Source organism: Zea mays, chromosome 3 (assembly GCF_902167145.1).
Source record: "Zea mays cultivar B73 chromosome 3, Zm-B73-REFERENCE-NAM-5.0, whole genome shotgun sequence".
NCBI classification, from domain to species: domain Eukaryota; kingdom Viridiplantae; phylum Streptophyta; class Magnoliopsida; order Poales; family Poaceae; genus Zea; species Zea mays.
This window is the reverse complement of record NC_050098.1, coordinates 154,969,893-155,041,274: the sequence shown is the minus strand read 5'-3', so window position 1 is coordinate 155,041,274 and position 71,382 is coordinate 154,969,893. Positions and strand designations below refer to the sequence as shown.

General features: G+C 45.4%; 3 protein-coding genes, 1 long non-coding RNA gene and 3 pseudogenes across 6 annotated transcripts; 1 reads left to right on the top strand and 6 right to left on the bottom strand.

Annotated features, from left to right (window-relative positions):
* Positions 1-2,037: 2,037 nt before the first annotated feature.
* LOC103650775 (calcium-transporting ATPase 1, plasma membrane-type) lies at positions 2,038-9,781 on the bottom strand. The gene is made up of 7 exons (XM_008676347.2): positions 9,306-9,781; positions 5,732-5,786; positions 3,668-5,607; positions 3,399-3,557; positions 3,128-3,299; positions 2,747-3,051; positions 2,038-2,646 (listed from the first exon to the last, which is right to left on the bottom strand). Exons 1-7 carry the CDS (start codon positions 9,498-9,500, stop codon positions 2,335-2,337), a joined length of 3,138 nt encoding a protein of 1,045 aa, XP_008674569.1. The 5' UTR covers positions 9,501-9,781; the 3' UTR covers positions 2,038-2,334.
* A 3,093-nt stretch (positions 9,782-12,874) lies between these two features.
* On the bottom strand, positions 12,875-13,744 carry LOC118476811 (uncharacterized). Its single transcript, XM_035966585.1, has 3 exons — positions 13,549-13,744; positions 13,210-13,423; positions 12,875-13,085 (listed from the first exon to the last, which is right to left on the bottom strand). Exons 1-3 carry the CDS (start codon positions 13,742-13,744, stop codon positions 12,992-12,994), a joined length of 504 nt encoding a protein of 167 aa, XP_035822478.1. The 3' UTR covers positions 12,875-12,991.
* A 1,187-nt stretch (positions 13,745-14,931) lies between these two features.
* Positions 14,932-44,645, bottom strand: LOC118476810 (uncharacterized; annotated as a pseudogene).
* Positions 44,646-45,893: 1,248 nt separating this feature from the next.
* On the bottom strand, positions 45,894-46,438 carry LOC115804241 (uncharacterized). Its single transcript, NM_001374177.1, has 2 exons — positions 46,168-46,438; positions 45,894-46,043 (listed from the first exon to the last, which is right to left on the bottom strand). Exons 1-2 carry the CDS (start codon positions 46,389-46,391, stop codon positions 45,950-45,952), a joined length of 318 nt encoding a protein of 105 aa, NP_001361106.1. The 5' UTR covers positions 46,392-46,438; the 3' UTR covers positions 45,894-45,949.
* A 30-nt stretch (positions 46,439-46,468) lies between these two features.
* Positions 46,469-47,786, bottom strand: LOC103650773 (uncharacterized; annotated as a pseudogene). Its single transcript, NR_164349.1, has 2 exons — positions 47,675-47,786; positions 46,469-46,625 (listed from the first exon to the last, which is right to left on the bottom strand). The product of NR_164349.1 is annotated as an uncharacterized protein (transcript).
* A 3,069-nt stretch (positions 47,787-50,855) lies between these two features.
* Positions 50,856-51,320, top strand: LOC103650774 (uncharacterized). Its single transcript, XR_564376.2, has 3 exons — positions 50,856-50,935; positions 51,018-51,194; positions 51,265-51,320. It is a non-coding gene; the product is annotated as an uncharacterized lncRNA (long non-coding RNA).
* Positions 51,321-55,799: 4,479 nt separating this feature from the next.
* On the bottom strand, positions 55,800-62,150 carry LOC100216680 (proline-rich receptor-like protein kinase pseudogene; annotated as a pseudogene). The gene is made up of 5 exons (NR_153400.1): positions 61,740-62,150; positions 58,425-58,881; positions 58,158-58,300; positions 56,548-56,778; positions 55,800-56,317 (listed from the first exon to the last, which is right to left on the bottom strand). The product of NR_153400.1 is annotated as a proline-rich receptor-like protein kinase pseudogene (transcript).
* Between the last annotated feature and the right edge of the window lie 9,232 nt (positions 62,151-71,382).

Sequence of the window (71,382 nt, the reverse complement as noted above, 5' to 3'; positions counted from 1 at the left end):
ACCGCGAGGGTCGGCTCTGATACCACTTGTAACACCCCGTCCAATCCCTGGACCGACGGTACTTACTCCTGTCAGCTCTCTAGGATCATATATTGTCCCCACAGACCAACACGAGTCTTTTGTGCGCACTTTGTCCTCACTCATGCGCACCCGAGAAAACTTCCCGGTCGGTCACCCATCCCAAATTGCTCCAAGCCAAGCACGCTTAACTTGGAGGTTCTTTCGAGATAGGCTTCCAAAAAAGAAGATGCACCTTGTTGGTATGATTACACTATTAATTCTATTAAGCCTTGGGCCAGGACATCCCATCCCAGGGGCCAGGATATCACATATAATTAACACATGTACCTAATAGACTTTATAATCGGATTTCACAAACTATCAAATCAAATGTAGTCATCATATTAACTATACTATATATTCTAGGAGCAACAATGGAAACTAATAATCGAAAAATTACAACCCAATATACAAAACGAATCAGTGAGACACCATATCTTGGTCTACGAAGTATTCCAACTCGAAACTTTGAATAGAGCAACTTTGACAAAGTTTTGAATTGAGGGAAAATGAGCGCTTCTCGGCCAGTAGCGCGACCGTTTTATAGGCCTTCGTAGCTCGGCGCCAAGATCTGTGGCGCCGAGCTATGAGGCCGCGTCGACGCCACGCCAGCCCTAGCCGCCGGGAGCCACCAGCGCCACATCAGAGCTCGGCGCCATAGCCTATAGCGCCGAGCTGTGTTACCTCGGCGCCGAGTATTGGGTCCAAAACGGGAAATAAATTTTTTAGGGGTCTAAGTGTAAATTTTTGTCACAAAAATGGCTAAAAACAAAAAATTCGGACATAAGAACATATTTAAAATCTCTAGAACTAATCTTAGTGTATAAAATAACAGAGAAGTCATCTAGAATGAATAAGTAATACTTATATCTAGAAATGCTAATGAGAGGAGATGTCCACAAATCTTAGTGTACAAAATAAAAAAATGCTTGCTGCCATAGAATCGAAGGGGGGAAAGGAAGCCGAACATGGTGACTGAGCTCACATGCATGACACAAGTGCTCAAAAGAGCCTCGACCACAAGAGATGATCGAACTACGAGACAACTTAGATAGGGCATTAAGACCAGAGTGGTCAAGATGATGGTGCCAAGTGGTGGATGACGCAGCTACAGTTAGGGCATGCATAGTGGAAGGATTTATAGAGGATGTAGGCAGACGAAGAAGGTTAGAGGTCACAAGCTGTTATAGTGGGCGATAAGGGTCTTGGTCGCTAGATCCTTCATAAATAAACCAAACATGTTGAGTTCCATGGAATAATAATTATCAGTGGTGAACTGATGAACAGAAAGAAGATTCTGATCGAAGGGAAGGACGAGTGTGGTGGATGAACGAAAGAGATTGCATAGGAGGGGGTACTGGTCCACGGGTTATAGAACGACGTCTAGGAGTGCCACTTTTGTTGGCAAGCACCGATAGCAACGCTTCCACCATGACGTCCTTACGTTGATGACTATCGCCCCTAGAGCTAGGAGCTAAACAAGGAGCTCTAGAGGGCATAGGGGCGACCTAGGAAGACTGCTCACCGAGGGTGGTGTAGAGTGTTGTAGCAGTGTCTAGAGGCGACTAAGCGGCTATTATGATCTCCTCGAGAAGGAGCTCGTTGCGAACATCTTGGAAGATAAAATAAATTGATGTCAATAGTGGTTTCATGCGTTTTTCAATGTCTTGAAAACCAGTTACATGGTTTTATGGTGATGAAACTACTTCCATATATTTTATAATAAATATGGTGTCATGTCATCCAAAAATCTGATGTAGCACTCTAATCAATGTATGAAACTTCTCACGAAACTACTACTTAGAGTAGCCTTAGTGCAATGTCATATAACAGAAAAAATGGTTAACAAAAAAATGATCCATGTGCGGGAGGTTGTGGTTTTAAATAGTTGAAAGTGAGGGATATGTGCTACCCAATGCTATTACAAGCGAAGGCTGAAAATGGGACTTCAATAACGCTATAAAAGCATAGCAGTCATTGCAATGAAGTAGCAGTATACCATTATGCAAAGCTTCACACAGATTCTCATTATTCGCTAAAGCAACATCGATTCTATCATCCAAATTCAGAAACAAAACATTGCCGGCTACAAAGACAAAATAGCCAAGAGACGAGGATTAAAATTCTTGAGGACGGCCATCATATGCAACCGTCGCTCCTATCTAAAACATCTTTTTTTTTCCCCAAACTGCAAACGCATCCGAGGGTTCAGTTCTATTGTTTCTATAGAAGGAAATAAAAATCAAGAAGGATGGCAGGAGGTCTTCTTGGAAATCACACGGCGTTGGGGCCGGTGGGGATGGGCTGGTACCCATCGTGGCGGTCAGACGAGCCTTCACTGCCCGGATCGACAGGGATGAACTTGAGGCCGGCGCCCATCAGCAGGCTTCCCGAGCCGATCATCATGCTAGCGAGCCAGAGTCTCCCGCTCAGGTGCACCGTGCTCGCGAAAGTCCCCAGGAACTCCACGATGATCACCTGGAACGCGGCGGTGGCGCCGGCGACCGCCGGGAAGATCCAGCTGCTAAAGATGCCGCTGAACACGTTGACCTTCTCCATGTCCCGGCTGTTAACCTCGTTGAAGACCTGTGAAGGATCGGAGAGTGTGGGTGATGGAAGGAATCATCAGTCGCCTGAAAGTTCTTCAGGCTTCCATTCCACATATATAAAAGGTTCTGTACTGGACCTGGCAGAAGACGAAGGTGTTGAATATGAACGTGTTGAGCTGGGCGTCGGATACATCGCCGCCGCTGCCCAGCCGGAGGAGGCTCTTGCCCTTGAAGATGAGGACGCCGAGCATGAGGAGCTGGTACATGCTCTGCCCGATGATGTTCCGCCACATCACCTTGGTGATGAAGTTGTCGCCCCGGCCGACCGGCGGCCTCCGCATCATCGCGTCGTTGGGGGGCTCCGTCGCCAGCGCCAGGGCGCCCAGGGTGTCCATGATCAGGTTCACCCACAGCAGTTGCACGATGGTCAGAGGGGCGCTCCCTGAATTCATTTTCATTTGTCCATTCGTCAGCTGTATGTCGCAGAAAGAAACAAGACTATCTGATGACGAGAATACCTGTGAAAGACGCGGAGACGAAGTTCACCATGAGGGCGACGACGTTCACCGTGAGCTGGAACTGCACGAACTTCTGGATGTTGATGTAGACCGACCGGCCCCATTTGGCGACGTTGATGATGGTCGAGAAGTTGTCGTCCATGATGATCACGTCCGCGTTCTCCTTGGCGACCTGGCCACCAGTTGTTGGAAGTGTGCGTGAGAAACAGTTGCCGTCAGGAACTAACACATGCCATGAACAAGGGTACGGCTACAGGCTACTACTACAAACCTCTGTTCCTGCAATGCCCATGGCGAGGCCGATGTCGGCCTCGTGCAGCGCCGGCGCGTCGTTGGTGCCGTCGCCGGTCACCGCCACCACCTCGTTGAACATGCCCCTCAGGTTCGTCACCAGCGTGTGCTTGTCCAGTGGCAACGACCGAGCCATCACCTGCAGACAGACACAGACGACAGGCCAATCGGGTCACTTTCCCCATGCAAAAAAAAAAAAAAAATCATTCTTCAGAGAGGAAGAAGAGATGTACTCCTCCAGCTACGTACCTGGATTTTGGGTATGAGCTCTCTCATCTCGTTGGGGCTCTTGGCACGGAACTCGGGTCCCTCGATGGCGACGCCGTCGTCGGTGAGGATGCCGCACTCCCTCGCAATTGCCTTCGCCGTGTTGATGTTGTCGCCGGTGACCATGCGGACATTGATGCCCGCGTCGTGGCACGTCCTCACGGCCTCCCTCACGCCCGGGCGGAGCGGGTCCTTGATGCCGAACACCGCGATGAGCGTGTAACCGTCGCCGGGGACGTCGCTGGCGCCGCCGACGTCCTGGTACGCCAGGCAGAGCGTGCGCAGCGCTTCGCACGCGAACGCGTCGATGGCGCTGGCCACGCGCTTCGCCTTCGCCTCCGTGAGCTTCTCCGCGGCCCCGGTGCCGTCCAAGACGGAGCCGCACCGGCTCAGGACGACCTCGGACGCGCCCTTGAGGAACGCGCGCGGGTGGCCGGCCGCGTTCGGGGACGCGATAACCACGGCCATGGTCTTCTTCACCGAGTTGAACGGCTCCACCTTGAGCTTCTTGGCGTCCGCGTGCTCCACCTTGGTGTACTTCTCCACCTCGAGGCCGAACTCCAGGATGGCCGTCTCGGTGGGCGTGCCCATGACGCTAGTCCTTCCGTCCTTGCTCGTGACGACCTCCGAGCCGGAGCAGTGGAAGACTCCCTCCAGGAGCACCCTCGTGAAGTTCTCCGACACCGACGACCTGAGCTCGTCGAAGCCCTTGGCGGTGCTCACCGTCTGCGCCGCCCCGGACGCCCAGACCTTCTCGACGACCATGTGGTTCGTGGTGAGCGTGCCGGTCTTGTCCGTGCAGATGCAGCTCGCCGACCCCATGGTCTCGCACGCCGAGAGGTGCCGCACGAGCGCGCGCTCCTCCATGAGCTTCTTCATGGCGAACGCCAGGCTGAGCGTGACGGCGAGCGGCAGCCCCTCGGGCACGGCGACTACGATGATGGTGACCGCGACGGCGAAGAAGTTGAGTATGGAGAGCGCATCTGCTCCCCTCCACCGCAAGAGCCCGCCGGGCGCGTGCGCCTTGCCCACGAGAAACCGTGCCATGAGAACGGTGAACGTGAGCACCGCGAATACCAGACCGATCTTGCCGATGATGGTGGCCACGCCGTTGAGCTTGACCTGCAGCGGCGTCTCGTCCTCACCGCCTTGGCTCAGCGTTTCCATGAGGTTTCCCCACTCAGTTCGCATCCCGACCGCGGTGACCAGCATCCTGGCCGACCCGTCATGCACCTTGGTACCGCCGAGCAGGAAAGGTTTTGCACTGGACATATGCACTGGCTCACTCTCGCCGGAGAGGCTCGACTCGTCGACCACTAACGAGTAGCCGTCGATGTACAGGCCGTCCGCTGGCACCTGGTCGCCGATGGACAGGTGGACGATATCCCCGACGACAATGTCATATATGGACACTTTCTGGCGGTAGCCGTCGCGGGTGACCTGCATGTCGATCTTCTTCTTCTCCCTGTCCAGGTCCCGGAACTGCAGCGACTGGTTGTAGTCGCTGGCCGCGGTGATCATGACCACGAGGAGGATGGTGAGCACGATGCCGAGGCCGTCGTACATCCCGCTGGGCCACCCCTCGGTGGCGAGCCCGATGGCGACGGAGACGAACGCGCAGAAGGCGAGCAGCAGGAGCGTCATGTCCTGGCAGGCGTCCCACAGGAACATCCAGAACGTCCTCGGCGGCTTCTCGGTGTACTGGTTGGCGCCGTAGACCTCGGCCCGGACGCCCACCTCGTCGGACTTGACGCCGTCGGCGAGGGACACGTTCACCTTCCGCGCGACGCCGTCGACGCCCATGTGGTGCCTCAGGGCCTTGGCATCGTGGTTGCGCACCACGGTGGCCAGCTCCTCCGCGCTCACGGAGAAGCCGCATTCCCGCGCCATCTCCGGTAACGGGTGCTCCGTCTTGCGGGCGGCTACACACGATTCCATTCCAGCATTGATATCCACATTGTTTGGTTAGGATCCGCCTCCGAGATCCTAACCCGAAATTGAATGCGGCGCAGTGCTTAAAATTAAAGAGACGATGAGCTCGCGTACCATCGATGAACTGCAGCGCAGCCTTCTGCACGTAGAGTGCAACACGAAGCTTTTCCTGTGAATCACAAAGAAACATTTTCCAGCGCTTTAGGCTGAGTATGAAAGAAAGGCAACATATTAACTGATTATTGAAAAGGTAATTATATTGATAATAAAAAAACTTTAATTCTTCTGTTACCGAACATATTCGTTCAAGTACTGCCTTTAAATCTCGGGGAAAAAAAGTATTGCCTTTTCAAGTTCATGTAAGTTTGAATGATAAATTGAGCTGAAAATAAACATTATATGAAGCTTCGTCCTTTTGCCTGCTCATACTGTCTCCAGCAATGTGCTCTATATCTATCATCTATATATGTTCTTTACAGTCTCATTCATTCTCTATATCTCATTCTTCTTCAACAACATCATCTAAATCACGTCCTCTATACACAAATAACTATATTAAAGATATTTTTTATTTTTTAAATTTTATATATATACATTTGTCATACTCTCAAATGTATTGTACATATTTTAGTTTTACTAAACCGGTAGTTTAAAGTATTCAAATTGTTAGAGAATATATAGAAAACTCTATATATACAAGATCCAGCAGCGTCCTCTAAATTTAGAGGATCGTTTAGAGTACGCTGCTGGTTTAGAGTATGCTGCTGGAGGGAGTAGACGACGAGAGCGTCCTCTAAAATTTAGAGTACAGGATCATATCCTTTAGAGGACCTGCTGGAGGATACTCTGAGATCAATCAATCAATTGATGTATTATGTTCTCACTTCAGAAAAATCATATAAACTTGCTCATGTATAATATTCTGACCACGGAGCGCATACATACAGATAGAACAAGACACGGTCCTACGTATTAATTATTTTGAGGAATAAATTGAAGACCTGAAAATTAAAGCTAGCTTAACTCTGTCTTGTAGGTTACGCACAAACGTAACCGATAAGATAACATGTGAAATAACTGCTGGAAATTATGGGGCACTTCAAAGAAAGTAGCATTTGCTGTAGAAAAAGTCTATTTATGTTTCTCGACTCTGGGTCCCTAAAATATAAAGCTAGTTACTCTACCTCTTGAACTATAGAAAATCGTCCAAATTATCTAGCTCATGTGATAGTTTTGAAGGCATATTAAAAATTCTATATATCTCTCTAACATATCAAGAGTTGACCATGTAACCCAATCAAGAATAAAACATGATGTTAGTCCTTAAATTATCTAATAATACTTAAACAAGCCTCGACTAATCTTAGGCGATTGTCAATGAGATTTTATTGCGTTAATTACTATGTCACATAGGATTTTTGATGACATGGCACTATTTTTTTTATAAAATAGGTGAAACCACCATGAAACTATACCAACCCGTTTTTAATGTATTGGAAAGTACGTGAAACCACTATTGAGGGCAATTTGTTTCATCTCCATCTATTTCATCTATGTTCTATTAGTTATTTAGATGCAACATTTAAGTCACATGTTAACCTATGAAATTGTGTCATGAAATTCTTCATTGAGAGAATATATTTTATTCTTTATTTCATCTTACTTTTATTAACATGGCAACATTAAAACTATCACTGAGAATGGACTTATAGGATCATTTTTTCACCTTACCTCACCATATTATTCTAAGTACCCATGGTTATACATAGGACCATTTGTGGCCTCACCGTATATGCTTTTTAGGCTAACCAATCACCCAACAAGCAGCATGTGACATCTTATCTCCTCACTCATCATCGGCATTGAACTCAAGCACCACGTGCTTGCACCATCATATGGCTCCTCCCACATAGGTTTGGAAACAAGCCGAGTCGAACTCTGTTCGCTGACTCGACTCGGCAACTTGCCAAGCTGAAGAATAAGGCTAGGTTCAAGTCACGAGTCGTATCATGATAAATATTATTACATTATATGGTAAATTAACAATATATAAATATAGAATATAGAATCATTATTTAATATTATGAGTAATCTAAATTATGAATTGTCATATATCTATCATCAAAGGCTAAAGAACGATCCGACTATGTGTAAAATCATATGATATCCATCAATATTCTATAGATTGAGTAATTTGGCACAACTGACACAAGTCACAAACCTTGTTGCACCAACGAGCCAAAAAAACTAGCTCAACTTGGCTCACTCGAGACTCACGAATGTCGAGCTTAATTTCTAGACCTACTTCCACATCCTCCATCCGGTAGACATTTTTAAGGTGGCCATAGGAGGACAAATCAAGAGAGGACAATGATGTAGGATGGGGTGGATGACAAGGGCGTGAACACAAGGTAACAGGACCGTCGGGAGGTGGAATGGAACAAGAGACTAGGTGGTGCTCATTGGAACCAGATACTGGATGACACATATACGCTAGCTTGCTAACATTTGGTATTTGAAGTGTAATTCTCCGCTGTACTTTAAACATGCATGATTAATAAAGGCATGTATAAACTAGATACTATTTTGTGTTTCTCTGAGCACAAGGTACACCTAAGAAACGTATTCATGCAACTTAGTGTATTTAAGGGTTCTATCTTAGTATTCACTAGAACACATCAATGCATGACTTATTTATTTGAGTTGTATGGATAGAATCGTATCTTGTATTTAGAGATATGCATCTTGTGTTTTTGTACTTAACTCTTTAGATATCTCTTGATATACGAATCATTTATGTGGTTTATACCGGCTCTAAATGACAAAAAGAATGTGCAGGTTCGTTTTCCGCATGAAGAAATAAAAGGGCTAGAAGCCCAAGACTATCCTCGACTACCGCCTCTGTAAAGGATTGGGACATTGGGTTTTACGTTTTAGACCGAGTCAAAATTTCTAAAATCTGACCGCCTAGGTTCATAAAAAGAAGTGTATGAACACATAACTCTAAACTAGTTCATCTGTTCTTTTTTATTTGTTGCGGTTTAGTTTAAAAGTGAATTAGCGGGCGATAAATATTTAAGAACGGATGTAATAAATTTTATGCTCCTGTCTTGCAACGTTAAAAAAAATAATACTACGGTAGTTTGTTGTGCAGCATTCCATTTGTAGCTAGATTTGTCTCCTTTCATGTTTTTTGTTATTACTTGGCTTAATTAATTTCCTCCTGGAAAAAGCAGACAGCCAATCGAGTTCCTAGGCATCTCGGTTTCCTAGATCCTAGGCGCATCCGCAATCGGCGTGGCGGCCAGTCGGCGGCGCTGTAGAAGCAAGACTGCTAAATGCAAAAAATTCATCTTGCGTGTTCTAATATATGCATACATTGTGACAGAATAAAATTGCTGTCGTCCGTGTGCGTCCAGGATACACATAAGATCTGTCTCAACATGTTTTTTTTACTGACAAAACACTCCTAATAATGAACATCGCCATCCATGGACATGCATCGTCGGATGAACAAAGCCAGAGATCGCGGTCAGATGAGAATGTCAACACTGCGGCCTTGCGGCGCGGAAGCAGCTGGCATTGATCACTTCCAATCCAAAAGGAAAAAAGGAGAGAAGGAGAAGGAAACAAATTTAAATAGTGCGTGCTGCAATGCAGGTTCGCCGGAAGGGCGGGACGGACGGACCTGGATGTTGCGGCGCTCCGTCTCGACCTGCGAGCGCTTGTCGAGGTCGGGAACCATGCGGAAGCGGCGGCGGCGGTTCTTGACGAGAGTGCCGACGGCCTCCCGCCACCGGCGCTGCGCGTCCTCCGAGGGGTTCTTGGCTGGCACCTCGAACCGCTTGAGGAACTCCATCGACTTGTTCCGAAGGTACGCCATGATGATCGATCGATCGATAAGTAATGCCGGATTGGATCGACCGGCCCACGAACTGAACTGAGCCTCCTCCTCCTCCTCCTCCTCTTACCCAGCTATCCTATCCGCTCTCTTTCAAGCGAAACCAACCCACTGCAAGGTGCAAGCTCGGCGATCACGTCTGCGACTCCGCCATGGCCGTCTCCGTCTCTCACCCAATTGTGGTTTGTTTGGGACGCGCGCGTGCAGGGGTAGGGGGAGAGGGGCAATGGTGGATGGGAGGAGAGCGCGCGGTAAATTCCGATCCGAACTACCGGCCGCGGAGACCGGGCTCGCAGCAACACCGGATCGCTGGATAAATATAGCACTTTTGTTATTTCGTATATACTCCTTCATCCGTTCTAAATTATAGATTGCTTTATTTTTTAAAAAATTTAAACACCTTGAGCTTTATTGAAAATCGTACGGAAAGAAATTACAAATTTAGATGGGTCGACGGACTTCGCGCGTTTCCTAAAATCTAAGCTCTCTAGAGAAACATAGCCACATAGGCCATCGTTTTTTTAAAAAATATAACACTGTTTTTATTTAAGTTTTTTAGTTAAAACATTTTTATTGGTTATAAATATTAAATCAGATTTTAGTCATTTTAACTGCATATTTATTTTAGGTGCCATGTCTCCCCTAGGTTGTGTCTAGGGCCGGACAAAAAACTTGAAGCTCGATAACTCCTCGACTTGGCTCGTTTGTATTTTGTAACGAGCTGGCTCGAGCTAGCTCGTGAGCAGCTCGCGAGCTAGACGAGCTAAGTCGACAACCCTATAGCCCACACAGCTTAAAAAGCGGACCGTGATTCTACGATCGACGGCAATAGCTGCGCTGTGAGTCTTCGACCTTGTGGCTCTTGAGTCTCGAGCCCTAACAAATCATGGTTGAAACAATGTGTGGTGGCAAGTAGCTAGTATGTATTCAACATTTTACTTGTTTATTGTAGAACTATATATTGAATTTCAATTAAAGAGGTGGAGGACAAGTAGATTTTGCCTTTGTGACTATTTTCATGCTAGCTTTAAAATTATCTCTTGGTGACCTTTTTAACTAGAGAGTGGAAATTGATGTGTTTAAGTCCATATATTATGAGCCTAGGCTGGATTGTTGTATTTGATGTGCAAGTCGATATGTGGGCATGTCACATGTGGTTGCATACTTGTATTGCATATTAATATTTTGGATTGATGGAGTGTTGCCTAGATTAGACATGGAGATATGGAATAGAAGTATTAAATTATGAATTATGGAAGTGGTTTAAATATTTATTTTCTTATTTTACAATGTATGCTATTGTTATATACATGTTTATATACTTCTATGCTTGTATGTTTATGAATTGGTGTTTTTTGTTAGTATGGCTCACGAGCTTATCGAGTCAGCTCGAGCTGGCTAACGAGCCGAGCCGAGCTGGACATTTAGCTCGTTATTATAATGAGCCGAGCCAAGCTGGCTTGTTACACTAACGAACTAGAACGAGCCGAGCCAATACAAGTCGAGCTGGCTCATTATCCAGCCCTAGTTGTGCCCTTGCCAATATTAGACCTTGTTCGGTTATAAGAGATTAAATCCTGACATGGATTTCATACAGGTCTGGATTGGGTAAATCCATACCTCACACCTAATCACATGGTGAGATTAAATTTATCATTTAATCCATATATCTCTCAAAGATAGTTATTCTTTTGATCTATGGATTCTAATATAAACCTATGCAATATCTTTATGGATTTGTTCCATACCTAATGAGCTATAGATAGAATCCATGTCTTCTGTAGCTTAAAAAATTCCCAAACTCTTAGGTTATAATCTATGATGGGTTTAACCGAATAATTTTTTTTGAGTAGTCTTAGATTATTTTGGAGCATGGATTATAACATCAATTTAATTCTAATCCATGCTAATCTAAAGTTGGGTTGATGTAAACGAACAAGTCTTAGTTGGCTTCGATTTTAGTATAATGTATGATCAGTCATTGCACGACTCCTTTAGACTGTCTACAGCGTATCATGTAAAATAAAGAATTTATATTATAAATTATATTGTTTGTAAATCGAAGTTTAAAATAAGAAACGAGACTACGCTCAAGTCAGCCTTATAGAACTCCAACAGCGCTTTTTACTCTATCTCCTCCTAGAAGCTGGTAAGACCGCTATCTACGCTCAAGTCAGCCTTATAGAACTCCAACAGCGCTTTTTACTCTATCTCCTCCTAGAAGCTGGTAAGACCGCTATCTATAGATTCAGTGGCTCTAGCGAGGGCACTATTTTTTATTGACATAGAAAACAGAAGTTTTCATTAGACACTGTCTCCAAGCAAAAGAAAATCATCGGATACGAGAGCCATTACAAAAGGCCGGGGGTGCTCGCTTAACTAGACATGTGAATCAGGTTGCAAGTTACAAGCCCCATGGGCAGCTAAGCTGCCTGCTAAGCTACCCTATTACACAATCTAGAGCAGATAGACTGAACAATGCAAATAATTAGATAGTAACATAAACGAGCAACCATTTGGGCTTCGGTCACACATCTCCATCGAGCAGCTAGTCCCAGGGTTGTTGCATTGCATCTGTCTCCAAACTTGTTCTTGGCATGCCAAGTTGCGCCACCCATTCCAGACTCATTTGGACAGCCAAGGTTTCCAGCTTGCGGAGCACCTGAAACCCGGCGCAAAGTTCCCTGCCCCCAGCTTCAAGAGATTCACCATCTGTTATCATCAATCAATTTCCTCACATGATTCCTTCTTTTTCCTGTCTGAAGCATACGCATGGAAGAACATGTTTTGGCCCTCTTTTGGTCAGCCATGAGGTACGGACTCACCTGTTCCTGACATGTTCTCTGGGTTCACCTGTTCCTGACATATGCTTCTTCTCCTCCTACAATTTTCTAGCTCCCTCTTTACCTCGCCTATCCTCTTCTCTAAATCTTCCAAGAACATTGTTGTCCAATCTCCATAGCTCTCCGAGCACCTTTTTTAATTTTTATGGATTTCCATCATACTCACCTCACCGAGCCACTCTCCCTTGAAGGTTGAAACTCCCATCCATGCCTACTCAGCTCGGGCAGCACACTCTTCCTCATCTAACCACCTTGCTTCAAACTTGCGAACCACCATCCCTGGTTGCTCACACCATTTGGATTCCCCCTCCCCCCTCCCAGCATCCACAACGGTGATCAGGGTGTCGAGGATCCCCATTTTCAACATGCACTAGGGGAAAATGACACCTCCATGCATTAAATTATATATACTACATCTGAATGAAGCACCTCCATTGTGAATTGTCGGCACCCCGAAAAAACTTATATATACATCTGAAAGAAGCGCATCCAGATTACATCTTGGAGACGGCAAAAAAAATGCAGGCTGTATATAAGCAAATTGGCTATTGCCTTGACACTTTCAGCTAAACCAAACCAACCTCGATTTTGACCAGGATTCTGAAACCGGAAGGAAGCTGCATGACTGCTTCATGCGTGCTTGAACATCTTCATGCTGAGCCAGTGCAGGTAGACAACCACGATTATTACAGGAAGCGACAACGGCACAAGCAGACAGTAATACCTGCAGAATTACGAAGAAGGCGTGAATTTCTTGTATAATTTGCACGGGTTGTACGGTGTTGCACAAGGATCACCTTGTTTAGTGCATGCTTAACAAGCATCTCTCTTGGTTAGATGTTCCTTACCAGTCGTTTTGGATGGTGGCCAGGAATCCATTTTGATGTGGCGGAAGCAGCTTGGACACGACGGCAACGTAGAAGAAACACACGAACAATGTGAGCCCAAAGGCAATAAACGCCGAGCCGATCAGCTGATCGGTAGGAAAATCCATCTCTGGATTTCCTAGTCTTGTTGATCTCTGATGCGCAGACCCGGTGGGAGCGGACATAGTAGTAAACCCTGAAGAAGAAGAAATCCAAGTTAATAGCTACCATGATTGGACTGAGTCAGATCTGTTGGTTTGGGTTGGGATTGTCGGTTTCGAGCGGCAGAGAGGGGAGTGGGAAGGCACACCCGGTGGGTGCTCGTAGCCGGCGAAGACCACGGCTGCGAGACGAAGGTGGCGGACGCGGGGGCAGACTCGGATTTGACGTTGCTGTGGCAGGGGAGGCGGTGGTGGTCGCCGAGGCTGGGGAAGGACACCGATGCATTGGCTAGCAGCAGCGCGACCACGAAATTTCCCCGGCACAGGCACTCAATGGAGGCGGACAGTGATACCATCCGAGGCTTGGCGGCGAGGGCCGAGGGGGACTACTACTAGGGGAGAGAGAGAGAGTGAGCCGCCGCCACCGCCTGGGCCTCCACTCCATGGGCCATGGCCCAGACGGCCCCAAATCTGCTCCTGTACGTTCACAAGTGGATGAATGACTCGGGGACCGACAAGCCAATGCATTACCATCGAGACATTACAAAAGTCTGGGGGGCTAGCTTAAGTAGACATGTGAATCAGGCTTCAAGTTACAAGCCCCATGGGCAGCTAAGCTGCCTGCTAAGCTACCCTATTACACAATCTAGAGTAGATAAACTGAACAATGCACAGAATTAGATAGTAACATAAACGAGCAACCATTTGGGCTTCGGTCCACATCTCCATTGAGCAGCCAGTCCCAGGGTTGTTGCATTGCATCTGTCTCCAAACTTGTTCTTGGCATGCCAAGTTGCGCCACCCATTCCAGACTCATTTGGACAGCCAAGGTTTCCAGCTTGCGGAGCACCTGAAACCCGGCGCAAAGTTCCCTGCCCCCAGCTTCAAGAGATTCACCATCTGTTATCATCAATCAATTTCCTCACATGATTCCTTCCTTTTCCTGTCTGAAGCATACGCATGGAAGAACGTGTTCCGGCCCTCTTTTGGTCAGCCATGAGGTACAGACTCACCTGTTCCTGACATGTTCTCTGGGTTCACCTGTTCCTGATATATGCTTCTTCTCCTCCTACAATTTTCTAGATCCCTCTTTACCTCGCATATCCTCTTCTCTAAATCTTCCAAGAACATTGTTGTCCAATCTCCATAGCTCTCTGAGCACCTTTTTAATTTTTATGGATTTCCATCATACTCACCTCACCCATTCACTCTCCCTTGAAGGTTGAAACTCCCATCCATGCCTACTCAGCTCGGGCAGCACACTCTTCCTCATCTAACCACCTTGCTTCAAACTTGCGCACCACCATCCCTGGTTGCTCACACCATTTGGATTCCCCCTCCCCCCTCCCAGCATCCACAACGGTGATCAGGGTGTCGAGGATCCCCATTTTCAACATGCACTAGGGGAAAATGACACCTCCATGCATTAAATTATATATACTACATCTGAATGAAGCACCTCCATTGTGAATTGTCGGCACCCCGAAAAAACTTATATATACATCTGAAAGAAGTGCATCCAGATTACATCTTGGAGACAGCAAAAAAAATGCAGGCTGTATATAAGCAAATTGGCTATTGCCTTGACACTTTCAGCTAAACCAAACCAACCTCGATTTTGACCAGGATTCTGAAACCGGAAGGAAGCTGCATGACTGCTTCATGCGTGCTTGAACATCTTCATGCTGAGCCAGTGCAGGTAGATAGCCACAATTATTACAGGAAACATCAACGACACAAGCAGACAGTAATACCTGCAGAATTACAAAGACGGCGTGATTTTTTTGTATAATTTGCACGGGTTGTACGCTGTTGCACAAGGATCACCTAGTTTAGTGCATGCTTAACAAGCATCTCTCTTGGTAAGATGTTCCTTACGAGTCGTTTTGGATGGCGGCCAGGAATCCATTTTGATGTGGCCGAAGCAGCTTGGACATGACGGCAACGTAGAAGAAACACACGAACAATGTGAGCTCAAAGGCAATGAACGCCTAGCCGATCAGCTGATCGATAGAAAAATGCATCTCTGGATTTCCTAGTCTTGTCGGTCTCTGATGCGCAGACCCAGTGGGAGCGGACACAATAGTAAACCCTGAAGAAGAAGAAATCCAAGTTAATAGCTACCATGACTGGACTAAGTCAGATCCATTGGTTTGGGTTGGTGAAAGGGAATTAGGCTTACACCTAGTTCCTAAATAATTTTGGTGGTTGAATTGCCCAATGCAAATAATTGGACTAACTAGTTTGCTCTAGTGTATAAGTTATTCAGGTACCAAAGGTTCACAACAAGCCAATTATAAAGACCAATGTTGGGTTCAAAATAGAGAGCTAAAAGCATCCCGAAAGGCTCCCTGGTCTGGCGCACCGGACTGTCCGGTGTGCCACCGGACAGTGTCCGGTGCACCAGGGGACCTCGCGCTGAACTCCTCAGCCTCGGGAATTTTCAGAGCCGGCGCGCTATAATTCACCGGACTGTCCGGTGTGCACCGGACAGTGTCCGGTGCTCCAAGAGGTCGCGGCTCTGGAACTTGGCAGCCTCGGAAAATTGCAACGGCTGCTCCGCTATAATTCACCGGACATGTCCGGTGTACACCGGACTGTCCGATGTAACAGCAGGGCAACGGCTACTTCGGCGCCAATGGCTACCTGCGGGCGCATTAAATGCGCGCCAGCGCGCGCAGAAGTCAGGCACGCCCATACTGGCGCACCGGACACTCTATAGTACATGTCCGGTGCGCCACCGGACATCCAGGCGGGCCCAGAAGTCAGAGCTCCAATGGTCAGAACCCAACGGCTTTGGTGACGTGGTGAAAGGGAAATGTGCCCTTGGGCCATTTCTAAGTATTTTGGTGATTGAGTGCCAACACAAGTGCTTAAATGTGAATCTATGCCCATGGATGAACAAAGTGCAAATCAAGAGCAAAGGTATGTTTCTAAGTCTTAGTACATTGGTTTTGTGTACTAATATACTTGTCTAAGTATCAGAAACAGAAAGAAGAAGAAAAGAGAAGAGTTGGCTGTGTATAGCCAAGAGGCTGTTTCGGTCTGGGGCACCGGACTGTCCGGTGGTGCACCGGACAGTGTCCGGTGCGCCAGGCTGGCTCGAGCGAAGTGGCTGCTCTCGGGAATTCGCCGACGACGTACGGCTAAAATTCACCGGACTGTCCGGTGTGCACCGGACTGTCCGGTGAGCCAACGGTCGGCCGCGCGATCTGCGCGGGACACGTGGCCGAGCCAACGGTCGGAAGGGGGCACCAGACTGTCCGGTGTGCACCGGACATGTCCGGTGCGCCAACGGCTCCCAGATCTGCAACGGTCGGCTGCGCCATTTTAGGAAGGAGATCGGGCACCGGACAGTGTCCGGTGTGCACCGGACTGTCCGATGCGCCCGATGACAAAAGGCAAGATCAGCCTTCCAGAATTGCTCTCAACGGCTCCTAGCTGCCTTAGGGCTATAAAAGGGACCCCTAGGCGCATGGAGGACAACACCAAGCAACCTTAGAGCATTCTTGATCATCCACACTCAGTCTTTGCGCATTCGTTTGTCATTCTAAGTGATTCGAGCTTCGTTCTAGTGAGAACTTTGAGATAGTCTTTGAGCTCGATTCTTGGCCGTGTGTGTGCGCATTTTGCTGTGGATTTGTGTGTGTTGCTTCCCTTCCTTACTCCGTGATTCTTTGTGAACATCAAAAGTGTAAGGGCGAGAGGCTCCAAGTTGTGGAGATTCCTCGCGAACGGGATAAGAAAAGAAAAGCATAACACTGTGGTATTCAAGTTGATCATTGGATCACTTGAGAGGAGTTGAGTGCAACTCTCGTCCGTTGGGACGCCACAACGTGGAGTAGGCAAGTTTTGTACTTGGCTGAACCACGGGATAAACCATTGTGTCTTCTCTGTGTTGAACTCTTTGTGGTTATCGTATTGTGCAAGATCTTCTCTCTAGCCACTTGGCGATTATTGTGCTAACACTTAACAAGTTTTTGTGGCTTAAGTTTTTAAGTTCTACAGGATCACCTATTCACCCCCCCTCTAGGTGCTTTCAATTGGTATCAGAGCCGTTCTCTTCAAGAAAGGGACTAACCGCCCGAAGAAATGGATCCTAAAGGCAAGGGGATGGTGATCAACGACAAGGAAAAGGAGTCCTTCGTCAACGAGCCAAGGGATGACAAGTCCAACGACTCGGGCTCGGGCCACAAAAGAAAAGATGGGAGGAAGAAGAAGACAAGGCGCATCAAGGAAATTGTCTACTACGACAGCGACGAATCTTTCTCCTCCCAAAAGGACGACGACGACTACGATAGACGAAAGACGGTTAACTCAAACTTTTCTTTCGATTATTCGCGCATCCCGCATAGTTCAAATACTCAATTGCTCCCCATTCCACTTGGTAAGCCCCCTCACTTTGATGGAGAGGACTACGGATTTTGGAGCCATAAAATGCGTACTCACCTGTTTTCTCTCCATCCAAGCATTTGGGAGATTGTGGAAAGTGGAATGAAATTTGATAGCTCGGATAGCCCTGTGTTTATTAATGAACAGATTCATAAAAATGCACAAGCTACTACTGTGTTGCTAGCCTCTTTGTGCAGGGACGAGTATCACAAGGTGAGCGGCTTGGACAATGCCAAGCAGATCTGGGACACCCTCAAGATCTCTCATGAGGGAAACGACGTCACCTTGCTCACCAAAATGGAGTTGGTGGAGGGTGAGCTTGGACGGTTCGCAATGATAAGGGGCGAGGAGCCGACACAAACATACAACAGGCTCAAGACCCTTATCAACAAAATAAGGAGCTACGGGAGCACGCGATGGACGGACCACGACGTCGTCCGCCTAATGCTAAGGTCATTTACCATTCTTGATCCTCATTTGGTAAACAATATACGTGAAAATCCTAGGTACACCAAGATGTCGCCCGAAGAAGTTCTTGGGAAATTCGTTAGCGGGCGAATGATGATCAAGGAGGCGAGGTACGTGGACGACGCCTTGAATGGTCCGATCAACGAGCCGCAACCCCTTGCTCTCAAGGCAACACGAAGCAAGGAGGCGCTACCTAGCAAGGTGACACAAATTGAGGCGGCCGGACTTAATGATGAAGAAATGGCTCTCATCATCAAAAGATTCAAGACGGTGCTTAAAGGTCGCAAAGGACAGCCTAGCAAGACCAAAGCCAAGGGGAAGCGCTCATGCTTCAAATGCGGTAAGCTTGGTCATTTTATTGCTAACTGTCCCGACAATGATAGTGATCAGGATCAAGGGAACAAGAGGGAGAAAAAGAAGAACTATAAGAAGGCAAAGGGCGAGGCTCATCTTGGCAAGGAGTGGGATTCGGACTGCTCTTCGTCCGACTCCGACAATGAAGGACTCGCCGCCACTGCCTTCAACAAGTCATCTCTCTTTCCCAACGAGCGACACACTTGCCTCATGGCAAGGGAGAAGAAAGTAAGCACTCATAATACTAGTACTTATGCTTCTTCAAGTGAGGATGAGTCTAGTGATGATGATGAGATAGATTACTCATGCTTATTCAAGGGATTAGATAGAACCAAGGTAGACAAAATTAATGAATTGATTGATGCCTTGAATGATAGGAATATATTTTTAGAAAAGCAAGAGGATTTGTTGTATGAAGAACATGATAAATTTGTAGAAGCTCAGAAATCTCTTGCTCTAGAAATTAAGAGAAATGAAATGCTCTCTAGTGAACTATCTTCTTGTCATGAAACTATTGCTAAGTTAAAGAGTTTTAATGATGATTTAAATGCTAGACTAGAAGTAGCTAGTAAATCTAATTCTTATGTAGAAATTGTTGAAACTTGTAATAGGTGTAAAGATTTTGACATTGATGCTTGTAGTGAACACCTAGTTTCAATTTCCAAACTTAATGATGAATTGGCTAGTCTTAATGCTCAACTTAAGACTAGCAAGAGTAATTTTGATAAGCTAAAATTTGCAAGGGATGCCTACACAATTGGTAGACACCCCTCAATTAAGGATGGACTTGGCTACAAGAGGGAAGCCAAGGACTTGACAAGCCATAAGGCTCCTATCTCCGCCAAGGAGAAAGGGAAGGCTCCTATGGCTAGTAGTGCTAAAAAGAACCATGCTTTTATGTACCATGATAGGAGACATACTAGAAATGCAAATAGAAGTTATAATGTTTTTGATTCATATGTTTATGATTCTCATGACATGTTTGCTTCCAGTTCTTTCTATGTGCATGATAGGAATGTTGGTAGGAGAAATGTTGTTCATAATATGCCTAGGAGAAATGTTGTTAATGTTCCTAGGAAAGTTAATGAACCTTCTACAATATATCATGCTTTGAATGCTTCCTTTGCAATTTGTAGAAAGGATAGAAAGGTGATTGCTAGGAAGTTAGGGGCAAAATGCAAGGGTGATAAAACTTGCATTTGGATCCCTAAGGAAATTGTGACTAACCTTGTAGGACCCAACAAGAGTTGGGTACCTAAGTCCCAAGCCTAAATTTGCCTTGCAGGTTTATGCATCCGGGGGTTCAAGCTGGATTATAGACAGCGGATGCACAAACCATATGACGGGGGAAAAGAAGATGTTCACCTCCTACGTCAAGAATAAGGATTCCCAAGACTCAATAATATTCGGTGATGGGAATCAAGGCAAGGTAAAAGGGTTAGGTAAAATTGCAATCTCAAATGAGCACTCTATCTCTAATGTGTTTTTAGTAGAGTCTCTTGGATATAATCTGCTATCTGTTAGTCAATTATGCAATATGGGATATAACTGTTTGTTTACAAATGTAGATGTGTCTGTCTTTAGAAGATGTGATGGTTCACTAGCTTTTAAGGGTATTCTAGACGGCAAGCTTTACTTAGTTGATTTTGCAAAAGAAGAGGCCGGTCTAGATGCATGCTTAATGGCTAAGACTTGCATGGGCTGGCTGTGGCATCGCCGCTTAGCGCATGTGGGGATGAAGAACCTCCACAAGCTTCTAAAGGGAGAACACGTGATAGGACTAACCAATGTTCATTTCGAAAAAGATAGACCTTGTGCAGCTTGTCAAGCAGGGAAACAGGTGGGAGGCTCTCATCACACCAAAAATGTGATGACAACATCAAGACCCCTGGAGCTGCTACATATGGACCTCTTCGGACCCGTCGCCTATCTGAGCATAGGAGGAAGTAAGTATGGTCTAGTTATTGTTGATGACTTTTCCCGCTTCACTTGGGTGTTCTTTTTGCAGGATAAGTCTGAAACCCAAGGGACCCTCAAGCGCTTCCTCAGGAGAGCTCAAAATGAGTTTGAAATCAAGGTGAAGAAGATAAGGAGCGACAACGGGTCCGAGTTCAAGAACCTTCAAGTGGAGGAGTTCCTTGAGGAGGAGGGGATCAAGCATGAGTTCTCCGCTCCCTACACACCACAGCAAAATGGTGTGGTAGAGAGGAAGAACAGGACGCTCCTCGATATGGCGAGGACGATGCTTGGAGAATTCAAGACCCCCGAGCGATTTTGGTCGGAAGCCGTGAACACGGCTTGCCACGCCATCAACAGGGTCTACCTTCACCGCCTCCTCAAGAAGACGTCGTATGAGCTACTAACCGGTAACAAACCCAATGTATCTTACTTTTGTGTATTTGGGAGCAAGTGCTACATTCTAGTAAAGAAGGGTAGAAATTCTAAGTTTGCTCCCAAAGCTGTAGAAGGGTTTTTGTTAGGTTATGACTCAAATACAAAGGCGTATAGAGTCTTCAACAAATCATCGGGTTTGGTTGAAGTCTCTAGCGACGTTGTATTTGATGAGACTAATGGCTCTCCAAGAGAGCAAGTTGTTGATTGTGATGATGTAGATGAAGAAGATGTTCCGACGGCCGCTATACGAACCATGGCGATTGGAGAAGTGCGGCCACAGGAACAAGATGAACGAGATCAACCTTCTTCCTCAACAACGGTGCATCCCCCACCTCAAGATGATGAACAGGTTCATCAAAAGGAGGCGTGTGATCAAGGGGGAGCACAAGATGTTCACGTGATGGAGGAAGAAGCGCAACCGGCACCTCCAACCCAAGTTCGAGCGATGATTCAAAGGGATCATCCCGTCGACCAAATTCTGGGTGACATTAGCAAGGGAGTAACTACTCGATCTCGATTAGTTAATTTTTGTGAGCATTACTCCTTTGTCTCTTCTATTGAGCCTTTCAGGGTAGAGGAGGCCTTGCTAGATCCGGATTGGGTATTGGCCATGCAGGAGGAACTCAACAACTTCAAGCGCAATGAAGTTTGGACACTGGTGCCTCGTCCCAAGCAAAATGTTGTGGGAACCAAGTGGGTGTTTCGCAACAAACAGGACGAGCACGGGGTGGTGACGAGGAACAAGGCTCGACTTGTGGCAAAAGGTTATGCCCAAGTCGCAGGTTTGGACTTTGAGGAGACGTTTGCTCCTGTGGCTAGGCTAGAATCAATTCGTATCTTGCTAGCATATGCCGCTCACCATTCTTTCAGGTTGTTCCAAATGGATGTGAAGAGCGCTTTCCTCAATGGGCCAATCAAGGAGGAGGTGTACGTGGAGCAACCCCTGGCTTCGAGGATGAACGGTACCCCGACCACGTGTGTAAGCTCTCTAAGGCGCTCTATGGACTTAAGCAAGCCCCAAGAGCATGGTATGAATGCCTTAGAGACTTTCTAATTGTTAATGCTTTCAAGGTTGGGAAAGCCGATCCAACTCTTTTTACTAAGACATGTGATGGTGATTTGTTTGTGTGCCAAATTTATGTCGATGACATAATATTTGGTTCTACTAACCAAAAGTCTTGTGAAGAGTTTAGCAGGGTGATGACGCAGAAATTCGAGATGTCGATGATGGGCGAGTTGAACTACTTCCTTGGGTTCCAAGTGAAGCAACTCAAAGATGGCACCTTCATCTCCCAAACGAAGTACACGCAAGATCTGCTAAAGCGGTTTGGGATGAAGGACGCCAAGCCCGCAAAGACTCCGATGGGGACCGACGGACACACCGACCTCAACAAAGGAGGTAAGTCCGTTGATCAAAAAGCATACCGGTCAATGATAGGGTCTTTACTTTATTTATGTGCTAGTAGACCGGATATTATGCTTAGCGTATGCATGTGTGCTAGATTTCAATCCGATCCTAAGGAGTGTCACTTAGTGGCGGTGAAGCGAATTCTTAGATATTTGGTTGCTACGCCTTGCTTCGGGCTCTGGTATCCAAAGGGGTCTACCTTTAACTTGGTTGGATACTCAGATTCCGACTATGCTGGATGTAAGGTCGATAGGAAGAGTACATCGGGGACGTGCCAATTCTTAGGAAGGTTCCTGGTGTCATGGAACTCTAAGAAACAAACCTCTGTTGCCCTATCCACCGCTGAGGCCGAGTACGTTGCCGCAGGACAGTGTTGCGCGCAACTACTTTGGATGAGGCAAACCCTCAGGGACTTTGGCTACAATCTGAGCAAAGTCCCACTCCTATGTGATAATGAGAGTGCTATCCGCATGGCGGAAAATCCTGTTGAGCACAGCCGCACAAAGCACATTGACATCCGGCATCACTTTTTGAGAGACCACCAGCAAAAGGAAGATATCGAAGTGTTTCATGTTAGCACCGAGAACCAGCTAGCCGATATCTTTACCAAACCTCTAGATGAGAAGACCTTTTGCAGGCTGCGTAGTGAGCTCAATATCTTAAATTCGCGGAACTTGGACTGAAATGTAGCATACATGTGTTTATGCTTTTGATCATATTCATTCTGCATTTTGTTGTTTATTGTGGTGCTCAAGTTGTACAAACACTCCCTGGACCTCACAAGTCCGTTGCAAAGTGATGCACATGTTTAGGGGGCGATATGTTACAACTTGACCCTTTGAAGACTAACCATGTGCTTGAGTTTGATGATTTAGTCTCGAAGATGGATTGAAAGGGAAAAAGGTGGACTAGGACCATGAAAGACTTCCACTGCACTCCGATGAGAGGGTAACTTATTCCAAGTTCATCTTTAGACTCTTATTGCCTATTTGCTCTTAATTAAAGATTTTGGTGAGGCAATAGGGTTAAAGGGCCAAGATTGATCCCGTTTTGGTGCTTGATGCCAAAGGGGGAGAAAATAAAGGCCAAAGCAATAAATGGATCAGCTACCACTTGAGAAACTTTGAAAATAGTAGGATAGAGCTTTTGGTTTGTCAAAACTCTTGCATTGTCTCTTTTGTCAAAAGTTGGCCTCTTGTGGGGAGAAGTGTTGATTATGGGAAAAAGGGGGAGTTTTTGGAATCTTGAATCAATTTTCTTTGGAAAACCTCTCTTTATGTCTCTACAAGTGGATTTGACTTAGAGATAGGATTTTGAGTTTGATTTGCAAAAACAAACCAAGTGGTGGCAAAGGATGATCCATATATGCCAAATTGAATCAAAATAAATTTGAGTTTTTATTTGAAGTGATATTGCACTTGTTCTAGTTGCTTTATGTTGTGTTGGCATAAATCACCAAAAAGGGGGAGATTGAAAGGGAAATGTGCCCTTGGGCCATTTCTAAGTATTTTGGTGATTGAGTGCCAACACAAGTGCTTAAATGTGAATCTATGCCCATGGATGAACAAAGTGCAAATCAAGAGCAAAGGTATGTTTCTAAGTCTTAGTACATTGGTTTTGTGTACTAATATACTTGTCTAAGTATCAGAAACAGAAAGAAGAAGAAAAGAGCAAAGTTGGCTGTGTACAGCCAAGAGGCTGTTTCGGTCTGGGGCACCGGACTATCCGGTGGTGCACCGGACAGTGTCCGGTGCGCCAGGCTGGCTCGAGCGAAGTGGCCGCTCTCGGGAATTCGCCGACGACGTACGGCTAAAATTCACCGGACTGTCCGGTGTGCACCGGACTGTCCGGTGAGCCAACGGTCGGCCGGGCCAACGGTCGGCCGCGCGATCTGCGCGGGACACGTGGCCGAGCCAACGGTCGGAAGGGGGCACCTGACTGTCCGGTGTGCACCGGACATGTCCGGTGCGCCAACGGCTCCCAGATCTGCAACGGTCGGCTGCGCCATTTTAGGAAGGAGATCGGGCACCGGACAGTGTCCGGTGTGCACCGGACTGTCCGGTGTGCACCGGACTGTCCGGTGCGCCCGATGACAGAAGGCAAGATCAGCCTTCCAGAATTGCTCTCAACGGCTCCTAGCTGCCTTGGGGCTATAAAAGGGACCCCTAGGCGCATGGAGGACAACACCAAGCAACCTTAGAGCATTCTTGATCATCCACACTCAGTCTTTGCGCATTTGTTTGTCATTCTAAGTGATTCGAGCTCCGTTCTAGTGAGAACTTTGAGATAGTCTTTGAGCTCGATTCTTGGCCGTGTGTGTGCGCATTTTGCTGTGGATTTGTGTGTGTTGCTTCCCTTCCTTACTCCGTGATTCTTTGTGAACATCAAAAGTGTAAGGGCGAGAGGCTCCAAGTTGTGGAGATTCCTCGCGAACGGGATAAGAAAAGAAAAGCATAACACTGTGGTATTCAAGTTGATCATTGGATCACTTGAGAGGAGTTGAGTGCAACTCTCGTCCGTTGGGACGCCACAACGTGGAGTAGGCAAGTTTTGTACTTGGCCGAACCACGGGATAAACCACTGTGTCTTCTCTGTGTTGAACTCTTTGTGGTTATCGTATTGTGCAAGATCTTCTCTCTAGCCACTTGGCGATTATTGTGCTAACACTTAACAAGTTTTTGTGGCTTAAGTTTTTAAGTTCTACAGGATCACCTATTCACCCCCCCCTCTAGGTGCTTTCACGTGGCTGGCGCACCGGACATGTCCGGTGTGCACCGGACTGTCCGGTGCACCATGCGACAGACAGCCCCACCAAACGGCTAGTTTGGTGGTTGGGGCTATAAATACCCCCAACCACCCCACATTCAAGCTATCCAAGTTTTCCACTTGTCAACCACTTACAAGAGCTAGGCATTCATTTCTAGACACACCAAAGAGATCAAATCCTCTCCAATTCCACACAAGGCTTTAGTGATTAGCGAGAGAGATTTGACGTGTTCCTTTGAGCTCTTGCGCTTGGATTGCTTCTTTTCTTTCTCACTTGTTCTTGTGATCAAAACTCCATTGTAATCAAGGCAAGAGGCACCAATTGTGTGGTGGCCCTTGCGGGGAAGTTTTGTTCCCGGTTTTGATTTGAGAAGAGAAGCTCACTCGGTCGGAGGGACCGTTTGAGAGAGGGTAAGGGTTGAAAGAGACCCGGCCTTTGTGGCCTCCTCAACGGGGAGTAGGTTTGCGAGAACCGAACCTCGATAAAACAAATCCGCGTGTCACACTCTTCATTTGCTTGCGATTTGTTTTGCGCCCTCTCTTTCGAACTCGTTATTATTTCTAACGCTAACCCGGCTTGTAGTTGTGATTAATTTTGTAAAGTTCAGTTTCACCCTATTCACCCCCCTCTAGGCGACTATCAATTGGTATCAGAGCCCGGTGCTTCATTAGAGCCTAACCGCTCGAAGTGATGTCGGGAGATCACGCCAAGAAGGAGATGGAGACCGGCGAAAAGCCCACTACAAGCCACGGGAGCACTTCATCGGAAGAGTCCCGCACCAAGAGGAAAGAGAAGAAGAAGGACTCCTCCAAAGGGAAGGAGAAGAAATCTTCTTCACACCACAAAGAGAAGAAGGAGAAATCCTCTTCCCACAAGCCGCATCGGAGTGGGGACAAGAGAAAGAGGATGAGGAAGGTGGTCTACTACGAGACCGATTCTTCATCGGCATCCACCTCCGGCTCCGACGCGGCGTCCGTCACTTCTAAGCGCCAAGAGCGTAATAAGTATAGTAAGATTCCCCTATGCTACCCTCGCATTTCTAAACATACACCTTTACTTTCCGTCCCATTAGGCAAACCACCAACATTTGATGGTGAAGATTATGCTAGGTGGAGTGATTTAATGAGATTTCATCTAACCTCACTCCACAAAAGTATATGGGATGTTGTTGAGTTTGGTGCACAGGTACCATCCGTAGGGGATGAAAACTATGATGAGGATGAAGTAGCCCAAATCGAGCACTTCAACTCCCAAGCCACAACCATACTCCTCGCCTATCTAAGTAGAGAAGAATATAACAAGGTGCAAGGGTTGAAGAATGCGAAGGAGATTTGGGATCTACTCAAGACCGCGCATGAGGGTGATGAACTCACCAAGATCACAAAGCGGGAAACGATCGAGGGGGAGCTCGGTCGCTTCCGTCTTCGCCAAGGGGAGGAGCCACAAGATATGTACAACCGGCTCAAGACCTTGGTGAACCAAGTGCGCAACCTCGGGAGCAAGAAATGGGATGACCACGAGGTGGTTAAGGTTATTCTTAGATCACTCATCTTCCTTAACCCCACTCAAGTTCAATTAATTCGTGGTAATCCTAGATACACACTAATGACTCCCGAGGAAGTTATCGGGAATTTTGTGAGCTTTGAATGTATGATCAAGGGCTCAAAGAAGATCAACGAGCTTGATGATCCCTCCACATCCGAAGCACAACCGGTGGCATTCAAGGCAACAGAGGAGAAGAAGGAGGAGTCTACACCAAGTAGACAACCAATCGATGCTTCAAAGCTCGACAACGAGGAGATGGCTTTAATCATCAAAAGCTTTCGCCAAATCCTCAAGCAACGGAAGGGGAAGGATTACAAATCCCGTTCCAAGAAGGTTTGCTACAAATGTGGTAAGCCCGGTCACTTTATTGCTAAATGTCCATTATCAAGTGACAGTGACAGGGATAACGACAAGAAGGGCAAGAGGAGAGAAAAGAAGAGGTACCACAAGAAGAGGGGCGGCGATGCCCATGTGTGCCGCGAGTGGGACTCCGATGAGAGCTCCACCGACTCCTCCGACGACGAGGACGCCGCCAACATCGCCATCACCAAGGGACTCCTCTTCCCCAACGTTGGCCACAAGTGCCTGAAGCGTCCCCAATCCTCTGGGACTCAAATGTGATACAATTACTAGTCCCAGGAGGCTAGTAAACACATTTATACATCAGATGATACCAAATCTGCTTAAACGAGACAAACCTACAAAGGTGGCGAACAACTTTAAGAGTTGGTCCACAACTCGGGACATATCATCAGAGTGGGGCTGAAGCAGCCCGATATACGCAGCGAAGCAATTCAGCGGTCCAACAGCCACAGGCAAGGTTGGGAACAGTCGTAACTCTTACCCGATCTCCTTTTTCTGAAAAAACAACAAATAAGCAAGGGTGAGTACAAACGTACTCAGCAGCCCACCTTCACCCGCGGAATGGGGAAATCAGATATAATGCATGGAATATGTAGAGCTCAGGATATTTGCAGAAACAACAATATTTTATGCAGGGTTGTTTTGAAAAACATTTTGTATTTTGCAAAGTGCATCCTCTCCAAAAGGAGCAGGAAGTTTTTCAGTATTATAACAAAATCCCCTGGACTAAACCATCCAGGTATCTCAGCAGTTTCCCACTGGTTTTCCTTTTCAAAAACAGCTACTGGACTTCCCGTCCACCATAGCTCACGGCTCAACCGCCGAACCTTTTAAAAACCATTTTTCAAAAGCATCTCTTTTTTTGGAAAACAAAACATTAATTGCCATACCATACCAGACTCGTCCATTCCTGTGGACACACACTATTCGAATAGGTTTTCAAACTCTGCGCAGAGGGGTACACTTTACCCACTAGTTCGGCTCTGCGATCCCATGGCCAATGAGACCCAAATCCGACTCTCTTTCTTTCCCCGCACGTCCTAACCTTAACGGTTATCCGGAAGGAGTCAGGCCACCACCATGTCCAAACCGGACAAAACTTTCCCCCTCCTTATCCTCCCGGTGCTCCCCAGCCTTCATAACCCTGGGGTTGGACCGTACGAGTTCAGATTGAGTGACTGCCCACACAGTCTCGAGTGGTTGTACTATTAAAGAGTACAGGTAGTGAAGATGACAAACCGGTCCTTATATGAGGGGACAATCCTTCTGCTCACGCCTAAACCAGCTGAGCCAACACCTTAGGCCCTTCCCTAAACCAGGGAGTCCCTGATTATCCCACTCACAAGGTGCTAAGGGTGAAAACCCTTCATCATACACATTTTGGAAAGCATTTTCTTTTGAAAACTCACACCTTTTCTCAAATCATTTGTAACAAGTATATCAAGTATTGATTGCGGCAAGCGGCTTGGGTGGCCATAATAACTTGTCTCAAAATCATATCATGCATAAAATAACAGGCTGAGGGTTGTGGTTGTAAAAGCATAGGTAATTTATGCATCAAAGGGATCCAGTGAGCTTGCCGTGCTTATTCGGCGAAGGGGGAAGGGGAGCTCGCGGAACTGGCTTCTGGCTCCACCGCCTAGCGTAGACTTGCAGATCTGGCCTCCACGAGACGGCACGAACGCTCCGATAACTATGCAACATGAACAAGCAAACATACAAACCAGCAAGTATACCAACAAATATTTAGTATAGTGGTCAGAAAAGCGATATATGGATGGGTAGAGTCTTGAGTAGAATCTGTGTCATGTGGTGTTGTGATATTACTGGTGGTGGAGCGGAGGTGCTTACCAGGAGGGTGGACTGGAGGCGAAGCGACACTATGCGTGTAGCCGGCAGAGCGGAGTAACTGAGTGGGTGGGGTGTTTGCCTTGGCTGAGGGTGTTGAGTGTGTGTGGAGAGGGAGAGGGTAGCTGGGTGTATTTATAGCTGAGTGTAGGTGGTGTAGCACAGTGAAGTTCACTGTTGGTGAGAATAGTGACGAATGAATCGTCTGACTTAGTATGAACAGGAGAGTTATAGGCAGAATATGGGACAAGAGTATTTTGGGAGTTTTCTGGAATATGGACCAGGCTTAAGGGATGACATGGTTGGATAGGGAATAGTTTGATAAGAATTTAGAAACAAGAATTATTGGAATCTGAGTTTGGAAGCCTGGTTCAAAGGAATCTCAAAGTCAAGCGTGCTCAACTTGGGGAAACCTGGGATGGGTGACCAGATGGGAAGTTCCCACTGGAAGGAAAACCACAGTCACCGGAGTTCGTATGATTGGAACATGGGTCTGGCTGGTCTTAGGTGGACTGGACAACATGATGGATGAGTAGTTGAAATTTGGGATGACTAGATGACCGATGAATAGTAACGATGATTAGTAACGATGAATAGTGGCGATGGAAAAGAAATTATAGATATCATCGATGAATAGTAACGATGATGAATAGTAATGATAAATAGTAACGATGATGAATAGTGTATGTGAATAGTAACGATGAATAGTAATGGTGAATAGTGATAGTGAATAGTTCGTATGAACGAACGATGAACGATGAATAGGAACTATGAACGAACGGACGAACGATCGAATGATCGGACGAACGAACGATCGGAATTTTGGCAGCATAACGGCAGGAAAAGATTATTTGGACGAACGAACGGACGAACGATCGAATGATCGTACGAACGAACGATCGGAATTTCGGCAGCATAACGGCAGGACAAAGATTATCTGGAAGAACGATGAATAGGGACTATGAACGAACGATGAACGATGAATAGGGACTATGAACGAACGATGAACGATCGAATGATCGAACGAACGAACGATCGGAATTTCGGCAGCATAACGGCAGGACAAAGATTATTTGGATGAACGAACGGACGAACGATCGAGTGATCGGACGAACGAACGATCGGAATTTCGGCAGCATAACGGCAGGACAAAGATTATCTGGAAGAACGATGAATAGGGACTATGAACGAACGATGAACGATGAATAGGAACTATGAACGAACGATGAACGATCGAATGATCGAACGAACGAACGATCGGAATTTCGGCAGCATAACGGTAGGAAAAAGATTATTTGGACGAACGAACGGACGAACGATCGAACGATCGGACGAACGGACGAACGAACCATGAACAATCGGACGAACGATCGAACGATCGGACGAACGAACGAACAACCTAAGAACAGGGGACGAACGATCGAAGAACGATCGAACGATCCTTGTGCTAGTGTGTTCTTGTGTGGAACATGGAGTGGGTGTGTGTGGGGGGGGAGAGAGTTGCCATGAAATGGCTTGGGGTGGGAAGAGAGGAGGCCCTTGCCCCTCTATTTATAGCCATGGTGGGGGGATTAGGGGGAGGGATGAGAGAATTAGTGGGAGATTAGCATGTATTTGTCTTGTATAAGTGAGATTAGCTTGTAGAGCTCACCGTATGACACTGGAGGCATACGTATACGTATGAGCATGAGGAAGGTTATGAAGAAAATATTTGTAGGGACTTGAAAAATGATTCTGAAGGTATTTCTCAATAGGAAAAATACCTGGAGATATATCAGTGGAATATTTGGGCAGTATTTCTGGAAAGAACTTGAAGAGGATCACTAGGGAAATATCTGGGCAGTATTTCTGTAAACAATTTGAGGGGGATCACTGGGGAAATATTTGTAGGATATTTTGAGGAGGATTTTAGAGAGAATATAGACCACTATAATTTATTTGTTGATATCAACTCGCAAACAAACATTTTGAAATGAAATTTGAAATTCATTTTGAATTTAGGGCGAGTTTGAGAAAATTTCAGAATTTGAATTTTTGGGATGCTACAAATCTACCCCACTTAAAAGGAATCTCGTCCTCGAGATTCGGCTTAGAAGGGTTATGGGTATAGCTTTACTTCAGCTACATATATTCACTCTGCAGACTCTTTGAGGAGATGGAACTTCAACAAAATCTGGCCTTTCAGGAGCATCCGGTTGCTGATGGCAAACGCTGATTCTGGCTACTCAAGATCATCTTCAGGCTTCTGGCTTTCGCTTGGCAACTAGCTTATTGAAGAAGCATCGATGCCAACACACAAACCTTTCTCTTGCAAACTCCCACATGGATTCCTTACTTGATTGGTCTTTTGGTGCTTCATTAACGAAACTTGGGTGACCACTTCTCATCCAGAAACTTATAAGCTTCGGTGATTTGGTCCTCGACAAGCTTGCTGCAGGCCTTCTTCTTTTTTCTCCACAGCAGGAACCTTACTGGAATACTACCCCACTTAAAAAGAATGAGGGTAGAACTCTTGAATCTTGGGGATTTGAACTCCTTGAAGTACCTCATAACAAAGGTGTTATGGGGCCTTCTTCTCCTGTTGCTGCTTGAGCAGGCTGCGGAGAAATGACTGACACAGGGTTGATTCTGGGACAACCTTCTTCTCATCTTCTCTTCACTATCTTCTTTTCTCTTCTCACTTTTCACTTTTCACTGCCTCTTTCTTTCTCTTTGCTCTTCCCACTCGAGGATTCTATCAAAGAGTATTACCATCATACAGAGGAGGAAACCGAAGATGTTGAACCATATACAACAGTCTTCAACCCAAGAATCACCAAGCATTGTGATCTTAGGGGCGAGGGAGTGGAAAAATGGAGTTGCTTGCGATTTGGCAGAGGGGATTTATCTGGAGTGTGCTTTTGCTTTGAGCGAGATGGGAGTTGAGGGAGATGGTGGGGGGGTTTTATAGGCGAGCGGGGGTGTTCGGTTGCGGAGCAGTGGTGATGGAGTAGGTGCTACGCGGCAGCGGGTGCGATAAGGGGAGGGGGGCCTGGTGTTGCCGGCGATGATGGTGACGGTGGGTGCGCTGCAAAGGTGGCGTGGGCGGCGGTAGTGCGCTGCAAAGGGGGGCGTGGGGCGGTGGTAGTGCGCATGGAGGCGGGCACGCGTGGGGGGGCACGGGTGAGTGGTGGGGTCGATGACCCTGATGTTTGTGGTCTCTGGTTCCAAGAATCTTTGCCTCTGTGTATGGTAATAACTCCTTCTGTCCTCTTTTCCTGTTTACTTTGACTCAGGGGCAGTGCTTTGATTCTCACGGTCGGTCCTTTTGACTGAGCGGCTGGACTGGCTTCTTCTGTAGCTTGTTCCAGGCTTCAAGGGTAAGCTTCCCGGTATCTTCTTGGGTAAGGCACTTTTCTCTTGAGATGGGTTAAGATGAGAATGGAAGCATAAGGTGAGGATCAGATCTAATTCGTGATCTATGTTTTTTAGAGAAAACCTTTCTTAAAAAAACACATAAGCTCAGCAATGATAAGCACAAACAAATCGAATGTTTTGAATAAGGGAAGAATAGAGTCTTTCCAAAGCACGGACTACTCAGATTCGGGGGCTAAGCATAACTACTATTGCTTGGCTCCTGAATTGAGAACTATGCTAAATGCAACTTATGAGCACTAACGTTAAAGCATCACATATGCACTCAAAAGGGAGGAAAACATCAAGCGAAATTCATTTTGAAATGCCCTAGGGGGCAACACAAATAGAGTTTTTCAAAGCACGGGACTACACGATTAACTCTCATACATGCATGGCTCTAGCCAAAGTGAAGAAAAACTTCACTACCCAATGCATGCAGAGGACTGGGCATACTAACTTCAGACCAGACAACTTCTCTTCTGGCAGGGCTGGCACACAACTTCAATCTGAGATATCTCCTGGATGGGTCAACAGGGAGCTGATGTTGATGACTTCTTCTGGCGGCGACTGAGATGGCAGGACAGGGTCGAACTCTTCTTCAAGCGGGACTGGCTCTTGTAGCTCCTCTAAGGGCGGCGGTGCTGGCGGGGTGCTTGCAGCTTCTTCCTTGACCTCAAGGGACGGTGCTGGAATCTTCTTCATGGTGAGGGGCTCAAACAACTCTGGCGGGGGATCTTGGGAGGACTCGGGGTGCTCTTGCTTATCCATAGCCTGAGGGAAGACTGGAATTCCTTCCAAGACTATGGCTCCTTCCGGGAGTTCCCAAGCCTTCTTCTCTCCTCTGACAGAGACCGGGCGACCTTCAAGAATCTGGGGATCTTCAGCTCTCATGGGTTGAACTGGGTTGGATGGAGCAGGCTCTTGGATTCGCAGGGCTCTACGTTGGTTATGGGTGACCAAGTAGGCCTCCATCAACTTCTGGACGTGCTCATCCTTGGCTTGCTTCAGGGCTTCCACAGCAATGACTTCACGACTTTCCAAGGCAGCTATACGGGCTTGGGCTGAGGTGAGATCCACATGCAGCTTACGGTTGAGCTTCCCTGCATCTTCTGCTCGGGCAACCATCTGACGATGGTGCCGAGCCAAGAAATCATACTGTGCATCAAGGGTGAGCAGGTATGCAGTGAGGTACACGACTGTGGGGTCATCCTCAAGCAGCTGCTGCCCTTCCAATGCACGCATCCTGGCCATCCAAGCGAGTCGGTCTCTCTGAAAGGGCGGAAAGAATCTGAGCGGAGTGTCGGCCACTTCTTCTTCATAGACCTGACACAGGGTCCTCAATGCCTTGCGAGCAACGACTTGCCAGGTGTCTTTGAATCTGTGCCCAGCAGCAGTGACACTCCATTCCACATGGTGTGGACTGGATCCAATGTATACAGTCACGACACACTTCTCTGTGCCATGCTCGACGAATTCACGACCATCATACTCTGGCTGGCTCCTGATTTCGAGGCGGACTGTGCATGCTCTCAGCAACTTGGGGAAACCATCTTCATTCTTGCAAAAGCTGGTTTGGCAACGGACCTCCATCTGACTTCTGAGAGAAGGAAAGGGGGAAAACATTTTTGAAATGAAGGGATGAGAGCAAGAATTTTTTTAAGAAAATAGTTTTGACTCAAAAACTTTTGATCAGGCTAAGGGTTACGTCCTGCGGCCAACCTAACAGCTCTGATACCACCTGAAGCGTCCCCAATCCTCTGGGACTCAAATGTGATACAATTACTAGTCCCAGGAGGCTAGTAAACACATTTATACATCAGATGATACCAAATCTGCTTAAACGAGACAAACCTACAAAGGTGGCGAACAACTTTAAGAGTTGGTCCACAACTCGGGACATATCATCAGAGTGGGGCTGAAGCAGCCCGATATACGCAGCGAAGCAATTCAGTGGTCCAACAGCCACAGGCAAGGTTGGGAACAGTCGTAACTCTTACCCGATCTCCTTTTTCTGAAAAAACAACAAATAAGCAAGGGTGAGTACAAACGTACTCAGCAGCCCACCTTCACCCGCGGAATGGGGAAATCAGATATAATGCATGGAATATGTAGAGCTCAGGATATTTGCAGAAACAACAATATTTTATGCAGGGTTGTTTTGAAAAACATTTTGTATTTTGCAAAGTGCATCCTCTCCAAAAGGAGCAGGAAGTTTTTTAGTATTATAACAAAATCCCCTGGACTAAACCATCCAGGTATCTCAGCAGTTTCCCACTGGTTTTCCTTTTCAAAAACAGCTACTGGACTTCCCGTCCACCATAGCTCACGGCTCAACCGCCGAACCTTTTAAAAACCATTTTTCAAAAGCATCTCTTTTTTTTGGAAAACAAAACATTAATTGCCATACCATACCAGACTCGTCCATTCCTGTGGACACACACTATTCGAATAGGTTTTCAAACTCTGCGCAGAGGGGTACACTTTACCCACTAGTTCGGCTCTGCGATCCCATGGCCAATGAGACCCGAATCCGACTCTCTTTCTTTCCCCGCACGTCCTAACCTTAACGGTTATCCGGAAGGAGTCAGGCCACCACCATGTCCAAACCGGACAAAACTTTCCCCCTCCTTATCCTCCCGGTGCTCCCCAGCCTTCATAACCCTGGGGTTGGACCGTACGAGTTCAGATTGAGTGACTGCCCACACAGTCTCGAGTGGTTGTACTATTAAAGAGTACAGGTAGTGAAGATGACAAACCGGTCCTTATATGAGGGGACAATCCTTCTGCTCACGCCTAAACCAGCTGAGCCAACACCTTAGGCCCTTCCCTAAACCAGGGAGTCCCTGATTATCCCACTCACAAGGTGCTAAGGGTGAAAACCCTTCATCATACACATTTTGGAAAGCATTTTCTTTTGAAAACTCACACCTTTTCTCAAATCATTTGTAACAAGTATATCAAGTATTGATTGCGGCAAGCGGCTTGGGTGGCCATAATAACTTGTCTCAAAATCATATCATGCATAAAATAACAGGCTGAGGGTTGTGGTTGTAAAAGCATAGGTAATTTATGCATCAAAGGGATCCAGTGAGCTTGCCGTGCTTATTCGGCGAAGGGGGAAGGGGAGCTCGCGGAACTGGCTTCTGGCTCCACCGCCTAGCGTAGACTTGCAGATCTGGCCTCCACGAGACGGCACGAACGCTCCGATAACTATGCAACATGAACAAGCAAACATACAAACCAGCAAGTATACCAACAAATATTTAGTATAGTGGTCAGAAAAGCGATATATGGATGGGTAGAGTCTTGAGTAGAATCTGTGTCATGTGGTGTTGTGATATTACTGGTGGTGGAGCGGAGGTGCTTACCAGGAGGGTGGACTGGAGGCGAAGCGACACTATGCGTGTAGCCGGCAGAGCGGAGTAACTGAGTGGGTGGGGTGTTTGCCTTGGCTGAGGGTGTTGAGTGTGTGTGGAGAGGGAGAGGGTAGCTGGGTGTATTTATAGCTGAGTGTAGGTGGTGTAGCACAGTGAAGTTCACTGTTGGTGAGAATAGTGACGAATGAATCGTCTGACTTAGTATGAACAGGAGAGTTATAGGCAGAATATGGGACAAGAGTATTTTGGGAGTTTTCTGGAATATGGACCAGGCTTAAGGGATGACATGGTTGGATAGGGAATAGTTTGATAAGAATTTAGAAACAAGAATTATTGGAATCTGAGTTTGGAAGCCTGGTTCAAAGGAATCTCAAAGTCAAGCGTGCTCAACTTGGGGAAACCTGGGATGGGTGACCAGATGGGAAGTTCCCACTGGAAGGAAAACCACAGTCACCGGAGTTCGTATGATTGGAACATGGGTCTGGCTGGTCTTAGGTGGACTGGACAGCATGATGGATGAGTAGTTGAAATTTGGGATGACTAGATGACCGATGAATAGTAACGATGATTAGTAACGATGAATAGTGGCGATGGAAAAGAAATTATAGATATCATCGATGAATAGTAACGATGATGAATAGTAATGATAAATAGTAACGATGATGAATAGTGTATGTGAATAGTAACGATGAATAGTAATGGTGAATAGTGATAGTGAATAGTTCGTATGAACGAACGATGAACGATGAATAGGAACTATGAACGAACGGACGAACGATCGAATGATCGGACGAACGAACGATCGGAATTTTGGCAGCATAACGGCAGGAAAAGATTATTTGGACGAACGAACGGACGAACGATCGAATGATCGTACGAACGAACGATCGGAATTTCGGCAGCATAACGGCAGGACAAAGATTATCTGGAAGAACGATGAATAGGGACTATGAACGAACGATGAACGATGAATAGGGACTATGAACGAACGATGAACGATCGAATGATCGAACGAACGAACGATCAGAATTTCGGCAGCATAACGGCAGGACAAAGATTATTTGGATGAACGAACGGACGAACGATCGAGTGATCGGACGAACGAACGATCGGAATTTCGGCAGCATAACGGCAGGACAAAGATTATCTGGAAGAACGATGAATAGGGACTATGAACGAACGATGAACGATGAATAGGAACTATGAACGAACGATGAACGATCGAATGATCGAACGAACGAACGATCGGAATTTCGGCAGCATAACGGTAGGAAAAAGATTATTTGGACGAACGAACGGACGAACGATCGAACGATCGGACGAACGGACGAACGAACCATGAACGATCGGACGAACGATCGAACGATCGGACGAACGAACGAACAACCTAAGAACAGGGGACGAACGATCGAAGAACGATCGAACGATCCTTGTGCTAGTGTGTGCTTGTGTGGAACATGGAGTGGGTGTGTGGGGGGGGGAGAGAGTTGCCATGAAATGGCTTGGGGTGGGAAGAGAGGAGGCCCTTGCCCCTCTATTTATAGCCATGGTGGGGGGATTAGGGGGAGGGATGAGAGAATTAGTGGGAGATTAGCATGTATTTGTCTTGTATAAGTGAGATTAGCTTGTAGAGCTCACCGTATGACACTGGAGGCATACGTATACGTATGAGCATGAGGAAGGTTATGAAGAAAATATTTGTAGGGACTTGAAAAATGATTCTGAAGGTATTTCTCAATAGGAAAAATACCTGGAGATATATCAGTGGAATATTTGGGCAGTATTTCTGGAAAGAACTTGAAGAGGATCACTAGGGAAATATCTGGGCAGTATTTCTGTAAACAATTTGAGGGGGATCACTGGGGAAATATTTGTAGGATATTTTGAGGAGGATTTTAGAGAGAATATAGACCACTATAATTTATTTGTTGATATCAACTCGCAAACAAACATTTTGAAATGAAATTTGAAATTCATTTTGAATTTAGGGCGAGTTTGAGAAAATTTCAGAATTTGAATTTTTGGGATGCTACAGTGCCTCGTGGCAAAGGACGGCAAAAGGAAGAAGGTTAAATCTAAATCCTCCACTAGATATGAATCCTCGAGTGATGATAATGCTAGTGATGAGGAAGATAATTTGCGTACCCTTTTTGCCAACCTTAACATGGAACAAAAAGAAAAACTAAATGAGCTAATTAGTGCCATCCATGAGAAGGATGATCTCTTGGACTCCCAAGAGGACTTCCTAATCAAGGAAAATAAAAAGCATGTTAAGGTTAAGAATGCTTATGCTCTAGAGGTAGTAAAATGTGAGAAATTAACTAGTGAGCTAAGCACATGCCATGACACTATTGCCAACCTTAGAAATGAAAATGCTAATTTATTATCTAAGGTTGATTCTCATGTTTGTAATGGTTCAATTTCCAATTCTAGAGATGATAATGATTTACTTGCTAGGATTGAAGAATTGAACATTTCACTTGCTAGCCTTAGAAATGAAAATGAAAAATTGCTTGCTAAGGCTAAAGATTTTGATGTTTGCAATGTTACTATTTCTAACCTTAGAAGTGAAAATGATATATTACATGCTAAGGTTGTAGAATTAAAATCTTGCAAACCCTCTACATCTACCATTGAGCACACTTCTATTTGTACTAGATGTAGAGATATTGATGTTAATGCTATTCATGATCACACGACTTTAATTAAACAACAAAATGATCATATAGCAAAACTAGATGCTAAAATTGCCGAGCATAACTTAGAGAACGAAAAATTTAAATTTGCTAGAAGTATGCTTTATAATGGGAGACGCCCTGGCATCAAGGATGGCATAGGCTTCCAAAGGGGAGACAATGTCAAACTTAATGCCCCTCCTAAAATATTGTCTAATTTTGTAAAGGGCAAGGCTCCCATGCCTCAGGATAACAAGGGTTACATTTTGTACCCTGCCGGTTATCCCGAGAGCAAAATTAGGAGGATTCACTCTAGGAAGTCTCACTCTGGCCCTAACCATGCTTTCATGTATAAGGGTGAGACATCTAGCTCTAGGCAACCAACCCATGTTAAGTTGCCTAAGAAGAAAACTCCTAGTGCATCAAATGAGCATGATATTTCTTTTAAAACTTTTGATGCATCATATGTTTTGACTAACAAATCCGGCAAGGTCGTTGCCAAGTATGTTGGGGGCAAACACAAGAGCTCCAAAACTTGTGTTTGGGTTCCCAAAGTTCTTGTTTCTAATGCTAAAGGACCCAAAACCGTTTGGGTACCTAAAGTCAAGAACTAAACTTGTTTTGTAGGTTTATGCATCCGGGGGCTCAAGTTGGATCATCGATAGCGGGTGCACAAACCACATGACTGGAGAGAAGAGAATGTTCTCCTCCTATGAGAAAAACCAAGATCCCCAACGAGCCATCACATTCGGGGATGGAAACCAAGGTTTGGTCAAAGGATTGGGTAAAATTGCTATATCTCCTGACCATTCTATTTCCAATGTTTTTCTCGTAGATTCATTAGATTACAATTTGCTTTCTATATCTCAATTATGCAAAATGGGCTACAACTGTCTCTTTACTGATGTAGGTGTCACTGTCTTTAGAAGAAGTGATGATTCAATAGCATTTAAGGGTGTGTTAGAGGGTCAGCTATACTTGGTAGATTTTGATAGAGCTGAACTCGACACATGCTTAATTGCTAAGACTAACATGGGTTGGCTCTGGCACCGCCGACTAGCCCATGTTGGGATGAAGAATCTTCACAAGCTTCTAAAGGGAGAACACATTTTAGGACTAACCAATGTTCATTTTGAGAAAGACAGGGTTTGTAGCGCATGCCAAGCAGGAAAGCAAATTGGTGCCCATCATCCACACAAGAACATCATGACGACCGACAGGCCGCTTGAGCTACTCCACATGGATCTATTCGGCCCGATTGCTTACATAAGCATCGGCGGGAGTAAGTATTGTCTTGTAATAGTGGATGATTATTCTCGCTTCACTTGGGTATTCTTTTTGCAGGAAAAATCTCAAACCCAAGAAACCTTAAAGGGATTCTTGAGACGAGCTCAAAACGAGTTCGGCTTAAGGATCAAGAAAATTAGAAGCGACAATGGGACGGAGTTCAAGAACTCTCAAATCGAAGGCTTCCTTAAGGAGGAGGGCATCAAGCATGAGTTCTCTTCTCCCTACACCCCACAACAAAATGGTGTAGTGGAGAGGAAGAATCGAACTCTATTGGACATGGCTAGAACCATGCTTGATGAGTACAAGACTTCGGATCGGTTTTGGGCCGAGGCGGTCAACACCGCCTGCTACGCCATTAACCGGTTATATCTACACCGAATCCTCAAGAAGACATCTTATGAACTCCTAACCGGTAAAAAGCCCAATATTTCATATTTTAGAGTCTTTGGTAGCAAATGCTTTATTCTTGTTAAAAGAGGTAGAAAATCTAAATTTGCTCCTAAGACTGTAGAAGGCTTTTTACTAGGATATGATTCAAACACAAGGGCATATAGAGTCTTTAACAAGTCCACTGGACAAGTTGAAGTTTCTTGTGACATTGTGTTTGATGAGACTAACGGCTCTCAAGTAGAGCAAGTTGATCTTGATGAGATAGGTAATGAAGAGGCACTGTGCATCGCACTAAGGAACATGTCCATAGGGGATGTGTGTCCTAAGGAATCCGAAGAGCCTCCAAATGCACAAGATCAACCATCCTCCTCCACGCAAGCATCCCCACCGACTCAAAATGAGGATGAAGCTCAAGTTGATGAAGTAGAAGATCAAGCAAATGAGCCACCTCAAGATGACGGCAATGATCAAGGGGGAGATGCAAATGATCAAAACAAGGAGGATGAAAAACAAAGGCCGCCACACCCAAGAGTCCACCAAGCAATCCAACGAGATCACCCCGTCGACACCATCCTCGGCGACTAAGGGGGTAACTACTAGATCTCGTGTTGCACATTTTTGTGAGCATTACTCTTTTGTTTCCTCTATTGAGCCACACAGGGTAGAGGAAGCACTCCAAGATTCGGATTGGGTGGTGGCGATGCAAGAGGAGCTCAACAACTTCACCAGGAATAAGGTATGGCATTTAGTTCCACGTCCTAACCAAAATGTTGTAGGAACCAAATGGGTTTTTCGCAACAAACAAGATGAGCATGGTGTGGTGACAAGGAACAAAGCTCGACTTGTGGCCAAGGGATACTCCCAAGTCGAAGGTTTGGATTTCGGTGAAACCTATGCACCCGTAGCTAGGCTTGAGTCAATTTGTATATTATTAGCCTATGCTACTTACCATGGCTTCAAGCTTTATCAAATGGACGTGAAGAGTGCCTTCCTCAATGGACCAATTAAGGAAGAGGTCTATGTTGAGCAACCTCCCGGCTTTGAAGACAGTGAGTATCCTAACCATGTTTATAGACTCTCTAAGGCGCTTTATGGGCTCAAGCAAGCCCCAAGAGCATGGTATGAATGCCTAAGAGATTTCCTTATAGCTAATGGCTTCAAAGTCGGCAAGGACGATCCTACTTTATTCACTAAAACTCTTGACAATGATTTGTTTGTATGCCAAATCTATGTTGATGATATTATATTTAGGTCTACTAACGAATCTACATGTGAAGAATTTAGTAGGATCATGACACAAAAATTCGAGATGTCGATGATGGGGGAGTTGCAGTACTTTCTAGGATTCCAAGTCAAGCAACTCCAAGAAGGCACCTTCATTAGCCAAACGAAGTACACTCAAGACATTCTAAGCAGGTTTGGAATGAAGGATGCCAAACCCATCAAGACACCCATGGGAACCAATGGGCATCTCGACCTCGACACGGGAGGTAAATCCGTCGATCAAAAGGTATACCGGTCGATGATAGGTTCATTACTCTATTTATGTGCATCTCGACCGGACATTATGCTTTCCGTTTGCATGTGTGCAAGATTCCAAGCCGACCCTAAGGAAGCTCACCTTACGGCCGTAAAACGAATCTTGAGATATTTGGCTTACACTCCTAAGTTTGGGCTTTGGTATCCTAGGGGATCCACTTTTGATTTGATTGGTTATTCGGATGCCGATTGGGCAGGATGTAAGATTAATAGAAAGAGCACATCGGGGACTTGCCAGTTCTTGGGAAGATCCTTGGTGTCTTGGGCTTCAAAGAAGCAAAATTCGGTCGCTCTTTCCACCACCGAAGCCGAGTACATTGCCGCAGGCCATTGTTGCGCACAATTGCTTTGGATGAGGCAAACCCTGCGGGACTACGGTTACAAATTAACCAAAGTCCCTTTGCTATGTGATAATGAGAGTGCAATCAAGATGGCGGATAATCCCGTCGAGCATAGCCGCACTAAACACATAGCCATTCGGTATCACTTTCTAAGGGATCACCAACAAAAGGGTGATATCGAGATTTCTTACATTAACACTAAAGATCAATTAGCTGATATCTTTACCAAGCCTCTTGATGAACAAACCTTTAACAAACTTAGGCATGAGCTAAATATTCTTGATTCTAGAAACTTCTTCTGTTGATTTGCACACATAGCTCCTTTATATACCTTTGATTATGTCTCTTTCATGTGCTATGACTAATGTGTTTTTCAAGTCTATTTCAAACCAAGTCATAGGTACATTGAAAGGGAATTGGAGTCTTCGGCGAAGACAAAGGCTTCCACTTCGTAACTCACCCTTTGCCGTCACTCCAAGCAACTCTCCATGTTTGGGGGAGAAAGCATGAGCACCAAGCAAAAGGACTCCGTCTTTGGTATAATCTTCACTCATTTATTTATGACCAAAGGGGGAGAGAGTAATTCTTAGGGCTCTAATGACTCCGTTTTTGGCGATTCATGCCAAAGGGGGAGAAAATATTTGCCCAAAGCAAAAGGACCGCACCACCACCTAATTTTAAATTTGGAGATTTTCAATTGGTAAATTTAAAATTGGAATCTTATTGTGTTCAAAAGGGGAAGAAAGTAGTATTTCCAAAATGATATATCAAAACCCTCTTGAACACTAAGAGGAGGATCTCATTTAGGGGGAGTTTTGTTTAGTCAAAGGAAAAGCATTTGAAACAGGGGGAGAAAATTTCAAATCTTGAAAATGCTTCGTAAAATCTTATTCATTTACCTTTGACTATTTGCAAAAGAACTTTGAAAAGGATTTACAAAAGAATTTGCAAAAACAAAATCTGTGGTGCAAGCGTGGTCCAAAATGTTAAAAACAAAGAAACAATCCATGCATATCTTGTAAGTATTTATATTGGCTCAATTCCAAGCAACCTTTGCACTTACATTATGCAAACTAGTTCGATTATGCATTTCTACATTTGCTTTGGTTTGTGTTGGCATCAATCACCAAAAAGGGGGAGATTGAAAGGGAATTAGGCTTACACCTAGTTCCTAAATAATTTTGGTGGTTGAATTGCCCAACGCAAATAATTGGACTAACTAGTTTGCTCTAGTGTATAAGTTATTCAGGTACCAAAGGTTCACAACAAGCCAATTATAAAGACCAATGTTGGGTTCAAAATAGAGAGCTAAAAGCATCCCGAAAGGCTCCCTGGTCTGGCGCACCGGACTGTCCGGTGTGCCACCGGACAGTGTCCGGTGCACCAGGGGACCTCGCGCTGAACTCCTCAGCCTCGGGAATTTTCAGAGCCGGCGCGCTATAATTCACCGGACTGTCCGGTGTGCACCGGACAGTGTCCGGTGCTCCAAGAGGTCGCGGCTCTGGAACTTGGCAGCCTCGGAAAATTGCAACGGCTGCTCCGCTATAATTCACCGGACATGTCCGGTGTACACCGGACTGTCCGGTGTAACAGCAGGGCAACGGCTACTTCGGCGCCAACGGCTACCTGCGGGCGCATTAAATGCGCGCCAGCGCGCGCAGAAGTCAGGCACGCCCATACTGGCGCACCGGACACTCTACAGTACATGTCCGGTGCGCCACCGGACATCCAGGCGGGCCCAGAAGTCAGAGCTCCAACGGTCAGAACCCAACGGCTTTGGTGACGTGGCTGGCGCACCGGACATGTCCGGTGTACACCGGACTGTCCGGTGCACCATGCGACAGACAGCCCCACCAAACGGCTAGTTTGGTGGTTGGGGCTATAAATACCCCCAACCACCCCACATTCAAGCTATCCAAGTTTTCCACTTCTCAACCACTTACAAGAGCTAGGCATTCAATTCTAGACACACCAAAGAGATCAAATCCTCTCCAATTCCACACAAGGCTTTAGTGATTAGCGAGAGAGATTTGCCGTGTTCCTTTGAGCTCTTGCGCTTGGATTGCTTCTTTTCTTTCTCACTTGTTCTTGTGATCAAAACTCCATTGTAATCAAGGCAAGAGGCACCAATTGTGTGGTGGCCCTTGCGGGGAAGTTTTGTTCCCGGTTTTGATTTGAGAAGAGAAGCTCACTCGGTCGGAGGGACCGTTTGAGAGAGGGTAAGGGTTGAAAGAGACCCGGCCTTTGTGGCCTCCTCAACGGGGAGTAGGTTTGCGAGAACCGAACCTCGGTAAAACAAATCCGTGTGTCACACTCTTCATTTGCTTGCGATTTGTTTTGCGCCCTCTCTTTCGAGCTCGTTATTATTTCTAACGCTAACCCGGTTTGTAGTTGTGATTAATTTTGTAAAGTTCAGTTTCGCCCTATTCACCCCCCCCCTCTAGGCGACTATCAGTTGGGATGGTCGGTTTCGAGCGGCAGAGAGGGGAGTGGGAAGGCACACCCGGTGGGTGCTCGTAGCCGGCGAAGACCACGGCTGCGAGACGGAGGTGGCGGACGCGGGGGTGGACTCGGATTTGACATTGCTGTGGCAGGGGAGGCGGTGGTGGTCGCCGAGGCTGGGGAAGGACACCGATGTGTTGGCCAGCACCTGTGCGGCCGCGAAGTTTCCCCGGCACAGGCACTCAATGGAGGCGGACAGTGATACCATCCGAGGCTTGGCGGCGAGGTCCGAGGGGGACTACTACTAGGGGAGAGAGACAGAGAGTGAGCCGCCGCCACCGCCTGGGCCTCCACTCAATGGGCCATGGCCCAGACGGCCCCAAATCTGCTCCTGTACGTTGATAAGTGGATGAATGACTCGAGGACCGACAAGTCAATGCATTACCATCGAGACATTACAAAAGTCTGGGGGCTGGCTTAAGTAGACATGTGAATCAGACTGCAAGTTACAAGCCCCATGGGCAGCTAAGCTGCCTGCTAAGCTACCCTATTACACAATCTATTGCAGATAGACTGAACAATGCATAGAATTAGATAGTAACATAAACGAGCAACCATTTGGGCTTCGGTCCACATCTCCATCGAGCAGCCAGTCCCAGGGTTGTTGCATTGCATCTGTCTCCAAACTTGTTCTTGGCATGCCAAGTTGCACCTCCCATTCCAGACTCATTTGGACAGCCAAGGTTTCCAGCTTGCGGAGCACCTGAAACCCGGTGCAAAGTTCCCTGTCCCCAGCTTCAAGAGATTCACCATCTGTTATCATCAATCAATTTCCTCACATGATTCCTTCCTTTTCCTGTCTGAAGCATACGCATGGAAGAACGTGTTCCAGCCCTCTTTTGGTCAGCCATGAGGTACGGACTCACCTGTTCCTGACATGTTCTCTGGGTTCACCTGTTCCTGACATATGCTTCTTCTCCTCCTACAATTTTCTAGCTCCCTCTTTACCTCGCCTATCCTCTTCTCTAAATCTTCCAAGAACATTGTTGTCCAATCTCCATAGCTCTCCGAGCATCTTTTTAATTTTTATGGATTTCCATCATACTCACCTCACCCAGTCACTCTACCTTGAAGGTTGAAACTCCCATCCATGCCTACTCAGCTCGGGCAGCACACTCTTCCTCATCTAACCACCTTTCTTCAAACTTGCGCACCACCACCCCTGGTTGCTCACACCATTTGGATTCCCCCTCCCCCCTTCCAGCATCCACAACGGTGATCAGGGTGTCGAGGATCCCCATTTTCAACATGCACTAGGGGAAAATGACACCTCCATGCATTAAATTATATATACTACATCTGAATGAAGCACCTCCATTGTGAATTGTCGGCACCCCGAAAAAACTTATATATACATCTGAAAGAAGCGCTTCCAGATTACATCTTGGAGACAGCAAAAAAATGCAGGATGTATATACGCAAATTGGCTATTGCCTTGACACTTTCAGCTAAACCAAACCAACCTCGATTTTGACCGGGATTCTGAAACCGGAAGGAAGCTGCATGACTACCTCATGCGTGCTTGAACATCTTCATGCTGAGCCAGTGCAGGTAGACAGCCACGATTATTACAGGAAGCGTCAACGACACAAGCAGACAGTAATACCTGCAGAATTACGAAGAAGGCGTGAAATTCTTGTATAATTTGCACGAGCTGTACGCTGTTGCACAAGGACCACCTAGTTTAGTGCATGCTTAACAAGCATCTCTCTTGGTTAGATGTTCCTTACCAGTCATTTTGGATGGCGGCCAGGAATCCATTTTGATGTGGCGGAAGCAGCTTGGACATGACGACAACGTAGAAGAAACACACGAACAATGTGAGTCCAAAGGCAATGAACGCCGAGCCGATCAGCTGATCGGTAGAAAAATGCATCTCTGGATTTCCCAGTCTTGTCGGTCTCTGATGCGCAGACCCAGTGGGAGCGGACACAGTAGTAAACCCTAAGGGCATGTTTGTTTGCAATGGATTACTTCCCTAGGGGCATGTTCGGTTTACAGGTTTTTATTCCAGAGAGGTATTGAATCAAGGAGGGATTGAGTTAATCCCCTCTTTGTCACTTGAACCCCTTGGGGGTATAATCCCTTTTGGCTATAATCCCTGGCTCAAACTGTTGTTCGGTTAATCTAGAGTATTGTCAAGTACCAGTCACGTTGCCAATACATAACACTTCAGCTCCATAGAGACCTGCAAGTTTTGTTACGATGAAGACAACCTTATTACCACAAGCACAATAATCTTATGTCTGTTGACACTAATAAGTTGCAAAAGACTACATCACTAGTGTGATGACTATGACGAGATCATGGATCCATATAATGATGCGTCTCTCTTTGATAGAACAAGTACATAAAAATAATTTAGAAAAGGACTTCAATACATTAATTAGAATAAAACTTATATAATATAAACAGAGAAACATTCTTCCTCTAAAGACTAGAGCTACTTCATGCATGACTTGAACCTTGTAACTATCATAAAAATAAAAATGTCATTGTGAATATATGTCAACAAATATAAACTCTTTAAACAAGGTGAACATTCAATGTATTGCTTTAAAATAATCAGCATATTGACTAAAACATCTTGTGGTGTAGCCAACTTACAAAACCATGATCAAACAGGAAAGAGTAAAGCTCTATTCAATCTTTTATCAATATATACAGCAACATGACTGTAAGGCTATTTTTCGCTCCATAATATATATGCCAGGGCAGCAAAAACATATCACATTCCAGTAGAACTAAGTTTTATCGGATCATATATTATGATGCTTTTGATGTGTAATCAAATTCTCAACTTTGCTTTATGCTAGTTGGTGTTGGCTGATCAAACTACATATAGCAAAAAACTATAATACTTTGCCCCAAATCTATAAGAATATCATGAAGACATGCACGAGGGAACACCAAAATGTTTTGCCATGGTACAATCTGGTGGATGGGAACCATGCATCAAGTAAACTGCAACAGGTTTATGTTTATATCTGTTAGTTATAGAAATTAACAGGGTCACACACCAGTGTGTTGCCTATGTATTAAGAACACACCACACATAATTTGTTATCATATCAATCAAAGATATATACATGTCCCCTAACAAACCAAAGTTAGAACCTATTGTAGCAACAAGAACATATAGGTACATATTGTAATATGTAGTCAGATAGTAATATAACAAAAATAATGCAAGGTATGCAAAATTGAGTTAGGATATGTAGTTAACCTTAGATATACCTGCTTAGTCATCTCATCCCTCAACCACATCAATACAACCTCTCTATCATCACTGCACGCACTCAAGAAAATTTGTCGATTGTCAGGGACTCAGGGTCCTTGAACACCTTATAGGCTTCGACCTTATTATCCTTTGTGACCTCCAATGTGTTTAGAACTACTATGAAATTCTTAATTGATTGCACAATAAAGTCAAAAATTAAATGTGAGATGAATAAAACAAAACAACACTTAAATATGCATGTAAATGCAGAGTTGCAGGTAAACGTGCACTTGTGTATGACTACATATATAATATAAATGGGTACAGACTATTGGAGTGAGTGTTCATCTTTACTACTCTATAAGATAGCAAAGTAGGCGTCCACAGCTTCACCGTGGCTCCGCTTGCGTGATTCGCGTGCCCCGTCCCCGTCTACCGCGCGCCTCCGCCTCCCAGGAATCTCGCGCCGCGCCTCCGCCCACGACATCGCGCCCCCTCTCCCGTCAATCACGCAAGCTCCACTGTCGATGTCGCCCCCACCCCCATGCACCCTAGATCTGGATCTCACCCCCGTCTTCGGCACCTCCTTCCCCGCCCGCTCGAGATCCGGATTTCTGCCGTCGGCAGGGACTACATCTTCGGCCCCGATCCCTCATCCCAGCGGTGCTCCACGCTCGACTGCAACCGTCGCGCACGCGCCCGCCACTCCACCTCGCGATACCCATCCGGCTGGGTCATCGAGCTCGACGGCACCACCTACCGCAAGGTATGTTGCCGCCGCTGCTTCCCCATGCTTGCGACGGTAGATCTCGTGCGAGGGCCGGTCACCGCCGCCTTCTCCTCCCTGGACCCTGGCGGGTCCGGCGCCCTTGCCGGCATCGAGAATGGTGTCGAGGTAGCTGTTGATCCAGTTGTCGTTGCCATACATCGCTGCTCCTATGCGAGCGCGACCACTTCTCCCGGCGCGCTACTTCATCGAGGAGGTCATCACCGGCTACAACGAGACCGACCTCTACAAGACCTGGCTCCGGGTACGTAACGTGCTCCTGCTCCGCTCGACGGCGAGCGAGCGAGCGCTCCAAATCTCTGCCCGCTTACCTTCTTCCTCACTGGTGATCCGTAGGGTGTGCTGATCGATCTCTGTGTGTGTGTGTGTGCAGCCGCGCGTGCACGCGGTGGGCGCGCGCAGGCGAACGTGATGCGGAGCCCGCAGGAGAAGAACACGCGCCTGGAGAACATGACCTGGAGGATCTGGAACCTCGCCAGGAAGAAGGAGGTGCGCCTTTTTGCTCTTGGTTCGTTCCTTCCCTCTCCTCGTGTTGCTTATTATGTTCCCAGAGCGTGTGCCCATCTTGATTACCCTTTGATAATTTTTTAATCCGCAAGTTGGGCTCCGGATGGGTTGGATTAGAGTATAGCTCGAACTAGGATTGATCTTGGCGTAGGTGCATTTTAGAGAGCATCAGGATATGTTTCGTAAAATGTTCCAGTGGAGGGTTCGTCGAACTATGGTGCTTCTCGACATGCTTGCGAAGGTATTGAGCAGAAGTTCCACACTCTTTTGGACCAGGTAGCACGCCTAGGATGTTTCTGCCTTATCTGATCGCTACTTTCAATGGGATAAGACATTGGAACAAAATGCCAAGCTTTTCAAGCTCTATACGTGTGGACTGGGTATGTAAGTTAGCTATTATTAACACCTGCCCTTAGTTCTGTCACCTTATCCCTGTGGTTACTTTGTCAATTCATCAAATACTGCTTGAATGTGAAAAACATATTTAGCACTTACCTTACAGATGTATGGAGATACGGTAATGATTAGTGTGTGTTGACTAACCCCAGAACAGGACACACTACACTGCAAACCACTAGGCATCCATTCATGTTAGTCTATGTTTGTTTTCAGCAGCAGCAAATCGAGCAGGTAAAGCAAGAATAGTGAAATTTAGCATGGATGTGTTAGATCATCTACCAAGATTGATGGATCAAAGCATGTTTCACTGCTATCAGTGTAACCAAAATCTGCAATAAATATTCCATTCCTTTGGAAAATAGATAATAACTGCATACTCATGTCAGTTAATAGAGTCCAGGTGCATGTTGTTCTCCATTGTATTATGGAAAAGGGCATTTCCCCCCTCTCTAATAGATAACTATGAAGTGTGCTGGCCATCATGTTTGGTAAGAGTCTCAGGTTCACTCAGGCTGTATCTGTGCGCTGCAACCTCAAAAACTAAGGAGACTTATCTATCAAGACAATATTTCTCTGTTTTACACCCAAATTCTAACATTCCATTTTCACTGATCAATTTCAACAATTTTTTACTTCTGCACCGTTAGTCCATTCACCATTTAATGCAGACTAAGCGACAGAGGTGTGCCTCATGTGGTTGAAAAAGACTGAAGATTTTAATCTGTATAGTAGACTAAGAACATCTCACACGATGCTTTAACAAGACAGCTGTCACAAAACACGATGCTTCAGCAGCCTTTGGAGCTTGGGGGTTTGGGAATCCAGTGTCAACTGAGGCACCATGTCACTGGAGCTCCTAGCACATGATGCTTGCTCTTGCCTTATTCTGTTTGCCATCGTATTTACCTATTACAAAAGAGTATTCAAGATGGTTGCAAGGGTAAAATGGCGATCCCAAACAACGAGTGTTCTTTTAGTTGCTGTGATTGTATTAGATTGTAACAAGACCATATTGTGGTATTTGTCTAAAGTGTCCAGCTGTAGATACTACATAGCCACCCCCTCACATAAAAAATGAAAAAAGCCTTTAGCTTAGAGGTGTCAACGGTGACCCGATAGTCGTTAACCCATGTGGAATTCCTCTATTAGGGTTAGGGTATGAGAAGATTTTAATCCCCATGGGTACATATTTGGGCGGAATTCTTCCTTCATTGGGTATGTGGGGTATGGGTATTGGAAAGCAGAACCCAAACCCGATTACCCATGGGTAATATTCACCTATTAAAATTAGGTGTGCATCCTAATAAGCAATAAGTCCAACAACTAATCCTACCTCTCCCAAGCCTTTTAAGCATCCATCCACCCAACGTCCCAACCCAGGCGAGCCGCACAGGCCATGATCGAGTACATCTCCCCTCGCCCTCGCGTGGAGCTCGACCAGGAGGCCACCACGCTGCATAAGGCCTACAAGTTCCTGAAGCTGTAAGCATCTTCATTCATTTCATGGAGGGTCGCCAAGGTCGGCAAGGGACTCTCCAAGGACGACAAGGCGCAGAAGCTCGCGCTCCAGCACTGGCTCGAAGCTGTAAGCATTTTCATCCATTTCAAATATAAATGCTTTTTTTCTTGGACGGATTGTTTGTCTCATCATCTGTTTGCTTGTTCAGATTGACCCGCGCCACCGCTACGGCCACAACCTGCATCTCTACTACGACATCTAGTGCGCGAACTCCAGCTGCGAGCCCTTCTTCTACTGGTTGGATGTCGGCAAAGGCAGATACTTGCATCACCAGAAATGCCCACGAAGCAAGCTCAACTCACAGCTCATCATGTACCTCGGACCAGTACGTGCGACGTGACCCTAGATAATTGTATGTATATATCCGACTGACTGACTGACTGACTACTGAGCAGAACGAGAGGGCGGCGTACGAAGTCGTCGTAGAGGAAGGCCGGCTGATGTACAAGCAGAGCGGCGATCTGGTGAACACGAACGAGGAGTCCAAGTGGATCTTCGTGCTGAGCACCAGCAGGTCACTGTATGTCAGATCGCAGAGTGAGTGTTCTGTACAGCTTGCGTTTTAATTTGACTTGGGAGAGGCCACCAGTCCACCTTCTGAACCAGAGCCCAGGATAGCTAATCAATTGCTATATGCATGTTTATATTGTAAGGGCTAATTATTAATCACTAAACTTTAGCCTGTAAATTGTTAGCTTATCTATGGACTAACAATTAGTCCACAAATCTATGCTAAAGTGGGCTAATTTTTCATGGACCCCATGGAAAGAAATCTGTGCCCCCGTCTTCACCGTCAGATGTAGAGTTTGACTTCTTGTGAAAGTGCAATGCCACATGTAGAATTTGACCTGTGTGATCGTGATGGAAACTACACGCCAATTTCGGTTGAGTGTTCATCTCAACCAATAGTGACCACAGAGATGAAAATGAAGACATGAACAACTTTCGTAATAATCTTGCCAATTTATTATTATCTAGACGAGATCGGTTATGAGATATATCTCGAAGCATGCGTAATTAAATTTGTCATAAAAACTTTAGATACTCTATTTTTAGCTGTTAGATTTACGCTAAGTAAATTGGTTTATGTAATGTTTGGGTGACTTCTTATCATTTGGTACTCTCTGTTGACACTTCAAAATTTAAATAAATAAGGAATAAGGTCCTGTTTCACTCTCAAGAGGTAAACTTTAGCAGCTTTTTTTAGCTACTTTTAGTCATTTGGTGATCTAAACAGAAGAGCTAATGATGGTATGATAAAATTTTGCAGGATGGCACTGTAGCGCCGATGGAGTTGGATGGTGTCATCAGGCTCGACTGGGTGTGGATGGGATGGATGGACTCTGCTCGTGCTGAAGTAGAGAGAGAGCATGCTTGGCTTGCGGGAGACCATATTTTGGTTCATCTTTTTTCATGGGTCATGTTAACTGTTATGTCATATTACGCAACTTCAAATATTTGTCTTTGCGAGAGAAGTACCAAAATAGTTTCACTTCATAGCTACTCTTAGATATGTTCTTGTCGCTGCCACTAATCATATAAGGATAACATTGTATTTGTTAGGAAACAATTTTTAAGATATTAAAGTCGGTGATAATATAAGTGTTCTTCGTTTCTATGTAATCGTTGTGCACTAATATTTTGCTGAATATTTTGTGTGCCGTTGCAAAGCACGGGTACATAACTCATAGGTAGATTCACAGTAGTTAACTGTCTGCTTGAACAAACTAATGCAGATGTTTGTTCTATGCAAAAGATGACACTGGTTGTTGGTTTTAATACTGAAATGTCATCCTAACCATTTGACTAGCTATGTCCAACACATTCTATTTTCATTTCTCTAAATGTTGGCAGCTGCTCTCCAATACGCATTACATGGTTGCCGCATGGTCTATGTAAGGAAACCTTGAACCTGAATGCGCACAACTTTAATTGCTCTACCTGTTTTTAGAGGAATCATATTTAGATGGGTTGAATATTGTCATAATATATGTCCATATGTAAGTAATGTAGAAATCATGCCACAACATATTCCCCACAACATATAAGATAAGAGGGCCATATTTGTGAGCTAAAATAATTTTGATAGATAAGAGGGCCATATTTGTGAGCTAAAATAATTTTGATAGCCACAACTCGCCATCTCCTTTTTTATACTTTTCACCCTGCAATGCAAAATTGCTCTAAGTAGGCCATGGTACATCACCATATCATGTATTATCAACTTTTAGGATTTGCCTAATTCAATTAATAGTGATATTGAGCCAAATTTTGGTTGTTCGAAATGTCAGACTTCAACATTTGTTAATTTTGTTGAGTTGAGTCTTGATAGCATCACTAAATAAAGACTTATGCATGCACAAACATCCCCCGTTGCAACGCACGGACATATACCTAGTATTAGTAATAACTAACTAAATATGAGGAATGAGGTGATGATGGATCAACTTATTCTATTCCACAAATCATACAAAAAAACTGATGAGTGAAAAGATAATGCACTAGTTCATTCCTCGAACCAAACACCCTGTAAATGTTACAATCTCAATACTCGCTACCAACAAATAGGATGGATGCATGGGAGTTAAGAGATGGGCAGAAGTTAGCATAGGGAAAAAATGTGACGATGTGACAATATTGCATTAACACTTGAGATCTCTTGGAGCAACTCCAACAAAACCCGTAAAGCAACCTGTAAAATGTTTATTGGGAAGAAAGTGCATTTGAAGTCAACCAACAGTTTTCTATCGAACACTGGTCTCTCACGCGCTGGGTGTTAAGAGGTAGTCGACGTCTACAAGAAACATATGGTATGCCAGGCTGCCAGCCTAATTAGTCTACTGTGAGTTTAGATTTTTTTTAAGAAAACTTTTTTTAGAGCTGGCCACAATATCAAGTTTGAGGGAACAATTTTTTAATAGTATCTTGGAGCTTAAAAGGTCCAATAGTTCAAAATAGCACAGCTTCGAGAGGCGGCGACGGTGTCCGCGTCCGGTGCGTCGGATTTGGGCACCGCCCCAGCCATCGGCTTCGCTACATTTGACCTCCCCGGAGCTCTCGAAGTTCTGCCATGGAGCGGACAGAGTATTCTCGAGAAGCTCCATGGCGGCAGCGTTGAACGCTGGTGGAAGTCGACTTCCAGAGGGGCCTCGGGTGCGCGGGTCCCATGGTGGTGGCGAGCTCGCAGAGGTGGAAGGCGATATGGATGGTGCTTGTGCAATGTGCACTACTCCACGTCTCCACTGATGAATGACGAGGGGAGCTAGGAGGGAGCGAAGAAGAAGAGCTGAGGGCGCAGGCTCCAGGTGTCTACTATTGATGGAGATTCTGAATTAAATAAAATACAGGAAAGGATGGCAGTTAAAATAAAATAATATTATATCAGTGGTGGGATACAGAGCAAATGAGATAGGAACAACCACACTGCAGAGAGTAGTTAATATTATAGTTAGGATATACAAGGATAAATTTAGAAAAACAGTCGTGGATAGACTAAAACCTCATCTAACCCTCAAACACATAAAAAAGGCTCACAAATTAACCAAAAAAAATAATTCGTCAACCAGCACGTGACTGGGTACTCAAAGAGGCTCCTACAGTACATATGAATCAAAGGAAATAATCAGATTAAAAACAGATACTCAAGTATCCAAAAGAGGCCAAATCTCAAACCTCACACAACAGCACAACAATGTCGCAGCCCTTCTCAGCGCCGAAAAACAAACCATTGAGCGGCACGAAAAACATGACGTCAAAATTGATGAACAATCAACCCCCGCCCCTCCCCAAAAAAGGCACCAACATATTTTGGATGGGAGGGGGACTGAGATTTTTTTCCCTGAAGAGTTTATGAGAATTTTGATTCCTAGATAATCTAGGTGTAACGAGAACATGAATATAGCGGATTTAGGATCTAGAAAACGACAGATTCATCTAGTCAGGATGCGATGACTCGACGAATTCTACATTCACATTGATTTATTTGACCAATTTTTACAGAAGCAGACTGAGAAGCAAAATGTTTGGCCGACGACATACCTCCGCTTGCGGGAGCAAGGTCAAGAATCTCGCAAGTTCTCGCTTCTTCACTTCGCCACTAGTCGGCCATTGATTGAAGCGAGCAAGAGAGCCTCAGTTTCGGGGTTAGGTGGGGTGCCAATGCGGCGGCGGATGAGGGGAGGACGAGCACGAGCACGCGCGCAAATTTGGAGGAAAAATTTAGAGTAATATTTTGGGCGAGAGGGCACACAGATGAACATGTTCTTGAGGGCTTGTTTAGAAGCAAAGATACCGGAGAGATTAGGAGAGCTAAAATATCCTTATTATTTAAAATTAAATAGAAAGAGGATTTTAGCTCATTCAATACTCTCTGGTATCTTTGTTTCCAAACAAGCACCGGGAAAAAAAATAAAATGCACACTCCGAGCAAAAATAAATAAATTTGGTAAAAGGTTTTCTTACAAAATAAATTTTGTAAAGTATGAAATCAGACAAGATCGTTGTAAAAAAATAAGTACCTTACCTCTCTCTGACACGAGAAATTCTTCACGGTAGATTACAACAGGAGTGGAATTAGCCTACGTGGAAACCATGTTAAAAGAAACTAGCTCACTTGCTAGCAGAATCTGATGAGACAATTACGTACTATCTCTCTCCGTTCTCGAATATTTGTGGTCCGTTAGTTTATTTTTAAACTAAAATGTAACAAATAAAAAAAGAAAGAAGTATATACCGAAAAATCTCTCCGTTCTCGAATATTTGGCGTCCATTAGTTTATTTTTAAACTAAAATGTAACAAATAAAAAAACAGAAGAAGAAAATGCTGGAAAAAACGTAGGGAGTACTTTATCTGAACATAGTTCAACCATGGGTGTAATTAAAGGTGATAATAAGCTCTAAATTTTACGCTATACGATTTAAGGATCAGATAAAATCAGAATCTTATTTCTATTCATTTTTTAACTAAAATTATTTAGAGTTCTACTATTTTATTAAGAAGCATTTGGATCGCGATCTATTACCACTACTAGACGTAATACATGGTTGTAATCACCGACCAAAAGATAGACGTAGTAGCATCTAGCTGCCATGACATGATAGGGTTGCAGAGTTTACATGCATCCAGCACCAGTCATGTAGCACCGTTGAACATGAAACGCGAGTGAGCACCAAAGAAATGTTCTAAACTTCTAAGAGGGCATTTTTGACATCTGACAACAGCCCACGGTAGGCTAAGAGACCAGGTCGTCCTACCGTTAGCATCCTTCGTCCGGTTCTTTAGGATTCAGCAACAACCTTGGATCATGCCGGCACATCCATTGCACTCAGTACATGCGTTTATCAGTCTATGGAGTCCAAACAGAGGTTCAGGTCCAGAAAAGGTTAAGATGCTACTCTTTTCGTTTAGCCACAAAGAGTTTGCTCATGTCTTCGGTAACAACATTGCTCCTGTGAAGCAGTAACAAAAAGGTAGACATCACTCAGGGATGCGAAATATATAATGTGAACATTTTGGCAAATACACCTGGGAATGCGCCTACATGTCTCATATTATAGTTCACTGTAAGCATTTGACTCGTTAGCTGAGGGGGGTATAGACTAGAGAATACATATAATAAGCTGGTCTCACTTTCACAAGGCGCCGAAGAGAAATGGAAAGAAAAAAAAAAGAAACTAACCTTCCACGAAGCTGCGGTGGAATTAGGGCGTTCCCTGCAGCACTTCCTATGCCTTGGGATTGTGATTGCATCCTTGGAAATTTATTGCGCGAGTCATGAAGAGCAGACCCATTTGATTCCCTCTTCCTTGATGCATTGTCTGCAGGGGGAGCAAAGAGATCTGCAACATCTGGGAGATCTAATGATGATGTGGGCAGAGAGACATCACTCGAACTAATTGGTGCTACACTCCTGGACCAAAATGACAAAAACAACAAGTTAAGAACTCACAAAAACCATATCAGACCTAGATAGCAATGGGGGGAGTAATGGTAGTAATGTGCTGTGCGTTTAGGAAACTGACAAATAATCAAGTATACATCCAGAATAACACTTCAGCACACAGCTAGAACTGAAAATGAATCAGAAGAAACAAAAGAACAAGGCCAGGAACCAAAATAAAGAGGGGGCAATGAAATATAACATAACAAAGGAAATACAGTAAAGATTAAATGCAGTAGGGAAGTGTCTGCTTTGAATAACCAATATCAATTGCGATCTTTTTTCCCAATAAACCAAAGCATCACAGGGCATCTAATAATCCAACTTATCCTGTTAGGAGTACCATTTAATTCCTTTTTCTAAAAAAAGGCAGAAGATCAAGGACAATGGCACAAGGCAAATATGCTCTTTCTTGCTAGTTAAAATTTAGAGAAACTATCAGGCCCGTACAGAAGAAGCAGAATAGGCACATAATATATTAGTGGATTAGTGTCTCGTTCTGATGATAAGCAGCATGTATAAACCATGATAAGAGAAATTTAGCGCTACACCAAAACCACCACCAAATTAGTTGGGTCTTATAGATAAGTACAATATTTCCAGATTGATTTATGATGGCATGCTAAAGAAGAACATAATGATCATCTACTTGTGGTACATGGTGAGCATTAGGAGGAAGGACTGTGCAGAACCCAATGCAGTAGCAGTAGAGGAAAAATGCATTAGTCCAGAAGTTATATGTGACTAACTAGTTAACATACAGTTACTTCCGCCACAAACAAAATGCACTCTACGTGAGGTCGATTGAGCCATCATTAAGCATTCTAAACATTACAAAATAGGGAACAACATCGTGATCAATGAGATGTCCCTGAACTAACCTTATCATTTAGTTACACTGTTCAGTTGTGAGTGCTGCTAAGCTTGTGGATTGAATATACTACATCTATACAGGGTAAAAAGAGGTAAAGTGGAGATGTCTTACCTGTACCCTCGTCTCTAAAGAGGGGCAAGCACATACTGATGACCAGATATGTATAGAAGGGAAGAACCCATGGTTTTGACTTTTGAAGCTGCATAGCATAGATAATAGCATCCCTAAAGGTGCACATTGAAAAAAAACGCATACATGCCAGTAATTATTCCGAATTGAACCTTCCTACGAGATATGTCGCGCTACCGTGAGCTATGGAGTAAAGCGAAACAATGGATTGCAGCTCGTATTGATGCAGGGTTTGTTAGTACAGTGATTCGATAGCCAGATTACATCTTGGAGACAGCAAAAAAATGCAGGCTGTATATAAGCAAATTGGCTATTGCCTTGACACTTTCAGCTAAACCAAACCAACCTCGATTTTGACCAGGATTCTGAAACCGGAAGGAAGCTGCATGACTGCTTCATGCGTGCTTGAACATCTTCATGCTGAGCCAGTGCAGGTAGACAGCCACGATTATTACAGGAAGCGTCAACGGCACAAGCAGACAGTAATACCTGCAGAATTACGAAGAAGGCGTGAATTTCTTGTATAATTTGCACGAGCTGTACGCTGTTGCACAAGGATCACCTAGTTTAGTGCATGCTTAACAAGCATCTCTCTTGGTTAGATGTTCCTTACCAGTCGTTTTGGATGGCGGCCAGGAATCCATTTTGATGTGGCGGAAGCAGCTTGGACACGACGGCAACGTAGAAGAAACACACGAACAATGTGAGCCCAAAGGCAATGAACGCCGAGCCGATCAGCTGATCGGTAGAAAAATGCATCTCTGGATTTCCCAGTCTTGTCGGTCTCTGATGCGCAGACCCGGTGGGAGCGGACACAATAGTAAACCCTGAGGGCATGTTCGTTTGCAATGGATTACTTCCCTAGGGGCATGTTCGGTTTACAGGTTTTTATTCCAGAGAGGTATTGAATCCAGGAGGGATTGAGTTAATCCCCTCTTTATCACTTGAACCCCTTGGGGGTATAATCCCTTTTGGCTATAATCCCTGGCTCAAACTGTTGTTCGGTAATCTAGAGTATTGTCAAGTACCAGTCACGCTGCCAATACATAACACTTCAGCTCCATAGAGACCTGCAAGTTTTGTTACAATGAAGACAACTTTATTACAACAAGCACAATAATCGTATGTCTGTTGACACTAATAAGTTGCAAAAGACTACATCACTAGTGTGATGACTATGACGAGATCATGGATCCATATAATGATGCGTCTCTCTTTGATAGAACAAGTATATAAAAATAATTTAGAAAAGGTCTTCAATACATTAATTAGAATAAAACTTATATAATATAAACAGAGAAGACATTCTTCCTCTAAAGACTGGAGCTACTTCATGCATGACTTGACCCTTGTAACTATCATAAAAATAAAAATGTCATTGTGAATATATGTCAACAAATATAAACTCTTTAAACGAGGTGAACATTCAATGTATTGCTTTAAAATAATCAGCATATTGACTAAAACATCTTGTGGTGTAGCCAACTTACAAAACCATGATCAAACAAGAAAGAGTAAAGCTCTATTCAATCTTTTATCAATATATACAGCAACATGACTGTGAGGCTATTTTTCGCTCCATAATATATATGTCAGGGCAGCAAAAACATATCACATTCCAGTAGAACTAAGTTTTACCGGATCATATATTATGATGCTTTTGATGTGAATCAAATTCTCAACTTTGCTTTATGCTAGTTGGTGTTGGCTGATCAAACTACATATAGCAAAAAACTATAATACTTTGCCCCAAATCTATAAGAATATCATGAAGACACGCACGAGGGAACACCAAAATGTTTTGCCATGGTACAATCTGGTGGATGGGAACCATGCATCAAGTAAACTGCAACAGGTTTATGTTTATATCTGTTAGTTATAGAAATTAACAGGGTCACACACTAGTGTGTTGCCTATGTATTAAGAACACACCACACATAATTTGTTATCATATCAATCAAAGATATATACATGTCCCCTAACAAACCAAAGTCAGAACCTATTGTAGCAACAAGAACATATAGGTACATATTGTAATATGTAGTCAGATAGTAATATAACAAAAATAATGCAAGGTATGCAAAATTGAGTTAGGTGTTGGAATGAGAACCATAACCCTAAACCTAGCCCTCTGATACCATGTTGGAATGAGAACCATAACCCTAAACAGGGCTAGGAGTGGTATTAATAGACTTGGTAAATGGGTCAGTCCCAATACAGAGGGTGAGTTGGTAATTATAGGGGGAACACCCCAAGCCCTAGACGGGTAGTCTAACATTAGGATATGTAGTTAACCTTAGATATACCTGCTTAGTCATCTCATCCCTCAACCACATCAATACAACCTCTCTATCATCACTGCACGCACTCAAGAAAATTTGTCGATTGTCAGGCACTCAGGGTCCTTGAACACCTTATAGGCTTCGACCTTCTTATCCTTTGTGACCTCCAATGTGTTTAGAACTACTATGAAATTCTTAATTGATTGCACAATAAAGTCAAAAATTAAATGTGAGATGAATAAAACAAAACAACACTTAAATATGCATGTAAATGCAGAGTTGCAGGTAAACGTGCACTTGTGTATGACTACATATATAATATAAATGGGTACAGACTATTGGAGTGAGTGTTCATACTATTTAAGTGTTTAGGCTAGTTATTTTTAGAAGCAACAAATTTTGAGAAAAACTTGATATACTATAAATTCAAACTTTAGACTTCAGATATTTATGTTCAATATTGACACTAGAACTTCACATATGCAGACTAGGTAGGATTTGCTGTCAGTTCTATGCTTGTTATACTTAAACTGATGTATGAATGACCTGATGATCACCAGCGCGACCCCCGGGTTTCAGCTTCTGTTTATATAATAATAAGAGGCGCCAAAAGGCAACAGATTTCTGTTGGTTTACAAGAAGTCAAGAATAGGCGATGCGTTCAAGATGAACAAAAAGATCTCAGGTTTATAAGAACAACTTCTGTTTATACTTACTATGTCGCCATATTTACCAGACATGTACTACATGTTACAACCGTTGATGTATTGACTAGTAACCACAGCTGAGGCCTAACTTTTCTATGAGTTGATAGTACGTATAGGTGTTAACTGAAAACAATATCGCTTGAAAGCAGAGACACTGTGCATAAATTTTTGCTCTGGCGCAAGTCAACATGACTGTGTAGAGGTGCTCAACTGATAGATTACAGTCCTCAGCTTAAGCTTCATGGCAAGTTACAGTAGTAACGAAGTTGATTTTTCCTTGCAGGTAACAATTCATTTGCAAGTTCATAACAGTCCATTTGTGTCCCATCTCACAAAAACGTTAACGTCTTCAATAGCAGACTAGTACACTACGTTTGTGTTCTGACCATTTTTGTTACTCTCTCCTTCAATAATTTCAATTACCAAAGTGGTAGGATTTCAACAAGTTATGCAGGATGTGAACCACACGGATCCATTCACGCACTGCACCCGCCCTATCCGCACGGTCATAGACAGTGGCGGAGCTCTATAAAATTAACGCCCCGGGCCATTCTATGGCCCTGTTTGGCACAACTGCTGTTTGTTGGAAAAGCAGCTTATCTGATAAGCTGGTAAAAAGCAGCTTCTGCTTATTGGCTACTTTTAGTTCATTTTGAGAAGCAGCTAAACAGATAAGCTACCTTCTGTCTCAACACCTAATGTTTCTGATTCTATCACAGATTCTTCTAGGGACGTTGGTTTGGTGTTGATGAATCAGTTCGTATCAAAGGTGCAGGAGCCGGACAATAAAACGATCTCAATGTTTTTGTCCTCTTCGTTCTCTTGTTTTGAGGTCAATCTACCATCACATATTCACATAAATATTTAATTTAGCTTGCTGTTCATTAGTCACAAAAAAACTAAAAAAAACTGAGAAAATGAGAAGTGTTTACTGCTTACAGTGTATGGCAATATGGGCCCAATCGCCGAGCGCCAACAGCAGTCACTCTTGGCTCACGGCAGTACGGCAACGGCACCAAATCGCCCTCCTGGCCGCTAGATCCAACAGCGGCAAGCCGGCAACAGGATACCTCGGCTCTGGCGGCTGGCTCTCCAGTCTCCAGGCTCCGGTCCGGCGGCCTCCTTTGTCCTCGCGGCGGGCTCGCGGCCGGCTGATCGGCTGTCCGGCTCCGTGCACCCACGGCCGCGGAGGCCGGAGGAGACTGGATCACTGGACAGTGGAGAGAGGACACGGTCTGCCCTCTGCGTCTCTGCCGGCGTCTGCTCTCCGCCTCTCCGAGCGTCCAGCACTCCAGCAGAGCAGGGACGGCCGGACGGCACGAGCAGCCAGCACCAGCCCAGCAAGCAGCGGCACGGCCCGACGGCAGCCGCTGTAGACTGGACATTAGGGTTTAATTTGGGCTAAAATCTCTACTACTTTTTTGGGCTACGGGCCACGGCCCAGGTGGCCCAGGCCCAATATCCGCCTCTGGCCATAGATCCAAGGCTATTCCATTCTACTGGATCCAAGAAGAGATGCAAGAACGAAGAACCCTAAATTCACTAGTTGAGACATAGAGGATGAAAAATACCAGTGAGAAGCAGCCACCAAAGGAGATCGACGCTTGAGAGAATCTTAGTGTTCGTGTCGCCGTCGTCGCTTGCCCTTCGCATGTGGCATGTGTCCGTCGCCGCTTTGTTCTTCGCTGTGTTGCCCCTCGCGTGTGTAAGTGTGTTGCCTCGAGATATTTTCCACCCCTCACAGACCGGGTCTGGTTCCTAGGCCGGAGCGACGAGGAAAAGGCGGGATATGACCCACTCAGGGCTTAACCGAACGCACATTTTTTTCTGGATCGGGTTTCTTTCCAAGCAGGGTCAAGTCACGGGGTTTTGGCCCTCATCCCTGCCGGGAACATGCTAAACGAACAGGGCCTAAGTGGATCTAATCCAGAGAGGGATTGAGTGGATCCCTCCCTTCCACTTAATCCCCTTGGGATTTAATCCCTTTATGATTTAATCCATATCTCAAAAAGTCCATTCGGTTAATCCCTGACATATACAACAAAATTTAAAAGGAAACAAAAGGTGCAAGTCTGGCCACTTGGCTTTCAATGGATGAGCGAAGTGTCCCTTATATTCTGAATCCTGAAACCGAAAGACACTTCTCTGAATTCTAAAACTGAAAGAAGTTTCTCTGAATTCCGAAACTAAAAGAAGTGTCCCTGGTATTCTGAAACTGAAACAAGTCCAGCCACTGGTAGTACTAAAACTGAAACATGCAAGCAGACAAAAAGTGTCTCTAGTATCAAGAAAAACTAACCAAAACGACCATTAGGATTTTGTCTGTGATCACTTTTCTAAAAAAAAAGTAGCATCTCCTTACGTTTGTCTACAAGGAAACCCAAAAAATGAAGTGTTCATGAATAAAAAATCAGATTCAAATTGTGATAGCAGATACTCAACGGGAAGCAAAGTCGATCCAAATCTCAAGGAACTATTTCAAGTTTTAACCCAGATGAAATAAAACCAAGAAAATCTCCAATGAACCAAGTAAGATATCTAAACATCTCATCTTCAACTAAGAGCTATTCACAATACTATTTGTTGTACCAGATATAAATAGACATCCTAAGTTCAGTTGAGTCTGAAATGAGCTATAAACATATATATGCACATTTCCATTCCACCGGTTACTACAGGAAACAAAGCGACATCCTTTGCGGATACGGTAGAAACCCAAGTGATTGTGTTGTACATTCAAACGACTAGTACTGTCTTGCATATTTTTTCATGAACTTTGAAACCGACATGGTACATTTTTTGTGTGAAGAATTTAAAAACATTAAATGTTTTGGGCAGCAAACTGAATATCATGCACCTTATCTGATCTATCATATTGTTATCAGGTTTTTTGAATGGCAGCTATGTGTAAATGCAGATGATAAAATCACAACATTACCTAGTTGAGTACATTACTATTTGAATGTGAACTTGAACTCTGTTTTGGGGGTGGGTGGGGGTGGAGTAGCATGATGTATAGGTAGGTGGAGCAACAGGAAGCTTGTCTCTGTTCACATGAATTGGTGTAAATATAGCTGGGTTTGAAAGGAAATGATGATCAGTCTCTCTTGAGGCTATTCCCAAACAGATACACCTCTAAAAAATAGAATTTTAAAGTTTTACGCGTTGCATTAAGTTTAGTCCACCTTTTGGAGGTGATATGATGTGCATTAGTTAAGTGATTTCGAGGTCTGGCAAATGATACATCCTTATCTTGACTGCAAGGGGGGACCAATGGATGGAATAATTTTGTCTGTGCTATCACAATATCCAACACTTCCTTTTGCTACTGTCAGGTTCAGTTTATGGCGAGCAGCGCAAGCACGGATCTGACGGGGTTTTAAATTTCGAACCGAAAAGCTTGAAGATTTGCTACAGGAGAGAAAAGCCTGAAGATTTAATTCAGCGAAGTAGTGTGAAAATTCGTATCCAAGCGAAGAAATCTGCACTGAAACAAACCCAAAATCAGAAGTCTAGCACTGTCCCCTACCTGACCCACAGAAAGCGATATGAGCCACCACTCACCTCGGCTCCACACACGTGGGAATTTTCAACTGTCGAAGAAAACAGCGCTTGATGGCTACATGGGAATCAGAACACTATCTAATGGAGCATTTTCCTCAGTTTTTAGATTCCTGTAAAACTTAGGCCTTGCGTAAATTGTCTTTGATGTAAACCAACAGGGGCACACCTCTGCCTTGTAAGAACAAAGGTAGAATAAGATCGTGACGTGTTTCCTTTTCCATTCCTTAGCCTGGAGTTTTAATCTCGGGACGAGATTCCTTTTTAGAGGGAAAGAATGTAACACCCCTGGTGTTACGAAAACTAAAACTTTGACATGTCATCATATGCATTAGCATCATCTTGCTTGATACATCTAGAATACATTTTACTAGGTCCAAAATTTCAATTTCAACTCTAAACTAGCCCAAAAGTGGATTTTAAGATCTAGCTATGTTTTGCTAAAAGTTCATATATCAAAATTGTGGAGCTTGGAAAAGTGAACAATTTTCATATTTGGAGCTCTCCAAGTGATGTGGGAGAATTTGAAGTAATTTGCAAAAAATCAGATTTGGGTCAGTTGGAATCAGCCCAAAACAGTTTTGTTTATTTGTTTTTGAATCCCTGTAACTTTTAATCCATGAGTATTTTGGAAACAGTTGTTATAACAAACTTGTAGAGTAACTATAGGAGAACAACCCTTATTAAATGTAGTAGCCCTAAAACCATTTGGAACCAGGAGAAAAAGGTGACTAAAGAGGGGCTATCAGAATTCTGAATTTTTCAGATTTGTGAATAGTATCTGAATCTGAAATCTGTATTTTTAGTGCAGTTTTGGGGCTGTGTGCTGCCTGTTCTATGCAGTTTTGGACCACGGTTGCTATGGAAGAGTTGAAGAGCATATGTCAGTGAACAAGTTTCGTTGTGTGCGTTAGGCTTGATCTGACCCAGAACATGGAGTAAAAGTTACTCAAAACTGGGCTGTTAGTTTACATGGACTGAACTTTTGTTCAATTAACAAACAGCTGAATTTTAGTGAGTTTTGCTGAATTTTAGTGAGTTTTGCTGAACTTTGGAGCTTTCTTATCACTAATCCATGGAGTTATGGGTTGTAGTATCTATAGAAAAGTTAAAGAACATAGATTGTGAGCAAGTTTGTTGAAGTGTGTCTGGCCTGGTGCTGCACGAAAATTGGAATAAACTATGCCAAAACTCTCTGTCAGGCGTGTTATGTTCAGGTCTGATTCAGTTCATTAAATTTTTCAGAAACAACTTGCTACCCTTAGCTTTGGACCCCTGTAACTTCTTATCTGTGGACTCGTGGTCGATCGTCATTATAGAAAATTTTGAGAGATTTTGTAGGGGAGCAACTCTTATTAAGTGATATACTACTGAAATTGTCTGGAGCTATGAGAAATTTGTGCCTAAATACGCAATGTCAGGTCATAAAGAGTGCTTTGAATGCCGTTCAAGTCTGAACTCCAGTTCTTCCTTCTTTCTTGATCAATCTACATTTCTCTAATCTGAGAATATCTGTGGATGATCCTTAAGAAAAGATGGAGAGTAATCCTCAATAAACAGTTGTTAGTAAAACAGATTCTTGAGTTACTATATAAAGTTGGGAGAAAGACGAAGCTTAAATTCTGGATTTATATGTGTACTGTAGTTGGGGCAGCAGCTCGCTTTTCTGCTTGGCGTTGATAAGGATGTTGTACAACCTCTGCGTGGGTTATTTGTGTGTGGGCACGCAGCAGCTCCATGTGGCACTTGCAAGCAGGAGCTGGCAATCGCTCACGCTGTTTTTTTCCTTCTTATCCATGCCACTACAGATATTCTTCGGCGTACATCTCGCTGAAAAAAAATCTCCATGCACTGAACCTGAACTCCCTGGAAACACTGTAACACCCTGAATTTGGGGTATAAAATTTCTTTGCTCATATTCACAAATTCAGGTGTTACTTCCCTTTTTTTCATCCTTCCCCAATCTTCTCTTTCTCATTTCTATAGGAGAAAAGTGGTTATTTTATTTGTAATTATAGTCTATTAGCTCAAACCCTAAGGGAATATGAATTGTTGCATCATGTTGAACCCTAGATTTCACTTTTGTTTGGTGCATAATTCTCAAAAAGTCTAATTTGAATTTGGGGCTCATTTGAATTTGAATCAAATAGAATAAATAAAAGAAAAGGAGAAAACAATTCCAAAATAAAAGAAAAAGGCAAAGCAGCCCACTTCCCCGCCCCCCTCGGCCTTTCGGCCCAGTCGGCCCACCTCGCGCGCGCGCCTCTCCCCCCTCCTCTCTCTGCGCAGCGGGCCCGGCCTGTCGGCGCGGCCGCCTTCCGCGCACCCGCCTCCCTCTCTCTCTGCCCGTGGGCCCGGCCCGTCAGCCCCGCTTCCCTCGCGCCCGCACCCGCTTTCTTCTCTCTCTCTGCGTCGCGGGCCCGGCTTGTCAGCTTCTCCGTCTTCGCGTAACCGCCGCCGTGCGTGCCGCGGTCTCCGCGCCCACGTCGCGCGTGGGGCTCGCCCCACCTCGCCCTCGGCCACTTGAGCCCCGAGCCTTGCTCGCCATCTCCCCCTCCCTCATTTGCGCACCAACCGGCCCCCCTCTTCCACCTCTCCCTCGCTGTGCGCACGCCAGAGCGCCGCCGCCGTAAACCCCGCCGTTCCGAGCTCGGTTCCCGGCCGCCGTTGGAGCTCCGCCGTGTCCATTGCCACGGTGAGCTTCGCCCCGACGTCCGCAACCCGGAACGCGCACCAATTTCCCCTTCCCCTCCCTATTTCTCTCTGCCCGCGCTCACCCGCCGTCCGCCGTGCAGCCGCCACCGTCGACCCGGGCCACCGTCGCGTCTCCGTCGCCGCCGAGGAGTCCCCGGAGCCCGCCTTGAGGTAAAGAACGTCTCCCGCCCCTATTGGCCTTTATTTTGCTCTCTGCTGCGTTTGATTGCTCGTCGGAGTTGCTACCGCCGCCGCCGAGCCACTCCGCCGTGAGCCACCCCCCCCTCCGGTGCCCCTGCCCCGACCCAGACCCCACCAATGGATTCCCCGTGCCCTCCCTAACCTCCCCGGCCACTCGGATCGCCCCAAGGACCCGCAGGGCCCCCGCGCCCCTCGTCTCTGGCGAGCTCCTCCGCCGCGGGGACGAGCGCCGCCGCCCCAGCTAGCCGAAGGAGACGGGAGCCAGCCACCCCATCCCCGCCGTCTATATTAGATCGGACGGCACGGATTCAAATAACCCGAACCCAACCTCAACCGTCCGCCCAAGATCCAACGGCCCAGAGCCATTTCCCCCGCGCCCCGCCTCCCTGCCAACTGGGCCCCGCCTGCCAGTCGCCCGCGCCCGCGCTGCCCGCCCGGCCCCGCCTGTCAGCCCCGCGCCCGCGCTGCCCGCCCGGCCTCGCCTGTCAGCCGCTCACGCCGCCGCGCGCCCGCGCGCCCGCCGCGGGATCTAATCCTGGCCGTCGATCTGAGATCCAACGGCTGTAGGCGCCCGATACCCCTTCGCCCGCGCATTTTCTTAAAGAACCCCCCTGTTTTCTGGAAATTGCGCCCGCCGTCCCTGGTTTCTCGCAGTTAGGTCCTCGGACCTTTTATTTAATTCAAAATAGGTCCTTAGGGTATAATTTTAACCCCTAAACTTGTAAAATTCATAACTTTGTCATATGAACTCCAAATTAGGTGCTTCAAATTGCAAAATGTTCATAATATTATTATCTATCTGTTTATGCAATGTTTCCCTGCTGTTTCCATGTCCCAATTAATGGTTAATCATTAGGATAAAGTTAATGTTATGGGAACCCTATTTGAGATAAATAAAAGATAGTAGACTTTAATAAAAGTTGGAGCACTTAAGTTTATGGACTCAAACACTTAAGTTTAGGAACTTAAACCAGATAATTATTTAATCCCACCACTGGCTTAAACTTGATTAGTGGATGATGAATCACTTTGTATAGTCCTCTACCCCAGACCTAGGGAACACCAGAGTGCCTATCCCTTTTCAACTATGAACATGTGACCTCTCTCTGCTGCATATGTTTGGTATATTGTTTTTGTTTGTTATTTTCCCAAGTGCATAGTGTGAATGATTGCTTTACGTAGACAACGAGCAGTCTGTGTTTCCCGAGGCAGTTGCAGAGGAAGTCCCTGATCAGCAGTTTGGTGAAGGCAAGTGTCCTCTGTCCCATTATGTCCTATTCATTTATAACTTACTACCCCGCATTACTTACTTGAGACCTAAGGATTGACTAGCTTTACACTTTACTTTATCCTTGATGACCATATGGGTTGTTATGGTTAGCACTCTGCTATTGCCTTAACTTAATCAATGAACATGATGTGACTATTTATGATACTGTTATCCTGATGATGTTGATGATCTTGTGATACTCTAGGGGGCTCAGGCTGTTTCCTGAGTACCTCTCCGTAAGGACTGGTTCGTTGAGAGACCACCCGGGATAACAGTGCAACCATGAGGGTGAAATGGGATACCCTTAGCTGATTAATTAGATGAACTAGAGGTGTAGTTGCTTAGCCGTCGTGCCGTCAATGGGGTCCAGGCACAGTGCTTGCTCTGCCGAGGCTGAGTGCCGAGGTTCTTTCGTTTTGCTCTTTGTTAGTCACTCTCCTGCGGGGAGGGGTACTGTGTTTATCAAACTGGAGAAACCTAACGGGCAGCTATGATCTCTAGGGAATCTTTGTAAAAGCTGCGTAGTGATGCCCTACCGGACCACCTAGGTAGTGGTCAATGGGGATTAGCTCTCCCCGGGTAGAAAGGGAATCATGGCTCATGGGTAAAGTGTGCGACCTCTGCAGAGGGTAGTGAAACTGGTATATCAGCCGTGCTCACGGTTAAGAGCAGCCTTGGGATCCTCTTTGATTAGAGATACAGATGGTTCGAGAGACAAGGATTATGTTATGGTTTTGGTTCGACTATGATGATGTTGTTCCTCGATGAGGAAATGGTTTACGGGTTGGATAATGCTAAAATCTGGCTTCTACTAATGATAAATACCTGACCAACTAAAAGCAACTGCTTGAGCCTAACCCCACATAAAGCTAGTCCACTTCAGCCAAACGGGACATTTGCTGAGTACGTTGATGTGTACTCATCCTTGCTTTACCACAAAACACTAGGTTGTCCGCATTGCAACCACTGCTCAGGAGGAGATGAAGTCGTGGAAGGAGACTTCCAGGAGTTCCAAGACTACGACGAGTTCTAGGTGTGGGTTGGCGGCAACCCCCAGTCAGCTGCCTGTGGAGGCCTTATCTTTACTGCGTTTCGCTAGTACTTTGATTTACTTGTTAAGACAATGAATATGTGGATGTCTATGACTCTATGATGTAATAAGTACCCCTTTTATGTTGTTATTCGAGCATTGTGTGATGATGTTCATTTATGTAATCGCTGTGTACGTGAGTTCTGATCCTGGCACGTACATAGTTCACATTCGGTTTGCCTTCCAAAACCGGGTGTGACATAAGTGGTATCAAAGCCGTGCTGACTGTAGGACCGCTGACCTAGAGTAGCCCTGGTCGTACTAAGGACTATTGACCCTCCCCCCTCACCTTGACATCTGATGTTACTTCAAAAAGTCGGTCACCTCGACCAACCCTATACTTTACTATCCATCTATACTATACCTTGTTAAAATTTTTATCTTATTCTGTCTTTGGTTTATTCACTTGTCATATTAGTTCTGCTCTTACTCTTGTGCTTACGGTGTCTTTTGTAGATGGCTCGCCTTAGACACACTGCACGTAAGTCGGTGATTCCTTTCCTGCCGTCTCGACTTGCGGAGCGTCCTCTGCACCGCACCGTGTCCGGACAGTAGAGTCACCTGGAGAGGCTGCACCACCGCCTGCGTGAGGAGCAGGAACGCCGGCGCCAGCACGGAGAGCAGCAGGGCTCTTCCTCCTCACCCCAGCAGGAGGTGGAGACCGTGAGGCCCCATTCCTCTGTTGCCCAGCTGGAGGCGCCCCCTGCACCACCGCGGGACGCCCCGGCTGTTGGAGGAGCTACTGGAGGAGATCCCGACGACGACGACTCAGACCACAGTACGGAGTCCTCTGAGCCGCAGGAGGCGGAAGGATGGGTCGCCCGACCCATCACCCGTGACGCCGCTCGCGGTTGTCACTTCCACGACGCACTCGACACCTTGCTGCGCCAGGCTTTCGACCGGCACACCTGGTCAATCGAGTATCGTTGTGTAGTATACCAGCACAGTCGCGGGAGGTACCCGGACCGCTGGGAGGCTACCTGCCTAGTTCGCCGTCCGGAGGATGACCTCCGGGGTGCAGAGGCCGTTTCGGAGCACTACTCTATCTCCGAGAGGGACACTGCGGAGGCGGCTATGCAGGATGCAGCACGGCGTGCACTCTCCCAGTACTGTTCTCTGTTCGGTGGCGTGGCCGATGGTCTTAACCTTCGGTACTACCCCCGCCGCCCTACTGGCAGCACAGAGAGTGTGGTTGTCTCACCTGTTGGTGAGGCTAACCCTAGGTTGAGCAGCACAGTCAACCTAGTCGCAGTGCTTAACACTGAGCTGGACCACTCTCTGGACGAGCTAAGCAGGGCTCGAACGGAGATTGCGGAGTTGCGTGCTGAGCTGGCAGAGCGCCATCACCAGGAGGGTGGTTCTCCCGCACCTGTTGGGACTCAGCACCCATACCGCTCACCGCCACGTGGTCACCACACTTATGGTTCCCCCGTCTGTAAGACCAGGATAGATCTGGATCCTTAGATCGTTAGCGTCGGAGTTTGTAATAATTCTTAAGTCAGATGTCCCAGTCTTAGGTAGTCAGTTTAGTTTGCTTATCAGCTGCTTCCATTTAGTTTAGTTTGCTTATCAGTTGCTTTATTGCTTGTTATGGTGAACTTGTGCTGGATTTGAATCTTTGTAATGACTGTTGCCAACCTGTGGGTTTCCCCTGCAGTTTGGCCTAGCTAGTAATGTTAATGAAGTCAGTTGTTTAGTTGGGAAACCATTTACTCTTACTTTCCTTTCTTATCTGAGAAGCTGTGTTGAATCATAATGAGGATCAG

Coding starts and splice junctions, on each gene's coding strand:
- LOC103650775 (XM_008676347.2), bottom strand. CDS start 9,500: ATGGCGTACCTTCGGAACAAGTCGATGGAGTTCCTCAAGCGGTTCGAG. Junction 3,558..3,667: donor AGCTCATACCCAAAATCCAG/GTACGTAGCTGG, acceptor GTCTGTCTGCAG/GTGATGGCTCGGTCGTTGCC. Junction 3,300..3,398: donor TGGGCATTGCAGGAACAGAG/GTTTGTAGTAGT, acceptor ACTGGTGGCCAG/GTCGCCAAGGAGAACGCGGA.
- LOC118476811 (XM_035966585.1), bottom strand. CDS start 13,744: ATGGTATCACTGTCCGCCTCCATTGAGTGCCTGTGCCGGGGAAATTTC. Junction 13,424..13,548: donor GTGGTCTTCGCCGGCTACGA/GCACCCACCGGG, acceptor CTTCTTCTTCAG/GGTTTACTACTATGTCCGCT. Junction 13,086..13,209: donor GCCACCATCCAAAACGACTG/GTAAGGAACATC, acceptor GTAATTCTGCAG/GTATTACTGTCTGCTTGTGC.
- LOC115804241 (NM_001374177.1), bottom strand. CDS start 46,391: ATGCCCTTAGGGTTTACTACTGTGTCCGCTCCCACTGGGTCTGCGCAT. Junction 46,044..46,167: donor GCCGCCATCCAAAATGACTG/GTAAGGAACATC, acceptor GTAATTCTGCAG/GTATTACTGTCTGCTTGTGT.